At 39.5% G+C, this 72,089-nt stretch overlaps 1 protein-coding gene across 1 annotated transcript; it reads left to right on the top strand.

Moving 5' to 3' along the window:
- Window positions 1–52,336: 52,336 nt before the first annotated feature.
- On the top strand, window positions 52,337–54,792 carry LOC148040451 (karrikin insensitive 2 receptor CA-like). The gene is made up of 3 exons (XM_087699500.1): window positions 52,337–52,783; window positions 53,045–53,482; window positions 53,620–54,792. Exons 2-3 carry the CDS (start codon window positions 53,118–53,120, stop codon window positions 54,056–54,058), a joined length of 804 nt encoding a protein of 267 aa, XP_087555626.1. The 5' UTR covers window positions 52,337–52,783; window positions 53,045–53,117; the 3' UTR covers window positions 54,059–54,792.
- Window positions 54,793–72,089: the final 17,297 nt, after the last annotated feature.

The following is a 72,089-nucleotide window of genomic DNA, read 5'->3' as shown; positions in this document are numbered from 1 at the left end:
GTTACACCTATTTACAACTGGCATAGTTATAGCGCCAGTCGACTAGTGTAGTTGGTTATGCATTGTTTGACTTCGTAGGCCACTTTCCTTTTATGTTGTATCTTATCTATACTTTGTGTACACTGAAAAGTGTGTGGAAGAAGAAGAAGAAATCAGCAAGAAAACGTTTTGGCCTCCATCTATCTTCTTGTCTCTTGAGTGAGCTTCTCCTTGTGCATTCTGTGTGTGTTCAGCGCAGCATCTTGAGCAACCCCCTCCACCACGCGATTCTTGACATGCCAAAGTCTTATGGATTTGCAATATCAGAAGAAGTATCTTTTGCTATATTAATATCTTCATCGTCTACCTCTTCTTCTTCCATATTCTCATGTTCATTGCCTAATATGCAACTCATATGTTGAAGACTCTCTATGTTTAAAGAGCTTAATACATTTGGCAACCCCAGTGGAATCATTAGAGCTATCCCATCCATCTCATTTAATGCACAGGTAGCATTGTCGAAAATAAATCTTACCACATATGGACCAAATCACCTCTTTGCCATCTTCCGATTGGCACTATGGTGATTTTCCAAACTTCTTTCATAAACCAACACCCAGTCCCCTTCCTGTATTGCTCGTGGTCCAAGTCTATGATGCTTGTCACACCTCTTCTTGTTCTTGATTATTGCAATTTTCAGCTTTTCCATGGTTGTCTCAATGTATTTATGCCTTCTTTCTAACTGTCGAATGCATAGGACCAGCAACTCTTCTCTATTCAAACCTTCTGTCCATGGAAACTGGAGCCTTAAGAGAGACACCAAGGAAAAAGGGATTCTACTGCAAGAAAATCTATCTTGTAACATCAACAAGCGTCTATTTCATTCTTTTGATGACCAAAACAAAGAAAACAACAATTCTTCACCCAGTATCATAGTAGATATCTCCCACGGATTTGATAGAATCAACCATAATCTTTAACATCTTCATAAAATCCATCAATAGAACAAGAAACATAAAAGAATACACCACTTTTGAATGGAAATAAATCACATAGTATTCATCTTCAATGTCTTCATAGTTTTCTCTCTCAATCTCTCATATACAGATACATTGTTTTGATAGAATTGACTCTCTCTCTCTCTCTCTCTCTCTCTCTCTCTCTCTCTCTCTCTCTCTCTCTCTCTCTCTCTCTCTCTCTCTCTCTCTCTCTCTCTCTCTCTCTCTCTCTCTCTCTCTCTCTCTCTCTCTCTCTCTCTCTCTCTCTCTCTAAAATAATGCATCATATCCTCACTACAATACTCTTTAATGACTCTCAATAATCCCTCTTAGGTCATGGATACACCTCTCAAGAGATATGGGAGGTATGAAAGGGTACCAAAGCCACTATAGTGTCTCTTCATAGCTCACTACTGTCACTGTCACTTCAGTCTTCTCTCCAGTCTTCAGCAACTGCTTCTTCCATTTTTTAAAGCTCTTTTGAACTTAGATTCATCCTTTCCAAAAGTTAGAAAACTTTTCCAAGGTCACACATACATTCTACAGAACACTTACAGAAGATCTACAGAACAGAACAGAACAGAACAGAACAGGAACAGGAACAGGAATAGGAATAGAGCAGAGACAAAATAGAGACAGAGGCTCTACAGAAGGTTTACAAAGGGTTACAGAAGGTCATTAGAGAATAACAAATCCTCATAACTCATACTAAAACAATTCCAAACTATAAAAAACTATTCAATAAGCTTTCATAAGATTTCAACCTTCATCAATCATCAATCCATGCTTTATACAGAAGAAAATCAGAACAAAATAGAAGCTATACAGAAGGTATCAATCAAAATCTTAACAGAACCTACTAATAGAACCTACTAGAACATCACAGAGCCTCATATTTCTACTAAAAATCATCATGAACTTCCAAAAAATAATCAATATCATCCAAAACACTCTCAAACACTTCCATTAACAACCATACATCACTCAAAATCCATCAAAAATCAACCATTTAGACCTCAAAAACAACAAAAATCAGTCAAAAAATCAATCTTTTTCCACTCTCAACATATCCCCACACTTAGAAAGGAAGCGTCCTCGCGACCTAAAAAAAAGAAGAATACAAGTTTAGTAAAGAGCTCAATTTGATCTTCTTTAGTATCTTCAACAATCACTCAAAACCACGACCCTAACTTATCACCTATATATCTAGAAAATGCTATAATGAAAGTAAAACATCCATTTGGATATTATCTCCATTTTTAAACAAATTTGTTAACAATCACAAAGTCCTAAAGGATATAAGAGTTTTCTTTGAATCATCATCATCTTCTACTAGCTTATAGTCCAACATCTTCTTCATCAATCCATCTTCAACTTCAGCTCCATCCAACAAAGATAAACAATATATACATACCACATATATAACTCACACAGACACAACACCAGGTAATCTGAATGGCACATGCCCCCAAAAATGGAGAGCATAAAAAAAGATTTCCATTAAAGAAAAAGAGCTGATACATCCAAAAAGAACTCCACTGCTAAGCAGGATGCAAACACTTCTTCTTAAGCTGCATGCTAGACTTGAGACGCTCCTGTAGATAAGAGTTTTACTCTTATCTACAAAATGCAAAGGCACATTCTGGAGGAACTGTATACAACACATCCTTTCCAGCAAAATAAGAAACCTGGTAGGGAAAGCTTGCGCGAAGTAATACAGAATATCCATCTGAGCAGCAGTCACGTCCACATTTAGATTGATGATCAAACTGGGGATACACTTGTGAGTGTTCAAATTAGACTACTGATGTATAAAAGCAAGATACCAGCAAAAATGAGCTGCAAGACGTACAGAGGTATCCTCAAAATGAGCATGCACCTGAGCAAAATGAAGGTAAGAGAATAAGACAAAAGATTAGTGGGATCTAATGGATAAAAAGAACAACGATAAGCAAGATCTTGGAAAAAAGAATCAGTGAATAATGGATGATTAGCAATATGACGCAACAGTTGAGTTTGCAAAGGCTGGATATCAGATTTGTGGAATACGCCCCTGAGGCGGTGAGGCTCCAAAGCAACATCCTCCAAAGGTAGATGCCAAGCATGTCCCTTACACCAAGACATCTGCTCATCATAATGCTTCAAACTATCTGCTAGTAGGAGCTCAACTGAGTGCACATACATCACTGCTTGTAAAATCACATCTCTCACATAAACATTCAAATCCTCCTCATCAGGAATATGGAAATGTCATGTAAGATATATGAAGGACAACAACTGTTGATGGGACCTAAAACGGGCCGGCACTGGCTATAGCACTAGCCGGCGGACCTCATGCTCATGACACACAAACACCCTCATGGCCTTGCAGACCAGAAGCGTCAATCTAAGGCTGAAGGAAAACCTGCCCTAAAGCTTAATTCATGCGTTTATAGTTTATAGTCCAACATTCCCCTTAAACTTCTCAGAGGGAGATCCCTTATACATAGGCATAACACCACGATTACACACACATAGGAGGCACTCCACCGACTAATAGTCGGAGCCCCACTGCAGCTCTCCTACATCTCAGGGATTGGCCCTTTGATGCGCTGCTAGACATATAACACATACGAACACACACTCCTCTCTTTTATATTTCTCATATTTTCAAGAGGTATACTATGCTTCCTCACTTCACAGTCCCTTAGGAAACCGACCCTCTACCCTACGGCAAGGGATAACCTCACACTCTCAATAGTGGGTTAAAGTCCTAAGAAAACAATTGCTATGCAGTCCAGGAGATTTTTCCTTCGATACCATGAACCATTCATAGTGCATAATGTGAATGGTTTAGTGCACAAACAATAGAAAATCAGCATTGTGTATCGTGCGAAACCAATCTTTTCATGATTTCCATGCTAACATTTATGTATTGGAACGAGGAGAGACACCGAACCTTACGCTCATGCTGCCTTTTCCTTTATTTTAAAATAACATCCTATAGCCATGATGCAACACATAAATCAGATTTAAGTTTGTACTTTAACGCTCAAACTCCCCTCTCACCCTACCGTTTAATGTTTTGCAATCATTGATAGGTGTAAGAGTCATTTTATGTGTATTTCTTTGTAGAGAAGGCAATAAATACGGACAAAAACATAGAAATGAGGGTAAACCGAGGCTAACCTCATGCTCTACCTTCATTATACATTGCACAGACACTTATGTGATTTTTTGGAATTTTCTTTTTATCATTTCCTAAATTTCTCCCATTTAAAACCCATTTTTTATCATTTTTGGTATTTTTCTTCTATTATTTTCAATAATAATGACTAGAAATTGAAATTGATTATGGGTTGTGGCCCCTAGGTTCTTTGACAGCAAAATTTCAGGTTTTATTGATGTTATATCTCATGTTTCCCCTTTATTTTGCAAAAAACCTCCATTTTGCCTCTTAAAAGCGTGTTTTACAGGTTTTATACCATTAATTTCAGTCATAACACTTATGATTTTCTGATTTTCTGAGCATAAACTGATCAAACTTATAGCAAACAACAACATAATGCATAATCAGCCCATGGGAACAAATATTCATGAAGCAAATTGCATAAAACATCAATTCCTTTTGTAAAAATAAAATTACCGTTCTTTACAGGTTGCGGGTTTTTATTTGCCATGTCTCGGGACTGATTTCCAGCAGCCATTAATGTCCATGACAGTCTGGAATCAGCAATCTACCCTCCTCTTGCATCACGGAGCAATCCCATCTCGGTTGGACAAGTCAATCCTTCTTCTTCCCACATGAATCTGCCTCTAGAAGAGAGAGAGGGAGGATAGAGAAAGACTGAAATCAGAGATTTTCATAGAAACCACCATTTGATGAGCGAGAGGTGACGATAAGACCAGCATCCAGAGGGGAAGCAAGGGCCAATGTCAATTGGGGTGGTTGTTCACAGCCAGGGAGAGGCATCTCCAAGATCTAGGCGCATTTTTTGGCGCCATACTATTCATGCCATCCTCCTCTCTCTCCTCACATTTTTTTCCTTCATCCCAACATTTCATGTGGCATGAAAAATTGGCCCCAAGGGTCACTTACCCATTTGACCACTCTAATGTCCACCTCTTCAAATCTTGACCGGTTTCTTGGCTCCTTCCCCGTTCGGACTCCAAATTGAGCTCTAAAAAATCCTGGGCATCCGGCTTGACATCCCGCATTGGCTGGTAACTCTTGACAACCCATACGTTAGTCTGAAAAATTATCAAAAATCAACCAGTGTCGCTCGGACACCTTTAAAGCACTTTGACGCTTAAAATCGTCCTAGGTCGAGCCGCCGTCTTCGACGTTGAATATTTTTCCATTGATATTCATAATTTTTAGCTATTTTTAAGCATTTCTCGGTATCAAAACTTCGCTCTCATTGGCGACCACGGGATAGGGTGACTCAGCCCGTCGAATCCCACAATAGATCTGCACAAAACAACCAAAGGAAGTATCAAGTTGATACAAAATAGATACATACTAAACACAGCACAATGCTCACCCTACCCCCTGACAAAACCAAGGCATGACATCCACAAGGAGTAGGCCTAGCATAATCTGATAAAAGGTCCGAAGCTAGTCACTAACAAACCGCTCCAACATGGACAAACTAAAAAGAACTATCAAAGAGGTTGCCCTAAGTGGTGGTTTGAACTACCTACCTAACTAAGGACAACACAACTAGGAGCTCCTATTAGGCGAGGACTCCTATAGCCTGATTCAAGAAGTATTTTCTTGTAGCACATTTCTTCTTTTAGGATTTTTATTTTATTGACATACTCGGGCATGTAAAAAGGAGGGAGCTGAGCGTAGTGACCCAAGGAGAACAGGGCATCGGCCTCAGGTCCTATCTCGGTACCCAAGAACCTACCAAGCCCTCGCAAGGCGACACTTAATCATTTTCTGACGCTCTTTTATTTTCGCTCCAACATTCCTTAATTTTTTTTTCCAGCAAGACGCCACCCCTAGGAAGACAAGGCATCGGCCCCGAGTCTGACTCGTCCCCAAGAACCTACCAAGCCCTCACTAGGCGATGATCAACTGCTTATAAATTTCCCTTCTTTTCTTCTTCTGTTTTTATAGGGGTTAGAACCCCTTTTTACACACCTTTGTATATACTAATTATCTTTAAGATATTCAGGGTTTCTTTCCTCATATCATCTTTATTTTTCTTTTGGCAGGCTTCTCTAACTGCCTCACAACTAACAAGAACTCCTAGAACAGCCGCCTAGTAGGCTAGCAGAACAGGGTCACTAGGACTCCCTTGTAAAACAGGTCTGTTGATGCTTGGCAATGTCTTTACAGGAGGCAATGACTACTCAGATCTCCCTCAGACATACTCAACCTAAACCTGGGACTTCATGCCTTGGACTCTGGTCCCCAATAAGAAACGAAAGAACCCTTAACAAGTACACAAACACATATAGCACAAAACCATAGTACTCATAAAGGAGAGATATCACCTAGATAGGGCCATGAGAAGCTTCCGCGCAACAAAGGCTCCTTCCAAGCTCTTCTTCCGAACCTGTCTAGCACAGAACTCAAACAAGCAACCATTAACTACACCTGCACTAAATAGACAACTGGCTCTCTTGGCCTAATGAAATAAAGCACTTCACTACCAAACTTGATCGGCCCTCTTGGCCTAACGAAATAAAACATTCAAAACCTTGCAACATTGGCCCTCTTGGCCTAATGAAATAAAACAAAGTAGCACCTACACATCCTTCCCTGGAATAGCACAGATATACAATAATAAGCTCCTTCCCAAGGAGGAAAAACAGGCTCGTAGCCCTAAACTAAATGCATAAGGCTATGACCATCCCTCCTGCATAGATAGCAAGAGGCGTACGCATAACATGTTGTCTAATTAGCCTATGGGTCCAAGATAATAACGGTAGATTGGTCTCTGCTACTCTTTGCATCACCCATATCAACTATCGTTTGCCATATATTGCATGCTCTAATAACATTCCCCACAAGCAACCAGGTCTTGTTTCATGATTGATTACAATATCCAAACTAGGACCATAGTTAAAGAAAAGTTTTTTCTCATAAGCAAGATTTGCCAAAGAATCCGCAAACTGATTCCAGTAACATGAAATCAGCTGAAAAGACACTCTCAAACTCCTCAAGTAGGGTCATAGCAATTCGATGATACATACAGAGAATGGGGTTCCGCACTGTGTATGTCCCATCTAGCTGATTCAGGATCAGCTGGGAATCCCCTTTTACTAACAACCGACGAATACCACCTTGTTTGGCAGTACGCAGTCCCATAATCAAGGCTTTATACTCCGCCATATTGTTAGTGAATCCTACCCCGAGATAAGTAGCTAACTTCATCATCACTCTACGTCGGGGATCTCGGATTACTACTCCAACGCTTCCTTTTTTATTAGGGCCCCTGGACGCTCTGTCAAAATATAATGTATACGTCCATAATGGGTTTACACAGCCGGCCATCACGAACTCCTCTATTCGTAATTATGGTAATCAAAGTTTAGCATGTTGAGAGGATGAACCGACGGCTCCATCCCACCTTTTTCATTGAACTCCATAGGGATACTTGTCAACAGTTGTAAGCAGTGATGGCAGAAGACTTTGATCTCCCACACAAAGGTTACGTCTTCTTGCTCAATCCCTTTGTGTCCTTTGCTCCACCAGATGAGTTTCCCCTGATGGTATCTCTGCTCCAGATATGGGTGCTCCAAATAAGGGATTAACCAACCCATCAACCAGCTTGTAAACTCTTTTGCAAGTCTCAAATCGTCCCTAGCATGGACCTGCAATGCATTTCCTTTGTATTCGCATACTTAGAAATAATAAGGTTTAATCTTATTAAGATTAACCTTATTTTTAAACTCTACTCCTTGTAGATCAGCTAATAGGGCCGTAGACCTATTTTTCCCTAACCTGACAATCTTGTAGGGACCATCCCATTTAGGTTCCAGCTTCCTTGGGAACAGATCCCTACGCGCATCATAATAGAGGACTAATTGCCCTTTTTTAAAGGTATATTTCTTTTCTCTAAGGTCATGCAACTGCTTCATCCTAGGTTTAGCTACCTCCTGGTGTAGTAAGCTCTGCAACTTTAGCTCATCCAGGTGGGCTATAGTCGTGAAATGTTCAAAAAGGGAATCCTCATCTCCCAAAGAGTGGTTAATTGCAAACCGTATGGTTGGCAACTCAATTTCAAGGGGTAACACACACTCTTCCCCATAAACCAATTTGAATGGAGTATGGCCGGTAGCTCGCTTGAACATTGTATTGTACGCCCATACTGCCACATACAACTTCCTGTCCTAGTCTCATTTCTTCTCAGAGACTATCTTAGACAAGATCCCCACAAGGTGCTTATTAGTACTTTCCACCTGCCCATTTGCTTGCGGATTATAAGGAGTCGTTTTATTGTGCTTGATCTGCCAAGCTTCTGTCAAGCTTTTGATCACTTTATTTAGGAAATGAGTTCCACGGCCCGACACTAATTCCCTTGGTGGACCAAAGCGGCAGATAATCTACTCTAACAGGAAACTTGCAATCTCTTTTGCATTGTCCTACCTCGTCGCCCGTGCTTCTGATCATTTTGTGAAATAATCAGTGGCTACTATAATGTACCTCTTCTGGGTAGTAGACGACAGGGTAATGGGACCCACAAAATCAATGCCCCACTTCTCAAATGGAAGGATAGCCATGATAGGCATAAGTGGACGTTTTCTATTCTCTCTACTGTCATGCCTTTGATAGATATCACATCTCTTAACAGACTCAAAAGAATCTTGGAAGATGGACGGCCACCAATATCCGGCTCTTAAAGCTTTCTGTGCCATCAACCGTCCCACGAAGTACCCTCCACATGCAGAGTCATGACACTCCTCCAAGATGAAAGGAACCTCGTCAGGCATCACACATCGGCGGTAGATATCATCAACACCTTGCCGATATAGTGTCCCTGCGATCAAGGAAAACTTCAATGCTTGTTGTTTGATTTTCCTCTTTTCAGACTTTGACAAACCAGCTCCTATCTCTCCTGTTGATAGATAGTGTGTAATAGCAGCATACCAAGATGGAATAGAAGCTGTATCAATTTTAAACATTGCTTCAATATCACTTATTTCAGCCAAAGTCTCTTTCAGCTCCCCGAAATCCACAAGGCATTCCACAATACCCTGCAACCTCGGTGGCTTACTCTTAATCTCATAATCGAACTTCAGCAAAGTGATTAACCACTTTGCCAAAGGATCAGGCGGCTGCAGCTTGTTCATAAGCAATCTAAGCCCCTCTGCCTTTGTATAGAACACTACCTTTTCATAGAGGATGTAGTGCCTGAATTTCTTAGTCCCAAAGACCATCGCCAGACACAACTTCTCCATGTAGGTATAATTAATCTCTGAAATGCCCAATTTTCGACTAGCAAAAGCTATCGAGTGATACCACTTTTCCTCCCAGATTTGGGCTAAACAGCAGCTAATACTATACATGGTGGCTGCTGAAAATATAAAGAACACCTCGCCCCTTTTAGGTGCTTTTAAAATGGGTGCTTTTACTAGCTCATGTTTCACATCCTCAAAAGCTACCTTACAAGGATCCCTCCACTCAAATGAACAGCTAAAAGATAATAAATTCGTTAATGGCAACATTCTTTCTGCCAAGGCATTTATAAACCTCCGATAGTACCCTATCGACGCGACAGAAAGCTATGAACCTCTTTCGGAGTGCGTGGTGGGCTCATAGCAACTATGACCTTGATCTTCTCAGGGTCAGTTGCTATTCCTCCTGAACTGACCATATGGCCTAGCAATAGCCCATAAGGTACTCTAAAGACACACTCCCGTGGGTTAAGAGCGATAGAAAATTGTCTGCGGCGCTCAAAGCATTTTCTTAAAATAATCAACATCCTTTCCCTTACAGTGACTACCCCCAGGTCATCAATAAATGCTTTCAACTCATCTGGGGAGATGTCACCAAAGGTCTTGTCTGCTGTTCATTGCCACAATCCATGTGCATTGCATAAATCAAAGGCCATCACATGGTACGCAAAAGTACCAAAGACAGTAATAAAAGTTATTTTCAACTTGTCCTCCTCTGCAATTGCCATCTAGTTATATCCTGCAAAGCAGTCCATAAACGAATATATCTCCCTACCCGCTAATTGATCCAAAATCTGGTCAATAAACGGCAACAGGTAGTAATCCTTAACTATCTACTTATTCAGCTCTCTAAAGTCTACACATAATCAGATCTGGTTATTTTTCTTCTTCCTGATAACAACTGGTGAACACCATTCTGTGTGTTGTACAGGGAAGATTAAACCAGCTTTCCTTAGCTTCTGTAACTTCTCAAACAGTCCATCCCTTAATTCAAAAGGCATACGCCTTACTTTCTGACACACAGGGCGACTACTTTCTTTTACAAGAATAGTATGAACAGCTAGGTTGGGAGGAATGCCTCTCAGCTCATCATAACTCCAAGCAAAGATATCGCGGAATTCTTGAATCAAGGACACAGTCCTCCCTTTCTGCTGAACTAAGCATGGAACCTAATTTAATTGGCCGCGAATCATTCAGCGTGCCAAGGTCTAACTCAATCACATCCGCATCTCTTATCCTATCTTGCGGTTCTATCGGCTCATTTAGAGTTATCTGATAAATATCCTCTATAGTGGACCCCTCTTTAGATTCATCACTGGATGATGTCTCAGTACCAGATGGATCGTCTGTTGTCTCTAATTCAGTAGAAGATAAAGGATCTCTCTCACTTTGAGGAGACTCAGGATAAGCATCGACTATTACTCGATTAGCACCTCTACCTAGAACCACTCGACCGGCGGGTATATCAACTTGACAGTCTGTTCGTAAGATCTAAGGCCTACCTAGCAAAACTCGATAGCTAGGACGTCCTGCAAATCTTATCACCCTAAAGTCCAAGAAACATTCTACACTCGCAACTGTAACGTGGACCTTAGTAACGTACCCTTTCGGTTGTCTTAGACTATCATCAGCCATTCTCAGAAGGGTGGAGCTGTCTTTCTGGATGCCTAGACCCAACCTCTCCATCAACTCTGAACTCATGATATTGACAGAGGATCCAGTATCTACAATGGCATGTTCCACTAATATTCCATCTACATAAGCTGGAACCCTAGGGGAGTTCTTTTCAGCATGGTCAAACCAATCTTCCCCTACTCGTGCTATGCCCAAGGGTTCTACAATATACTCGATATGTAGGATCTTCTTAAATTCCTTACGTACTCCTGGAGATAATTTGATCAATTGCAAGAGGTTCACATCTGGTTTAACTTCACAAAGAGAACTCACTCAATCAAAGTCATGATAAGTCCCCCTTCTATGCTAGAATTCTGGACTTGTGTCCCCTCATCCCCTTGTTTAGGGTTCCCCTCAACCGGCTTTGCATTATCTTTGTCAACCTCTTTAGCCTTTTGGCCTCTTGTCACGGCTCTTAAGTTAGAGGTTTCAGCATCATTAACTTGTACAGCCTCAATAAGGGTGACTCCGTTGCCTTGTGGCAACTCTTCTATAGTTGTTTTTCCCCTCTGCAATATTTGCCTTGGTGCATCATTCTGCTGCAAGTTATTTCCTTGCGCTCTATGATTCACTGGACCCGGTTGTTTACTTCCTTATTGGAGAGAACTAATCTTACTCCAACAGGTAGCAGCTAGATGGCCCGACTTCCCACAAATGTCACATTTGACATTTGGACAGTTTCTAGGGAAGTGCTATCCACCACACCATTTACAACCGAATCTAGAGGGTCCACCCTCTTCAGGGCGTCGACTCCCTATCAAATTTTGTTGCTTCTTCAAGAAATTAACGTCGATGTCTATTTTTTGATATTGTTCAAAAATCATATCGGTATAATGCTTCATCATGTCCTTAACTTCGCCAAGGACATTAGATGCACTCGACTCGTAGCCTTGATCGTCAACTCGTCATTCCATTGGCCTAACAATTTGATTTGGCATTGGCTGTTGACCCACAGGAACAACATTAGAACTTGAAACTTGGCCTCCAATATTTGGTGGAGCCAACTGACTTGCCATAGGCATAGTCACACTGGGAGGAGCCGGTAGTAAAGGTATATTCGAAACCATACTCCCTCTCCCAATAGGGTTAGTCATAGGCATCCCTTGAATTCCATTCGTCAATGCTGGATTGCCACTAGGTACTAAACCCCTATTAACATTCATTCGAGAGGAGTAGGCCGTTTGTAATCGTGCTTCTACTCCCTCTGCCCGCGTAATAGCGGTGTCTATGTCTACCAAGGCCACACTGCTCAATTGTACTTGGATATTAAAATCCAACCCATGCAAAAAGTATTGCAATTGGGCAGCTAGTGGAATGGGAATGTAAGTTTGCAACTTACGGAATACTTCCTTCAACTTCTTAGCATATGCTTTCACATTCTCATGAGGATCTTGACGTGTTACATTTAAGACCCGCAACCAATATTGGCCACCTCTTTCAGGGGTATATTCCGCTCGGAAAGCTGCATAGAATTGATCAATGGTGGTTATGGTTCCAGACTCTATGCTGTGATACCATACCGCAGCCCTTCCTTTTAACGTCATATTGAAGAACATCATGAGATGTCCCTCGTCTTGGATGCGATAATTGAACATCAATCTTTGAAATTCACAAATGTGAAATTATGCATCCTCTTCTGCTAACCCATTAAAATTGGGCAAGGGAACTCGTAACGCTGGTAGATCCAGCGTCCCTACAGGAATCGCAATAGGCTGTGCCATGGTGACAATCGGATTAGCAATAGGAGCTTGAACGGGTGAATTCACCCCCCACTTGAAGTGGGTAGGCTTGGTGGAGGAGAGGAAGATCTTACACTTCCTCCTGCACCTAATGGACTATGTAGAGCAGTTGGGCTACTAAGACCACTGCTTTGTATACGTACTGGACTACTCCTTTGAGGAGAATAACGGCTTACGATCTCTAACCGCCGCCTAGCCCTCTCAGCACGTTCTGCTTTCTGGATTTCGGCTTGATGGTCCTTGTCAGAGGACATAAACCAACTTCCTTTTGGTCCCTAGAAACCCTAGATCCGAAAACCACCACTTATAAGTGGCTCCCGGTAGACACACCACTGATGGGACCTAAAACGGGCCGGCACTGGCTATAGCACTAGCCGGCGGACCTCATGCTCATGACACACAAACACCCTCACGGCCTCGCGGACCAGGAGCGTCAATCAAAGGCTGAAGGACAACCTGCCCTAAAGCTTAATTCATGCGTTTATAGTTTATAGTCCAACATTCCCCTTAAACTCCTCAGAGGGAGATCCCTTATACGTAGGCATAACGCCACGATTACACACACATAGGAGGCACTCCACCGACTAATAGTTGGAGCCCCACTACAGCTCTCCTACATCTCAGGGATTGGCCCTTTGATGCACTGCTAGACATATAACACATACGAACACACACTCCTCTCTTTTATATTTCTCGTACTTCCAGGAGGTATACCATGCTTTCTCACTTCACAATCCCTTAGGAAACCGACCCTCTACCCTATGGCAAGGGATAACCTCACACTCTCAATCATGGGTCAAAGTCCTAAGAAAACAATTGCTATGGTGTCCAGGAGATTTTTCCTTCGATACCATGAACCATGCATAGTGCATAATGTGAATGGTTTAGTGCACAAACAATAGAAAATCAGCATTATGTATCGTGCGAAACCAATCTTTTCATGATAACGAGGAGAGACACCGAGCCTTACACTCATGCCGCCTTTTCCTTTATTTTAAAATAACGCCTTATAGCCATGATGCAACACATAAATCAAATTTAAGATTGTACTTTAATGCTCAAACTCCCCTCTCACCCTACCATTTAATGTTTTGCAATCCGTTGATAGGTGTAAGAGTCATTTTATGTGTATTTCTTTGTAGAGAAAGCAATAAATACGGACAAAAACATAGAAATGAGGGTAAACCGAGGCTAACCTCGTGCTCTACCTTCATTATACATTGCACAAATACTTATGTGATTTTCTGGAATTTTCTTTTTATCGTTTCCTAATTTTCTCCCATTTAAAACCCATTTTTCACCATTTTTTGTACTTTTCTTCTATTATTTTCAATAAAAATGACTAGAAATTGAAATTGATTATGGGCTGTGGCCCTTAGGTTCTTTGACAGTAAAATTTCAGGTTTTATTGATGTTATATCTCATGTTTCCCCTTTATTTTGCAAAAAACCTCCATTTTGCCTCTTAAAAGCGTGTTTTACGGGTTTTATACCATTAATTTCAGTCATAACACTTATGATTTTCTGATTTTCTGAGCATAAACTGATCAAATTTATAGCAAACAACAACACAATGTATAATCAGCCCATGGGAACAAATATTCATGAAGCAAATTGCATAAAACATCAATTCCTTTTGTAAAAATAAAATTACCATTCTTTGCGGGTTGCGAGTTTTTATTTGCCATGTCTCGGGACTGATTTCCAGTAGCCATTAATGTCCATGATAGTCTGGAATCAACAATCTACCCTCCTCTTGCATCACAGACAATCCCATCTCGGTTGGACAATCAATCCTTCTTCTTCCCACATGAATCTACCTCTAGAAGAGAGAGAGGGAGGAGAGAGAAAGACTGAAATCAGAGATTTTCATAGAGACCACCATTTGACGGCCGAGAGGCGACGATAAGACCAGCATCCAGAGGGAAAGCAAGGGCCAATGTCAATTGGGGTGGTTGTTCACAGCCAGGGAGAGGCATCTCCAAGATCTAGGCGCATTTTTCGGCACCATACTGTTCATGCCATCCTCCTCTCTCTCTTCATGTTTTTTTCCTTCATCCCAACATTTCATGTGGCATGAAAAATTGGCCCCAAGGGTCACTTACCCATTTGACCACTCTAATGTCCACCTCTTCAAATCTTGATCGGTTTCTTGGCTCCTTCCCCGTCCGGACTCCGAATTGAGCTCTGAAAAATCCTGGGCATCCGGCTTGACATCTTGCATTGGCTGGTAACTCTTGACAACCGGTATGTCAATCTGAAAATTTATCAAAAATCAACCAGTGTCACTCGGGCGCCTTTAAAGCACTTTGACGCTTAAAATCGTCCTAGGTCAAGCCGCTGCCTTCGACCTTGAATATTTTTCCCTTGATATTCGTAATTTTTAGCTATTTTTAAGCACTTCTCGGCATCAAAACTCTGCTCTCAACTGTATTTCATGCGAAATCAACTCATCAATAAATCTGTCAAACACAGACTTCAGCAAATCTGTAGACCACAAATTCTGCCACCCATCCTCTGGATGTTCTAAATCCACATTGCTCAAAGAGATATACAAGGCAAAACGCTGTTGATTATACTTGATCTAGAAAGATGGTGGGGGGGACACCAACTCAGCATAACTAGTAAATTCATCCTGCACATAATTCATACATTGTTGAAGGCGTTTGACCTTGCAGAAAAAACATTACACAACTTCGCCTTCTGTTGTAACTGGTCAAGCTCCTCATCGGAAGATACTATAGAAGGAACCACAGAAGGTGGAGGAACAGAAAGAGTAACAATCTTTTGATTAAGCTCTGCAATCATCGTCTTTTGTGACTCAACAGTTTCCTGAGAAGACTGTAGCTGACCCTCACAAGTACCCAGCCTATTGGCTAAGTCGATCAAGGGCATAATTCTTCTCTTTAGTCAAAGACGCATTCTCTGCTTCCAGGGTAACTACTTGAGCTTCTAACTTCTGAATGGTGGCCTTCTAGGAATCCATCAGGGTAGTAGCTTTAGCCATTTGTTTGTGAATATTTGTGAGGGTGGCTTTCTCAGATGCTAGATCCTCCAAAGCCTTACTCAATTGACTAGTCAAGGAATCCACTTTGTCCTGCAAGGAAGTATACACCCTTGTGTAAATGGACTGAAGACAGGTCATTAGTGAAGTCTCCAATGTAGCCTGGACACCAGAAACTAACTGAGGAAGCAAAGGTCCAGTTAACATTGTTTGTAAGGAAGCAGGGATCTATTTATCCAACTGCCCATCCCTTTGTGCTGCAAATAGATTAGGACATGACAAGAATGAAGGGAGAGAACTGATAGAGGGAGGAATGGAGTCCTGTACAGGAGAACCAGAAACTGAAATAGAAACAATATTAAGGGGCCCTTTAGTATGTAATATTTTATTGCGAGAGAATCTGGTAGGGGGCTCATCCTCCGAATTAGAATTGGGCCGTAATGGAGGAGGAGTTGGAACAGAAGGTGGAGGCTGCTTCAGAAGAGGAGCAGGATCAGGAACTGGCACACCACTAGGAGGAGGTGCAAGGGAGATAATCTTCTAAAGAAAAACACCGTAGGAGACATTACTGCCCTGACCTTTTCAAACTCTCTTAAAATGATGATTCATCTTCACGAGCATGAATGCTACCCAATTGAACTTGGCTCCCTCTAGGATCCTAACAGAAGCTGTGAACAGCTCGTTGGAGAGACATTTGGAAGCAGGCTTCCCTGACATGCACCTGTCTTATAGAAACTGGCAAAATTGTTTCCATACTAGGGAGGAGATGTGAGCTACAGAAACCCCACAACTGGTGATAACTTTGCTGGAGACCAAAGGGGTAGAGGTTTGTTTCTGTAGGAGAGAATTATCTCCTCAGCTGTCAATAATTGATTTCCACTAGGGACGAAAGACGCTGAAAGAGGCAAACACAACGCATCACTGATATTGGATGTGGATAAGCAAAAGCGTTAGTTATAAACCAAGCCATATTGGTTCTTGTAGGATGCCAAGAAGGAGTAGCAAATCGTGTTGTCCACTGGCGGAAACTTCAAAGCCACAAAAGGACAAAGACCAACACAGCGAATGCAATCTGCCTCCAGGAGAAGAGCATAGTCATGCACCAGCAACGGCATATGCTGGATGACAATAGGAGGAATAGAGGTAGATGCCATTCAAACTACACAGAATACCCACACACACAACCAAGGAAAAAGATGAAAAATTTCATGCAAAACCTAGACAAATCAACACTGAGAAGAACATTAAAACAAAGGATAGACAATCAGACCAAACTGGACCAGACTTTTCCAAACAATCCACATCCTACGAATTTTTTTTTGACATGATCTACGCATTCATGCGATCGAAAGCTTCATGCTATGCAACAAGAAGGCGCCCAAGACCCCGTGGAATCAAGTAATAAAAAATAAAAACGCAAACACAACGTACCCCTGACAATGACCAGACTCGAGCAGAATCCAAGATTTGGCCCAACAGAATAAAGAGAGATGAACAAAACCCACATCTCAGACTTAACAAATCCCAATCCCCATAAACGCATTGCGTAAACCTATGGTGCAGTGAACGTGGATGGGTGAACACTATCAAATTCATTTTAACCATGTACAAATTAGATTGAAGTTTGTTATTAATTAATGATTAATGCATAGTGAGTCGATTCCGCAATCACAACCCCTACTTAGACTGACTTGACTGACTTGGGGTCTCTAAAAATGCAATTCATTGTTACAACTTACGTGATCTGTGGGGCAAAGCGCATGCATGCGTGACAGCGGGGGTTCATTTTAATTACAAATAAATTGTGTCTGTAGCGCGTGTGCACGTGGACTATGGATTTATTTTAGAAAATTATGTGGGTTATTGTGCCATGTGCTCATGCAACGGCAAGGTTTCTTTTACAATTAACAGTCGAGTTCCTTTTAAAATTAAAAATTAATGGAGTGCACTCTGTTTATTTGGTGGGTGCAACAGTTGGTTGATTTTATTACAATTACATGTGTGTTACGGTGCAACGTGAGAGAGGGAAAAAGAGAAGAAACCTGACAATGGGTCCGCAAAGTCTGATACCACATCCTAAAAAAAACGAAAGGCGCAATCCACAAATATTTCACACAACGGACAAACGGCCGACTAAAACTAGTCGTCCTATTGTACAGAAAAATGAAAAAACAACTAATACATTGACCAAAAAGAATTAAAAAAATGATACGTATGACCAAAATAAAATAAACTGATGGATATGTTGGGATTTTGTTTTGATTGGGTTTTATTGTTATGGTTTTGGTGTTTGTTTGGTTGTGAGTTTTTTTTTCTTTTTTAATTTTTATTTAAAGGATAAAAATGTGGATAATAAAATGAAGGGCAATATGGTGGTTCATGTTGATGTGTATCGAAACAACAAACCAAGTGAGAAAACATGTCGCAGTTGAAATATCAATGTGCGAAAAGTTTGTGGTTTTGTTTTGTTTTGTTTTGTTTTTTTTGTGTTTTGGTTTTTTTAAAAACATAATGTAAAAATGAGATTTCAGAAAACCAAACATGATCATCTAGTATCAATAAGGTAATCAAATTTAATTCACATTTTCCAGCTCATTGTTGAGATCGAAAATGAGTTTTACATGAATTTGGACAAAAAAATTAGGGTTTTGTCTTCAAATAATACTTTGACCAATTAGGAAAGCATTTTCAATTGAGAAATGATTGAAAAAAGGGACAATGAAGTTTGTAGAATTTTTTAAAATTGTTCTAAAATTATGTCAGTATTTTTATCAAATTTTAATGAGTTTTGGCCAGTTTTTTTATGTTTTTGAAAATAATTTTCAATTTTTGAATTTTTTGCAAATTTTTGCTGAGATTTCCAATTGGAAAAATATTTCAATTGTTTGCATAAATATTGGAGATTTTTCAAAAAAAAGTGTAAAATTTTTGGATTTTAATTGAATTTTAATGAATATTTGAAGTTGTTAATGTGTTTTTAGAGATTTCGGGATTTGAAGTACCCATGGTTGCATATGAACGCTTGCTAATGACTATGATTGCATTCGAATGGCTACAAGACCCTACCGCACGAACAAGTCGGATACGCGTCCTCGCACGTAAATGCATGCGAACAACCACCGACACCAAAATGCGGAGGTAGGGGGTGGGACAGGGGGCTTAGGTGGGGGGTGAGGTAAATTAAGAGAAGGGGAGGGGGTCAAATTAGGGGGAGGGCGGTCCCGGTCAGGCAGGGAGGAAAATGGGGGGTGCGGAAGGAGGAGGAGGAAGGTGGTGGTGGAGGAGGAGGAGTTGGGGATGGGAGAGGAGGAGGAGAAGAGGAGGGGTGGGAGTGGGAGTGGAGGAGGAGGAGAGGAGGGGTGGGAGAGAAGGAGGAGAAAGGTGGGCGGCGGGCACAGGCGACGCACGGGCGGGCGCACAGGCTGCGCAGGTTGTAGCAAGGAGGGGAAGGGAAGGAAGAAAAGGGGAGGAAGGAGGAGGAGGGGAAGGAAGAGAGAAGGAGAAGGGAGGAGGGGGAGAGGGAGGAAGGAGGAGGAAGGAGAAGAAAAGGGGGGAAGGAGGAGGAGAATGGGGAGAGAGAAAGACAGGGAGAGAGAGAAAGAAGAAGAGAGGGAAGAAGGTGGGGAAGGGAAACCGTCAGGGAGGTTTTGTTTTTTTTCCTCTTTTTTGTGCTTTTTTTTAATAACTTTTTGTTTTTGTTTGTTTTTCTTATTTTTTGTTTGTCTGTGTGGGTTGTTGTGTTGGAGTGGTGTTTTTTTTTTGGTGGGTTTGTGTGTGTGTGTGTGTTTTTTTTTTGTAATAAAAGGTTTATGTGTGGTAATGGTTTTAGTTTGGTTGTTTGTTTTTTTTGTTGTTGTTTTATTTTAAAATGTTATTTTTTGTTTTTTTGTTTTAACGTGTTTGTTAAAATAAATAAAAATGATGAATGGGGAGCCGATCTCGTCCCACGCACATGCACGGGGCGGGGATAAAAAATTTGCGGGGATGGGAAGCAACAGGGGCCATGACTTCGAGACGAAAGGGCGCGAAGAGAATGGGGCATGTCGAGGCTGGTAAATTCAAAAACGCGCACGTTCACGCACAAGGCAAGGCGCACGGGGACATGGCAAAACAAAGAAAAATTAATAGTTCGCAAACTGTTCGTCGAAATGCAATGCCGTAAAAAGGAAAACTAGGCCGAAAGGTAAGGGGGAGACTACGAAAAAGTACAATGGGGTGGCCAAGATCAAATCAGGGCATTCCCCTGGAAAAAACACAAAAAAGGACTCCAAAAATACATACAGAGATTAATATTGGAAAATGAGCACGCCAGAATGTGGGACGGAAAGAAGGAAAATTATACCAAATAACGTGCCCGACAAAGCTATCACATCAAAAAACCGTTTCGATTGAGAGAGGACGCATTCACATGGAAAAAACCCAAAAAACAAACCTGAAAATGGTCTCAAAGATGAATATAGAAAGAACTGAGTAGCAAAATAAAGGGTAGTAAAAAGGAAAAATGTCTGTGGGAAGGGGACACACAGGGCTATCATGTCAAAACTCACTTTTGATGAATTTAGAAGGGGTTCACATGCAAAAAATACAAAAAACAGAACTAAAAATATATTGAAAAATGAATAATGAAAAATCCTGCAGCCGAAATAGGGTGGAGAAAAAAGAAAAAATGTGAAAAAAGACTGGCGGACACAACAATCAAATGAAATTGGAATTCCGATGAAAATAGGGCATGTTCACATGGAAAAATGTTAAAAATATGCACGAAAATGACTCGAAAACGCGTAAAAATTAATATCAGATGAATCATGCATCGAAAGGATAGGGAGAAAAAAGAAAAAATATCAAGAGGAAGATGGAGGACAGGGCTACCACGTCAGATTATTGTTCGGAAGCAATAAAGATGCGTTCACATGAAAAACCATCCAATTTACGAGAAATGCTTCAAAAATTAAAAACTCAAGAACTGATGGTTGGAACAAGGGTTGGTAAAAAGGAAACCATTCAAAGGGACAAACAAGGCTGTAAGGTTGAATATGGGTTTCGATGAATGTAAGATGCGTTCACATGGAAAAATGTCACAAAAAGGGATAAAGGAAAAAAGAGAAGGAACGGCCCCAAGGGTGGGGTAAACATGGATGGGTGGGTGGGGAAGGGATCCCATCACGGTAAAATTAGGTCATCGCATACATGTAGGATTAAAGTGAGGCATATGCAGGGGGTATGCATCATAGACGCGCAGGGACTCGTCCCCACACTGAAAACCTTAACGGATAGGGTTAGATACAGTAACACAGCCTAGGACTCGTCAACCAACTGGACTCTGGCATCCCCACACTTAAAACATAACATACACTTGCAATCATAAGGATAGGGTTAGAAAAACTTGGCCCATTTCACGTATGGTTGAAGGAACCGTCACTACTACAGAAGGGTTGGCTGTAGGAGGTACCACAGCTCACTGCAGTGTTCAACCAGCATGGCAGGGACCATGCAGCACCACCCAGGGAGATAGCTGGTTGAGAAAACCCGTCGGGTAGGTATCGTTGACGAAGGAGAGTCACACAACTCAGGGCACTCAAATGGGAAGAGAAAATAGTCACTCGCCCCATAACTTACACCATGTGAGTGAATATTGATAAAAACTCAGATCTCACACTTGGTTTAGGAATCAACAAGGGAATGGTGCAGAGGGAGTATGCTAGGGTGCATAGTTGATGGTGCATCAGTACGTCCAACCTGTCTTTCATAGGTGCAAGCAGCAGCAAAGCTAGGGAGCCTTGCATTGCAGTGTATAAAATAGAGTGGCATGTCCTGTGACAATGGCAAAGACCCATCCCATAGGTGCATAGGAAAACGAAAACCTACCTGACTCCAATTGTCGTAATGTGTCTCAATCCTCACCTCTCAATAATTGATTGAAGAAACACCAGTCACACTCAGCCCAAGGGTGTTTCCACCTTTTCTTGGAACGAGGCCTACTATGACAGGGAATTTCTTTCTTTTCTCCCATAAAGGTTTGTTTGTTTTGTTTTTTGTTATTATTTTTTTTCTCCTTTTTTTTCACTAATAAAGAGACTGGTAGAAATACCATGTGTTAGGACCAACCTCGCCATCGTTTGCTGAATCAGACGAGAAGATAATAAGGTAGGGTTGAGAGGTATCTATGAGGGGCTAGCAGAACGAGACCGCCTCATGAGGAAGATCATAAGGGCTATCAGAAGCACAAGAAGAAGGACAATGCGATGCCCAAAAGGGAGAGGGTAGGTCAACTATGATTGTCAAGATCTCCAAGGAGGGAAGTACTTCTTTGCACGATAGCCATTGATCAGAAAAGGATCATCAAAGGCATCAACGGTGTGCACCTGAACAAAGCCATTAGGGTTGATAGCAAGCACCTTGTATGGGCCCATCCACCATTATTGAAGCTTACCAGGAAACTTGCCAAATCTCGAATCATAGGCCAGGACAAGATCACCTTCTTTGAACTCCTTGTGCTTGGTGAAACTGTCATGATAGGCCTTGCGTTGCACTTGAGTGGTTTCCATACACTGTAGGGCCATTCGCCGAATCTCATCCAAACATTCCAAGTGTAGGAGTCGGCGTTGAAGTGACTCATCATCTCCCAAGCGTTCTTTAACTACCACTCGCAAAGAAGGCAATTCCAGTTCAACAGGGAAGACGGCTTCAGTACCATACACCAGCTGGAAAGGGGTATGTCGTCTAGCTACCTTATGGGAGGTTTTGTACACCCAGAGAGCCTCTGTAAGTCGATCGTCCTAGTCGCGATGATGTGCGGCAATCATTCTTGTCAGGATCAAGTAGAGGATGTGATTAGTGACTTCAACTTGGCCGTTGGCTCTGGGTAGTAAGGAGTGGATTTGCGATGGCAGATCTTATACAGCTCCTCCATGATTTTGTTCAGGAAATGAGTACCTCTGTCACTTGCCAACTCGAGGGGACTGCCAAAATGGGTGAGAATATTTTCATACATGAATAGAGCTACGCTGTTACCATCGTCCCACTTTAGAGCTTAGCTTCACACCACTTTGTGATATAATCCGTACATACTAAGATGTATCTATTCTGCTTCAGAGTCTGGTGGGTGGATCAATGGGACCCACAAAATCAATCCCCCACATGTCAAACGGATTTAGGGGAGGAATAGGTTGCAGTGGCATGGCACTTGTTTTGGTGGGTTTCCCCATTCACTGACAAACATCACATCTCTTACAATAGTCATATGCATCCTTGTGGAGGGTCGGCCAGCAGTATCCTGCCAACAAAGCCTTCCTAGCTGTCGCTTCTCCTGGGAAGTGTCCACCACATGGTTCGTCATGGCATACTTTCAATACTATGCTGATTTCATCTCTTGCAACACATCTTCTCAGCACTTCATCTTTGCCTCTCTTGTATAGTGCACTGCCTAGCAAAGTGTATGGGGTTGATTTTAACAAAAGCTTCTTCTTCTCATGGCTTGAGATGCTAGGAGGATACTGTTGAGTTACCAGGAGGTTGGCTATGTTTGCATACCAAGGAGTAGCTGTTTCAACTAGAAACAAGGAAGCATCAGGAAGGTCTGGATCATCCTGTTCCTCTTCTATAGTTTGAGGGATCCACGACAGATGATTGGCTAGGACATGGGAATGGCCAGGCTTAGTGACCACTTCAAAATCAAACTCTTGGAATAGGAGAAACCATTGCATCACTCGTCCTTTAACATATGTTTGTTCATCAAAAAGGACAGGGCATTATGATCCACGTAGAACTTGAAATGCGTTGACAATAGATAGTGTCGAAACTTCTCCAGTGCAAACACCATTTCTAAGCACTCAAGCTCTGTCATTGTGTAGTTCTGCTCACGGTCAGTTACTTTTTGACTTGCATAATAAATTGGTTGATCTAATTTAGAGGGGGCCTTTTTACATAGGACATCACCTAGCCCTTCAATTGATGCTTTTGTGTGCACATGAAACTCCTTTGTCCAATCAAGAGGCTGCAAGAGAGATGCTTGGATAAGGTACTATTTTAGGGTATTAAAGGCTTCTTCACAATAATCAGTCCAAAGGAAGTCCACATCTTTCCTTAGGCGCTTGTGTAGAGGGGCTGCCTTGGTTGCAAAATGTGCAATAAAACTTTTGTAGTAGCCCACATGGCCAAGAAATCCTCTCAATTGCTTGAGGTTTGTTGGTGCTGTCAAGGCAGCAATCTTCTCAATCTTTGTCGGGTCTGTTGCAATCCCTTGTATAGAAACAATATGACCTAGAAGAACTCCTGATGAGAAACCAAAGACACATTTGTCGAGGTTGAGAGAGATCCCATACTCTCGGCATCTGTCAAAACATTACTCTAGGTGTCCCCAGTGCTCACGGATTAAGCTATAAACAAAGAAATCATCAAGATACACCTCAATGAAATCATACAGATGATTCTGGAAGATAGCCATCATTACTCGTTGGAAGGTGGCAGGAGCATTACAGAGCCCAAATGGCGTCACTCTATAGGCATAGGCCCCCCATTCTGTGGTGAAGGTTGTTTTGGATTGGTCCTCTTCTACGATTTGGACTTGGTTATATCCGCTGAATCCATCCAAGAGGGAATATAGCTCATGGCCTGCCACTGTGTCCAACAGTTGGTTTGCAAAAGGGATAGGGAAATTATCATTCTTCATCTTCAAGTTCAGCTTTCAAAAGTCCACACATATTCGAAGTTTCCCATTCTTCTTAGGTACTACCACAATGGGCGAAACCCATTTATTGTTAGCCACAAGTTAAATGAACTCGGCTTCAAGAAGTTTCAATAATTTAGCCTTCTCCAGAGCAGAATAATTAGGATTCATACGCCTTTGTCTTTGCCTTATAGGTTTGGCATCAGGCTCTAGGTCAATATGATGTTGGCATACTGTGGGATCAATCCCCTTTAGATCTTTATATGACCAAGCAAAAACATGTAAGTTCTCCTTTAATAAGTCTCGTAGGACCACTAGTTCTTCTTTAGGAAGATTGAGACCCACTTGCAGGTGACGTTCAGTACCCTCAGTATCCAGGAATGTCACTTGTCTTTCACCTTCCACTTCACGGATAAATGTCCCACGGATTGCTTCTGGATAGAGGTCTAACTCTTTCAAGGGAGTAGTGTCATCATCTGATATTCCACTAGAACCAGTGTCCTTCTAAACAGATGACTCATTTGTCTGTTGAGATTGTTGGAAGGGTATCAGAGCTTTGTTTGCTTCTATGTGAGTGGTGAATTTTTCTGGACTTAGGGATTCATCTTTAGAGGATGCATCCAGGAATGTGACATAACACGGACCTTCTAGAAGCCGTGGCTCTGATGGCTTTAGCTTCTGTTGACAAGGGGCATCATCATCATATTTTCTCCCAAATGAATGGTCAAGGTGATAGGAGCCACTAGTGCTTAATTTTTATGCCTTTGATCCATCGCTTATGCAGATTCTGCATACTTTGTGGTCCATTGGTCAACCCAAATGGAACCATGGTCATTCCCTCCAACACCTCGAGATCTTCGACCTCTAAGGTCTCTGTAGGGCCATCAACAAGATCGTCCGCTATCAGAGGAATTTCTTCATCTGCATTTTCATATCCTGCTTCATTTTCTTCCTCATCATTTTCATCCTCTTCCTCTGGAGGCTCTGTCTCTACTTCTGTAGAGGCACTGTAGGAGAAGAACAAATCCTCCACCTTTGTGTCTGTTTTTGCTTCTACTTCTGTCTCTGGCTCTGTCTCTACTTCTGTCTCTGCAACTGCCATGTAACAGGGAGAATAGTACATCCATGCTTCTATCTCACTGTCAGAGGTGATTTCAAAAGTTAATTCTAGTTGAGGCATGAGGTATTCTCCCATGGACAACGACTTTGCTTCCTTTGGTACTTGGCTTACAGTGCCCACTGTTAGGGACTGTGCCTCTATTTTCTTGGGAAATATCTGTTTAACAACCTCTTCAGCTCCTGATGTACCATCTATTACTTTGTTGGAGGAGTCAGTTATGACTTTGATGGATGTGGATACATTGCCTTTTCGCGATCCATACAATTTCAACATCACTTTGTTGGGTCCTCTACCTAGGGTTAGGGTTCCTTTGAACCAGTACATCCTAGCTCTCGCTTCAAAAAGTCAAGGTCTTCCCAACAGCACAGGGTATGAGGTCCCGTAAGAATTTGTTTTGACCACCAAATATGTTAGCCAATAGTCTCTTCCTGCAAGGGTTGTTTTTACGTATGGGAGGATGCCCAACGGTTTAATTCTGCTTTGGTCTGCCAATCTGATAAGCCACTGCATAGGTTGAATTCCTTGCAACCCTAAGTCTTTCATTATCACATCCGTCATTATGTTTACTGATGAGCCCCCATCAATCAATGCATCTAAAATAAAGCATCCTTCGATCCATACACTAATCTCTGAGGTTCCAAGATCTAGGAAGGCGTTAGCCACATCAACTTCCTTTACACTCTATGGAGCCTTATTGGTCTTAGTTGCTATTGAAGGAGCAATCCTTAATCCACATCTTCGAGTCAAGATGCTTTTGAATTTCTTTTGGCAATTGGGAGACAACATCAGCAAACTGTCGGAATGTTAGGTTTGGTTTAAAAGTGTCTAGATCTTTTACCAAGTCATATTCTTTGATAGGATCCATGGGCTTCTCTAGCCTGCTCAGGAATGGGGCTACACCCATTTTCACCTTTCCATTTTCTTCTAGTAATGGCAATATCGGCACTTCCTCTGTTTTCGGAGGTGCTTCTGTAGGCTTTGGTCCAATATCCTATGTTGTCATTTTGGATTCTCGCAAGCTGAATCTCACATTTTCATCTTTTTGTCTTCGTGCATGCATCTCTTTCAGAGAGCAAATATCCTCTGTATAGTTCTTCCTCAAACAATAGGAACAAAAGGCTCTAGGAATGGTTGGTTTTTGGGTACATTTAGTGGCTAAATGTCCCGCCTGATGACACTTTCTGCACCATGTATTAGAACACATCACATCTCTCCCAGTTCCCGCAGGAGTAGATATATTAGCGGTATTCACCTTCAACATCTGTAGCTGCTCTGTAATCACATCCATAAGCTCTTTCTTGATACTTGCAATGAGTTGGATAAGTAGTCCTTCAGATTTTCACCTCGTGAAGTGCTTGTAGTAGGGTTTTGTGAAGCTTCTGTAATTACTGCATACACTGGTTGGGTTGATCTAGAGGGTCCTCTATTCTGGTTCTGATTCAGAGCTCCTATTGGGATTGTTGATTCCAGTTGGTAGGGTTCCACTGTTGTTGAGTTGCCATTGGAGGAACTGTTTGAGGCCACTGTTGTTGTGGTTGAACCATCATTTGAGGCACTGTCGTCTTTGGAGACCATAGTGGATTAGGTGCATTATATTGTGGCACTGTTTGCATTTGGGAATAGGGGTAGGGAGCTGTCCCTGGTACTACATTTGGTGGGTATACCATTCTTGGCATGGGAGGAGGTAAAACTCCTCTTCCTAGAGTCATTGACAACCTTGCTTCAACTTCATCATACAATCTTGCACCTTCCACTGCAACTTGCAGATTGACTGGTCTTCTCAAATCCACGAACTTGCGAACTTCTGGTTGTAGGCCTCTAAGAAACACTCCTTTCTGGATACCTTCGTCCAAATGATGGTTAGTCCATCTCTTTAGGATGGATTCCATTCACAAGACATAAGCTTCTACTCTTTCTCCAGAGGACTAACTTAGGTTCATGAAATCCTCTCACATCCGCTCTTTAAAACCTTCGCGCTTGAATTTAGTGAGGAAGGCCAATCGTCCCATGTGCCAAATGTTCCTGCTACTTGTCTCTCATACCCACTGAAATGCCATGCCTTTGAAAGTGGTGGGGAATATCACTAACCAATGCTCAAGGGTTCTGGCATTGTTAGCCACATATGCTACCATAAATTCCGCTACATGAAGATCAGGGTCTTCATTGTACTCTCCCTTAAAAATTGGCAATGGGGCTACATTTACTGGCCTGTCATCAATATTTCTAGGACAAATCTGACTAGGAAGGGGACCTTGAGTTGCCATGGGTACTTCTGTAAAGAGCGCTTTTATGGTATCAAAGGAGGCTTCTGCTGCGAGCTCATTCCTAGCCTTGATTCTTGCCTTCTCTCTTCTCACGTACCTCTAGACTCGTTCTAACACTTGCCTCTTGATTGCGTCATTCATTAGGGGGTTGGCTCTAACCAGTTGTTCAGTACTCAACAGAATAGAATCAGAGAGGGACTTCAATCTCTGGGGGATTCTCTAAGCAATATCTCTTGTACTTCCTTCTTTTCAACATCTCTGAATTCAGCTTTCAAACCACTACAGAGTGGGAGATATTCCGTTCTGAAAGTATCAAAACTCATTCTTCTTAGGATCATTGTTGTGCCATCATTATAATAATGCCAGCTTTTGAGGGTTTCAATAGTGTATGTTGTGAAAAATACTCTGTCTACCAACTTTCAATGGGTTGCTAATCGGACAAACAGAAGATTGTCAATGTACCAAGCATCCCACGTATCTTGCTGTTGAGCATCCATGAACAAATTCCAACTCTTTTCATTCTTGTTTTTGTGAACCTTCATAGACTATGACTCCTGAAGCTTCTTCATGATCTCCCACTTAATGATGTTTGGAAACTTCTCAATGAATACCAAATCTTCCATGGATAGTCATTCTCTCTGCTTCTGCACTTCTGTTTGTATCCGCCATTGTAATATCTTCCATGCATAGAGCTTGCATCATGATGGTAATATGTTTCCGCCATTGTGGGATGAACTTCTTGTGGAAAGTGTCTTTGATAATGAGAATCTCCAACTCTTCAGTGGAAGAAGGAACTTTGCAAACATCCATTGAATTCTTTTCTTCTTGGCAATGCCGTTTCTTTCATTTTCAGCCTCTTCTGATGCTTGTTGATGGCAAGTATTCCCTGGCTACGCACCAAAAACATGGATCCCCAAGAGAGACACCAAGGAAAAAGGGATTCTACTGAAAGAAAATCTATTTTGTAACATCAACAAGCTTTTATTTTATTGTTTTGATGACCAAAACAAAGAAAATAGCAATTCTTCACACAACATCATAGTAGATATCTCCCACGGATTTAATAGAATTAACCATAATCTTCAACATCTTCATAAAATCCATCAATAGAATAATAAACATAAAATAATACACCACTTTTGAATGGAAATAAATCACATAGTATTCATCCTCAATGTCTTCATAGTTTTCTCTCTCAATCTCTCATATACAGATACACTATTTTGATAGAATTGACTATCTCTTACTCTGTCTCTCTTTGTCTCTGTCTCTCTCTCTCTCTCAATAATACATCATCTCCTCACTACAATACTCAATAATGACTCTCAATAATCCCTTTTAGGTCGTGGATGCACCTCCCAAGAGGTATGGGAGGTATGAAAGGGCACCAAAGCCACTATAGTGTCTCTTCATAGCTCACTACTATCATTGTCACTTCAGTTTTCTCTTCAGTGTTCAGTAGCTGCTTCTTCTATTTTTTTAGCTCTTTTGAACTTAGGTTCATCCTTTCCAAAAGTTAGAAAACTTTTCCAAAGTCACACATACATTCTACAGAACACTTACAGAAGATCTATAGAATAGAACAGAACAGGAACAGAGTAGAGACAAAATAGAGACAGAGGCTCTACAGAAGGTTTACAGAGGGATACAGAAGGTCATCAAAGAACAACAGATCCTCATAACTCATACTAGAACCATTCCAAACTATCAAAAACTATTCAATAATCTTTCAAAATATTTCAACATTCATCAATCATCAATCCATGCTTTATACAAAAGAAAATCAAAACAAAATAGAAGCTATACTGAAGGTAACAGAACCAATCAGAACCTCATTAGAACCTACCGGAACATCACATAGCCTCATATTTCTACTAAAAATCATCATGAACTTCCAAAACATAATCAATTTTATCCAAAACACTCTCAAACACTTCCATTAACAACCATACATCACTCAAAATCCATCAAAAATCAACCATTCAGACCTCAAAAACAACAAAATTTAGTCAAATTTTCAATATTTTTCCACTCTCAACAGCAACACACTCCAAGTAGCAATAGTCTCCTTAATAGGCATGATTGGCCATTGTCCCTACATTAATTCAATAGGCATATACCCTGTAATTGCACTATGAGTGGTCCTATGGACCCACAAAGTAAAGGATAACATTCTTGGCCACTCTTTCATATTGTCCTTGCATGACTTTGCTAATGCCTTAATGATAGGCTGATGACCCCTTTCACTTTTGCCATTTGCTTCAAGATTATAAACTGAAGTTAAAGCCAGCTTTATACCCAATTGTGAAAAGAAGTCATGAGCCTCATCCACATCCAACCATACCTACAAAAGACTTCTTCCAATAATAACCTGCAAAATTCTTGAGTAGTCTTTTTACTAAGAGCTCGACCTTCCACTTGATTTGTCAAGTCTTCTCATGTAAGCACAAGTTATCTCATATTCCATAAACCTGTAGGCATAGTAACCAAATCAACTACCCATTTGTAATGCATAGACAATGGATAAGTCAATTGCAACCCATCCCTATCCTTTACCATGGAATACATCTAACAGACACTGCATGATTCCACATAATGCTCCACATCTTTATACATGTTTTTCCACCTATACTTCTCTTTGATCTTGGCAAATGCGCCCCAAACTCCTCTATGTCTAGCCCATAAGCTTTCATGAAACTCCTACATCACATATTGTTGAGAATCCCTATCTCCCAATACACTTACTAGAGCTCCTCTCTTTTTCTTTGTATGCTTCCATAAATATCAGTCTTTCAAGAAAAATCCATAAGATTTTCTTTTAATCCTTTTGAATTTAGCTTTAGACCACTCAGCCTTCTTTGTCATGAGGTTGAGATATTGACCTATTTTCAGCCAATCATCCTCATATAACTCTTCCAAAAATTATATTCTCACTGAAGCATAACATTGTTGATGCTTTTTCTCTGTTGCCCATCTCTTCTTCATGGCTAAAAGCTCTTTTCTTGTTGCTGAAATTCATGTTTCAACAATTGTACCTGCTGTATTTGCTATTATGACAACTGTACCTGCATTAATGATAGATGTACTCACATTTATGTTAGTTGTACTTGCTATTTTTAAATTTGTACATGAAGTAACAACAACTAATACTCATTCCCTACTATCATAAAGTCATTTACATCACCTATCATCCTCTTCATCTTCCATCAGCTCCTCTTCATCTTCAAACCTTGCACATGAAAGCATGTTAGCCATGGGGTTTTCTCTATCTACAATATGCTGAAAATCAAGGTTAAGGGACTTTATATATGCAATCCACTGTAACATGGCACTATCAGGAGTTGAGAAATTCACTATCATGCCCAATAGAGGTAGACAATCAGTCTCTACCACTACATGAGCTCCCATAAAATATTCCCTATCACACTTAAGGGTTGTCACTACACCCCAAAGCTCTCTTTTGACTTGAGAATACCGCCATTGTCGTTTATTGACCTTTGCTCCAAACCAAATGGCATACCTATTCCCATCAGCATCAGATTGACCCACTTCCCAACCAATGCCAATTGAACTTGTATCCAACGGTGAGAATGATAGGCTACCCATTCTCATAATTTGCTCTCTTTAGTGTTGGAGATGAAATCAATAAGCTCTTTAACTTCTGAACAGCCTTCGTATGTTGTTTACCCCACCAAAACTTTTGCCCTTTTCTCAAGAGCTAATATAAACTCTCAACCACATGAGCAAAATAAAGAATCCATATCAAGTAAAAGACACATGCACCCAAAAATCTTCTCACCTCGGATACATTCAAACATGTCTCCCACATCCTTCTTATGGCATCAATCTTCACTGGCAAAGGTTGTTTTTCATATGGTCCACACATGTGTCCAACAACGAATACTTCCTCTACTCTAAAAACTAACTTTTCTCATGATAGAGTCAAATGCACTCTCTCAAGACGGCTCAAAATCCTGTCACAATCAACAATATGATCAACCACAAATCTTCTGCATCCTTGCTCATTCTTCTCATGGATATCGCACCCTTTTATTGGCACATCATCAAGAAAGGATAAGGTCAAGTGAGGGATATACTCCCTCAAAACTTTATGCATAGCATTCATCATATGTGCCACTAAATTGATTGATCCATGTGGAATCGTGCACATCCTAACCAATCCAAGTGGTGTCTTCATGGTAGTGATATCTCGACTTTCTAATGAAAGCTGGAACTGATCATATCCTAAATATAACTCTCCCATAGAGTAAATTGTCTTGCCTGCAATGCTTCTACAAATTCATCCACTATCAGCCCTGATCCAACATTCCTTATGGTGACCTTATTAACTGGTTGTTAATCCTGTATAAACCTCAAAGAACCATTCTTCTTTGGAGCAATAAACCACAGATTCGAATAGGAGCTGAAGAGGGCTCCAAAATCCGCACCTAATCTTCTCCTTCAAAAACTCCAGTAGCTTAGGCAAATATGCCTGAGGTATTGGAATAGGCTTTAAATTCCATGGCACATGAGGTACTATAAAGATCACCATAGGTGCAACTATGGTTGGATCAACACGTCCAATTTCATCTAGCTGAAATGCAAAGGCTTTCCCATGCTTTGCCAACATTTGCAAGAAATAAGCTCTTTCTGTAGGCAAAATAAAGCTTGAATCACCAATTTTCAGCTTTTCTAAAGTTTCAACGACTGTAAATTTATGTCCTACTCCATGTGGATCCCACAAACTAGGCTGATGAGACTTTTTCAGCCAATCCATGGCTTTTAGGTGGTAAAGGCAAAGCCACAGGCTTAACCTTCTTTGCAATTGTTTTGTACTTTGTATCCACCCTTTCTTCAGCCCTCATTTGCAACCCTTTTTTTTTCCCCATAACATTCGTGCTCAGCAAACTCTTGAATGACTATATCTCTATAGTACCCACACAAATAACCTCTGTTTTAGCCCTATTTTCAACATTAATCGTTGCAAAAATTTCAGCCATAATATCCACATAAACCAGCCCTGAAATGCCTTCATTTGTAGCCATCAAATCGTATGACTTCAGCCCTTTTTCCGCACAACCAACATATTTCTTTTCAACCCTACATATGGCTGAAATATTCTTAAAGGTACCAAGACTACATGCTATCCATTTCTATAATCGAGACACAATCACAATTTTCCCCTTTCTTGGAGGCATAATTATCTCCCGAGAGGCATTGCCATAGCTTCCACTTACAACATTGCTATCTAAAAACCCTTAAATTCTCGTGCATTTGGTGGCATAGGATTATCCTCCAACCTATCCCGATTGCGGAGATGATTCAAACACAGTGAGAAATTGTACTGCCTTTGTATTGTCTTTACTTCGTCCCAGAACCATCATCTAAGGCTTTTGTTTCCAATCTTGATTCTGAAATATAGGGCTATCCCAAAATCACTGGATAGCTACATGAATCTTGCAAAAAAAATGATATTCATCCCTAACATCTCCAATAGTTACAGGTACATTCAAACAAGCCGCATAAAGAGCCCTTGATGAATTGTTGGCTGCCCGCATGTGCCATCCCCGATCTACATCAATCGGCCATCCTCCATTCTCATACAAACTACGCGCCATAACATTAATTTCGGAACCATGATCCAAGAGAGCTATGCAAGACATCTCTCTTTCTCCCACTTTAACAATTGTCTCTGTTGCAGCATGAGCCCAATGCGTTCGTGAATAATGATTGCTTGGAATAAAATGAGTATCTTCTTCTTCATGTACTTCTTGATAGACATTCCCATTATACATATCTTTCTCTCTATGCTTACTACTGCCCATAAGACCAATTTTAGACCCACAAGCTTACTGTCTACACTCCAATTTAGTCCATTTTCAACATCATCCTGCTCCAAATCAGCATTACTTGCATCATCATACTCTCTCTGAAGTTGTTTCTCTATGCCTTTGTCAACCTGCATTAATGCTTACAAAACTTCACCATCAAGCTGTCTTTTTTGTTTCAGCATATCAATGATTGCATCATGAAATTCAAGCTTCGCAATTCCAAGATCTTTGCCAAGTGTGAATTCCACTCTACTACCAAGTATGCGTTCTTCCAAGACTTTTTAAAGGTTTGTGGCAGTCTCAAGATTTGATTGTAACCTGTAACTAGGCTACTTGCCCCTTTTCTTCCCTTCTTGTTTCTTCTCTTGATATGCATCCTCCATAACATGCTTAGGTATGGCTTTTTTAGCCTCTCTGCTTCATTTTACTTCGTGTTATGCGTTTACATGGGCGTGAAGAGGAAGGACCAGTAGTGTCCTCATCTCTTCTTCTCTTTTCTTCCACAAGAGCTTCTTGATTATGAACCTCAGCCAAATAAGCATAGGCTAAAAATGAATCCATTAGTGCATATCAATGATTGCATCATGAAATTCAAGCTTCGCAATTCCAAGATCTTTGCCAAGTGTGAATTCCACTCTACTACCAAGTATGCGTTCTTCCAAGACTTTTTAAAGGTTTGTGGCAATCTCAAGATTTGATTGTAACCTGTAACTAGGCTACTTGCCCCTTTTCTTCCCTTCTTGTTTCTTCTCTTGATATGCATCCTCCATAACATGCTCAGGTATGGCTTTTTTAGCCTCTCTGCTTCATTTTACTTCGTGTTATGCGTTTACATGGGCGTGAAGAGGAAGGACCAGTAGTGTCCTCATCTCTTCTTCTCTTTTCTTCCACAAGAGCTTCTTGATTATGAACCTCAGCCAAATAAGCATAGGCTAAAAATGAATTCATTAGTGCACTTCATTCTATTCTTCCTCATATACTCTGACTTGCATTAGCTAATTCGCACTTTGTCATTTTTCCCTTTTCCATGTGCAATCTAATGCTTGCTTCCAAATGCTAGATTTTGCTTCAGTCATGCCTCCTTTACAAGCTTCATTAGTCCTTTCAATTCTCAACCCATCTATGGTTGCATCTATGGCAACAAATGCTATCCTTACAGCTATCTCTTCCCACCTATTCTACATGCCACCATTCCTAAAATTTGGCTTTGTTGGAAGACCGGTTTCTATTGCATATATTTTTCCATCTTTCCAAAAGACTAACCTTTTCGCTTTCGCTTCATGGTAGGTTGTACGGTCTCACTTTTCGTGTTGTAAACTGTCACACCAAATGCATCTCCTCTTGTATCCTTCTTTGGATGGTCTTTGGGTTGTTGCTCGAGCCCTCTCTTCTACCTTAACATCCAAATTTTTGACCTTTGCATTGATTTCTGTCAAATTTAGCCTCAAATCACGCATGCCTTTGATAAATTCATCCAAAATATCACCTTTAAGAACTGGACCAACTAGTATAGCCGGTTCTTCCACCATAGCCACAGGCCCCTTGACTACAATTTCAACCTCCTTCTGAGTACTAGCAGGTGTAGTACTTGTACCCTATCTTAATATCGTCTGCTCTCTCTTTACCAACATACGCACTGCCCGCCTCAATTACATTACCCCAATCTAATTTTAGCCCCATTTCAAAAGAGGCGTCTTCTAAACGTCCAGTAGTCAACTTCTATTGCAAAATAGGATCTACAACCTTAAAAAACAAATCAATTTTTTGACTCTCCAATGATTGCTGCTCATCGACATCCAACTGTGCATACCGACTTTCAAATTCACAGAGTAAAGTTGTAGCAGCCAACCCTTTATAGGGATTTTCAATCCAATCTGTAAATGTCCTTTTAGTTACCAAACATGCATCTTCCAAGAAAAACTCTTCTCTCAAAGCTTTCTTAAAAGCTATCCAATTAGCATGTCTTCTATGTAGCTCATTAATCCGATCATGAAATGCATGCATGGCCAAATGGGAGAAATATCGACTCCATGCATACTGTGGTACCCCATGAAACAACATCTTTTCTTCATACATTCGGATGAAGGCCTAGACATTTTGACCCTTAAACTGCTTCAATTCCTATCCCACTACCTGTAATGCATTCATAGCTAAGGAATCAATTCTTTCTACTGTCGAGTTTGTATCTGATATTGTAACAACAACTGTTGCTATTATTGTTGATGCAACAAAGCAATCATCCATGTTGTAAAGCATCACCACTACTTGAGCCTACAAAATCCCCCATCTTTACACACCTACTGCCGACTTTCACGTTAGGTTCACCACATTGTTGGAGCGTTTGGGGTCGAAAGTCTACCATGCGGGTAAGAGACAGTAGGGTGAAGGGAGATTCAAGGGGAGGAGCAGACAAAAGAGAAGGGAATTAAAGAAATAGGAGATGTAGAAGAGAATTGATAGAGGTGAATTTTGTCATATTATTTCAGCATCCTATCATACATGGAAGACATCAGCTCATAATCGTAGCTCATAACCGAATACATCTAAACAAGGGAGGATTGAAACCCAAGATACACTGAGACAATAGCCCATATCATACACAAATACATGACATAATCCATGAACATAATCCATGATCCATGCTGCTATCATCCATTGATTATTATAGGTATTCACCTCAAAAGTACATGTAGCTTCAATCTAATAGAGGTAGAAGCCTTTGCAATTAGGACATCTATCAAAAACTTCTGACAAATCCTAGTCAAAGCTAATGTAATATTTTAGCCATGTCAATAATAGGGTATTCTAGCCCTCAATCAAGGCTTCAAATTGCATACAAATTTAATCATAAGCTCCTTTAATGATTGCGCGAGGTTGCCCTGTTGTTTGGGGACCATATCCAATATATACATGCATTAAGATCACTTGCAAGCTCTTCCAAATTGCCCCATTTATGACAGTTTTAAACAGTCCAAAACAGCCCATAGACCAAGAAAAATTACTCCTTTCGCTGCCCAAATGGTTCACTAGAGCCCGGGGGCAAGATTCAAGATTTTGGGCATCAAGAAATCCGTGTGAATGGAGATGAAACAAGAAGAAACCTTGCTGGCCATGGATACCCTGTTCTTTCCTATTCATGACAACACCATAGCTCCCCTTTCTTCTTCCAAAATGCATACAATAGACACTCCTTACCTTTCTCCTCCTATTAGAGCCCGTTTTTTAGTGGAACTCCAGTTGCATGCCCTGGGTAGCTCCACCTCTGGTCCATAGCTCTACCTTTGGCAGTTCACGCCCATGATTTGCAGTGTAAATCATGCTGATCTCCCTGCTCACTTCCACACAACTCTCAAGATTCACATACTCACTCTTCAGTTACCTAAGTCACTAACAGGTCTTATTCCATGTCCCATGCTCAAACCTAGTTGACTTGCTGAACTTTGTGACTTCCAAACAAAAATGAACTTAAAGAGTCCATGCATTTCATCATGTGACCTATCTTGAAGCTCCTATAGACCAAGCATGCATACTTACATGATCCATAACATCTCCATTTTTCACACTATAAGCATAAAATCCCATGACAACGTGACGACAAAGGGTCAAGAGTTGGTAGTATTCATTGAAATTTGTTGTGCTTGGGCATTACTTGGCTAGGATATATCCTCATGTTTTCTTAGTATTCCATAATACTTTCTCAAAGGAAGCAACATGGCCTATATCGTATATTAAAGTGCGTACAAGGCTACTTGGCTTCTCTAGGTTATAGTATAATGCCTACAAGGTGATGGTTTTGGAGAAGACAACAACAATTAGGATATTTGGTTACAATCCCTGGCTACTCTGCTTCTAGAGTAAGATACTTCTTGGTCCTCTCATCTTATGCTTCAGTAGCAAATTGAACAGATATAAAATCCATAGTTAGCTACAAGAGAAGAAAATTTTTGCATTAGAGAGGAAAGATTCCTAAGGAGGAAGAGGATGTGAAAGCTCTTGAAAGCTACCTTTGTACTTTTCTATCTTTAAAAATACTATAAATTCTTAGGTTTCATTATCATTCTTTGAAGTTGTCATAAAAATACCAATTGAATATTCCTCAAGAGCATTAATTTTTGTAACTTCTCCTCCATGTCATCTGCTTTGAAAAAAACTTATGCATGCTTAATAGTAAGATTTTTCCATGCCTTGGCTACTATAAGTTGCTAGGGGCCCTTACTCCTCCACAAAGTAAGATCCATGGATATGAAGGATGTCCTACAATACAAGATCGTAACAATCATTTTACACCATTGGAAAATTATAAAAGAAAACTCACATTAAATATTCTCTACCTTACCAAATAAAACCTGATATCCTTTTTTTTCCATGCCTCCTTTATTGCTTGAACAAGATTTGTAATTGAATATTTGAACTCTTCTGTATATGTGTATATTGTCTTTTTTTGCTTGAGGAGCTTTAGAAAGGCATTAAGGTGTCTCCAAACCTCCATCCTTAGAAATGCAAGCCATGGTGTACTTGCAATATTTATCATGATCCCACACAGCTCTCTCCAATACTTTCAAGTAATGCTTACGTGTTTTTCTGTATGGTTTTTGAGGAAGTGACTGGCTTTTAAGCCTCCCATAGAGACATCGATCAAGACATCTCTTGTTTTTCTTGAAAGTATTGGATCTTTTCTTAAGTGAACTTGACGGCCTTGAAAACCCATATTCGAGAGTAATGCCTTGCATTTGTCAATACACTTATACGATAAAGAAAATGGCTTAATCAAGTATGCATTCCATATGTCTTCTATGTTTTTAAATTTACCGAAATCTATAGAGTCTCTAGTTGAGGCTCTTCTTACTGGGTGCATATTGCTCCAATCTTTAGACCCAACAATTTCCACGTAATAAACACAATGATATTTTACACTTTTCCATTACATATTCCAAGCATACATTTGATAGTTTTTAAGTTGCTACTTGTATGCCATTCCACGTTAAAATTACCAATCCCATCAACTACCAACATTTCTCCTTCACTTTGAGACTTAATGATTTTTGGAATACCTATATGAGTGAACAACTATTTCAATTTTTTATCATTCCCAATTGGTACTTGAGCCACACCAACCCACCAAATCTCCATCTTGGATTGGAACTTATGCACTAGTGCTTAACTCTCACCATTGTTGTAGTCCAATACCCTTTTCATGATGCAAATGCTAACTCTTTTCATCTTCTATTCGAATATGTGCTTCATTTTATATCGTGCACTTATACACTGTGATATTCTTTTATCATGAGTTTATACATGTGGACCATTGCAATATGCACTCTTCTTAGATCAACCCATGTATTGTTAAATGCATTGTATTCAAAAAAAGATTTTTATTTTTTCTTTTCATAGGGCATAGACCCTTTGATATGAATGTACTCCCCAAAAACATGTGGAATCTTACGATTCATAGTAGTTTTTGCAATCAATACAGCAAGGGCTTGAGGCAACCCAAATGCACTTATTCTATTAAGATTCTTAAACCATAATCTAGAGATAGCACCATAACCTTTCTGGATAATACCCACAATATCACATGTTTTTACAATTTCATATGGCTTTACCGTGCATTTTAAGTCCTCTATCAATTCTTTGAGAGTTGGGCCTCTCAAATCCACATTTTTAGGTGACTTAAGAATCCTCAAAATATCTTTATTATTCATGGTTTCCTTTAAATGATTGATTCTCTTCTCACTTTCTTAGATATTAATACACGATATGCTAGAGATATATTTATTATCCCCTTTTCTTAACTCTCACACACAAGGTGGTTATATTTTTTAGTGGTCTCTTCCTCTCTATGACTTCTATTGGAGTTTCTTTCAAGCATATTAGCTTGTCTTATAATGACTTATAATCATTTTCCAAAATATCAATCTTATTTATTAGCTTGGAAATACTTGTTTGTTTAGTTAATAATACTTCTTTCATTTTCGTGCATTTGAGCCATGTATGTATAAGATGTAGAGCGTAACTATAGCATCTCATTGTAACCTTCTCCAACATATCTTATGTAGTCATGAACATTGAGAAGGGTCCTTAGGATAAATATTTCCATCCTCCCGACAAATCTATATGCATGTTTCCCTATATTCATAATCTATTAGCCTCCATCTCATCTATAAGTACTTGATGATGTATACTTCTCCAAGATGTATAGATCGGATCTAATTGAATGGTAAATTTGTACTTGTATGTGCTTGCACTTGTGTTACTTGAAGAGATATTGCTAAACATTTTAACAAATCAACCACAAAGGAATCTCATAGTGATAGAAAGCAAGTGCAAAGAAAATAATGGCAAAAGATAATGGTGTGTGAAAAGAAGACGCGAGAGCAAACAAACTTGATTTTGGTACAAATATCTTGAAAATACAAAATCTCTCAAGTTCCAATACAAAAATGGCTAAAAATGTGACCTTGACATAGATTAAAAGATGATGGCAATTAATATCCAACCCCTTCAATGAACTAAATATTCTCTCATTAATCGCATATGAGAAACCAAAATTGGAGGCTTCATGCTTTCAAATCCTCAACTAATTAGCAACTTAATCATTTTATTACAAGTGCTTGTTTTGAAATTTTTTTGGCCCTAATGGGCTAACAAAAGGATAGAGAGTAGATACATCGTAAAGTATTTGTGAGTCTCATGGAATGTATGATGGACTATTCGCACTAATTTGAAATCGTCGATACTACATAGAAGAATCTGGTAAGGTTATTTGAGGCATAAAAAAAGGCTTAAAAACTACAAGTCACATCAAACCTGGATCAAGTTAAAAGAGGGAATATATCCGTTAATGACTATGCATTAATGATCAAGAGTATTGTGGAAGCTCTTAGATCTATCAATGTAGCAATTGATTATGATGATATCATATGATTATATTTAGATAGAGTTAAGGATGAATACAAGAGTGTCATGTCATTTATGAATACCAAGGATGATATAATTGACTTTGCATATTTGATTTCTATGTTGATACTTGAGGAAAAGAATCTTGGCTCAAATTCGTCTTCTTCTCAAACTAAGAGCAAGTCTAAATAGGTGTTTTACTCTAATAGCAAAGGTAGAGGTCATGATCAAAGTTATAGTGCACAAGGAAATAGGGGAGAAAAAACCCAAAGAAAGGGGAGCCAAAGAGAGCAAGTTGCATATTTTAACTAACTACATAATTTTGCTGATAGTAGAGAATTCTAGCATTGTTGTAAGGAAGGCCATGATATCAATAACTACTTCAAAAAGAAGGCTGAAAGTAGAAATGAAAAAAAGCGGCAAGGTGATTATGCTTCCACTAGTAAAAACAATAAGGACAAAAGTGAGTAGGTCTTTATCATGCAACATTTTATGAATGCTATGGCTACTAATGATTCATCTAAAAATGATGTATGATATGTAAACTCAAGTGTCTCTAGCCACATGACTTCCCATGGAGAGTGTTTTAGATAGATGTGTAGTGCAAAGACTCCAGGTTATGTGGAGATAGGGGATGATACATTCCACCTCATCACTCGTGAGTACATGCTAAAAAAAAGTGGTTGGCTAATGTGCTACATGTACTAAATATTACTGCAAACTTGGCTTCTATTGGTCAAATGGTCAAACAAGGATTATAGATTTGGTTCACATTTGATGGTTGCTATGTAGAGGACCCTAACAATTAGTGCAAGTTGATTGTAAAAGGTAAGTGCACTGGAAAATTGTTTACTCTTGATGTAGGTCTACCTAAAATGAATGGTGCTATGTTTTCACAAGGTTCAAGTATTGTGGCTAAATTCTCTTCTTTTTCTTTCTTCTTCTTCCACATAAAATGACTTAGTCCATAACATGATAAAAAACTAATATGAAAGTACTAAAACATATATATATGTGATTACTAAGTGAGAACTTGTTAAGGATAGATGAGGTGGCACAATGAATACACCATAACCTAGAGTGGACTACATGGGTATAGTCCAACTATAGAATCATTGGTATATTCTCCATGTCGGTCACCTAGTACACCAATGAGTAAAATCTTGCCACATCACCCAAGTGTGTAGTGGACTCCCAACTCATGTGGAACTCAACATCTTAATAAAACTTAGATGGCTTGAATTGTTTAAGGAGAAATTTATTCTCTTGGATGTCAATAGGGTTAAGAGTAAGTATAATGCCCTATATTTACAATGCACATAGTTAATTTTTGCATAGTTTACCCAAGGTTTGTTTTACGATTTTATACATTCATGACATAACTCAAGAAAATATTGATTTTTTACAAATGCAAGGAAAAAGTAATATTGTACAAATGAAAGAAAAAATAGAGACATCATAGTTGGAATAACCAAAAAGGCAATACATCAAAATAGATATTTTTTTGATTGCATGGCTTATTCATGGAATTCACATACATCAATGGTTTTGTAAACTAGAGGCTCAATGAAAATATCTAAGGTTTTCTACTTAGAAAGAAGGTTGGAAAAATCATCTCTAAAATAATGATGTGAGCGGCCTAAAATGGTGATATGCTCAATAAAAAATACTTGGGTGTCTCAAATATAATACCTTATGTACACTTGCAAACGGTTCTACTTAAATTTTATAGCTACAAATTTCCTTTCCATTTTGTGATACCATGTGTGATGTGCCTATCTAATGAACTCTTGACAACACAATTTTGGTAGCCCAGGGCCTAGGCAATGCCATCCAAAACTCCCTTGAAATACTCAAACTTTGTTGTCCGATGTCACTTGAGCTACCTTGCAAAGGCAGCTTCACTCTATTCCCATGAGGGTTGACCTATAACAATGCTCCTAAATAACTTTGAGATTGCCTAACAAATTTTCTAGCATCTATTATGGGTAGTTTCTTGTGCAAGTGAGCTCAAATCGAAGCATATCCATGGTGCACTTGGTCTAAAGAGGGTGAGAAATAAGGGGGAGCTAAGTATGGACCCCTCTACCCATAATATAAAGTCTCACTCAAGCCCCTTAAAATGACACGAGATCATATTTATGAAAATTTCTATGATAGTTACTACATTCTGCCCTTCCTAATTTTGCCTAATCGATAATCCTTTTTGAGAAAAAACTCTTGACTTACCAAGACTACTCTACCATAAGATAGATCCATCGGGCATCTGCCCTCTCACTTCTCTTTTGTGATTGATTGATTTGGGTACTTATCTAACTAAATACCACATTTATATTAACACATAAAAACATGCTCCTTAAATAACCCATTTACAAAAGTTTTATTTACATAACTTAGTCACACAAATGAAATAAATAGAAGAAAATACTTTTAAAAATAAATATATTTTCCAAGATAAATAATATTATATTATTACATCAAATCGTAAGCCTATAGGACTCTACCCGAAGGCGTGAGACCACCAATCCACCCTCACTTAAGCATCAAGGCTTACAAGGATAACCATCTTGGGCTTGCAGGGGGTTAGACTAATCCTAGATGCCCAATGAATTTATGGCCTAGTCCCCCTTCATACCCTTAATGCCTCCTAGCTAACTTCTAATCCCTATAGAGGGAGATCTAACATTCCGTTAAGGTGGTTTTGCCATGGTAAAGGATTCTCAACTAGCTTGATGATGATACAACAAGAATATGGAGAACAGAGTCAACAATATGAAGAATAGAGACAACATATATAGAATAAATATTATTATTTGTAGATGAACAAGATAATGATGAATATAGAAAGAGGAAGAGGATGATACATTTACAACCATAAAATTGCAACCATATGCAAATAGCAACAATAGAAAAAATCTATCTAGTTTAGACAACAAGCAATATAAGCATATCAAAGTCTTCTACTTTGTGTGAGCCTTGTTCTTCTTCTTGTGCAAAGTAGAAGTCCAAATAGTCTAGTGCAACTGCAAGAGGTTGGTGAAAGCATCCCTTCACCATGTTCATATAGAATTAACAAATGAAGGCACTCTAGTTTAGATGGCAAGAATATGGAGAAACAAAGATAGTATACACAGAGAAGAAAACTTACTATGTGTAGATGAAGAAGAAGATGGTCGACAAAGAAAGAGAAAAAGGAAGAGGAAGAGGATGATATGTTTACAGTGATTAACTTGCAAAAATGAAAGAAGAACCCGGGGGGTCCACTAGGGTTTATTGTAAGGTACCACATGAGTGTAAGGGAGGGGGGTTATTTAAGGGAAGGAAGGTACATTTTATAAGGTAAGGTCCCATAAATAGGGGGTAGATAAGAGGTATTTTCATATATTTCTTGCACGCAAGTGACGTCTTCTTTATTACTACTAGTGAATCCCCCATGGGGAAGAACAACAAAGGAAAATAATTGTCTGATTTAGATAGCAAAGTCAATAGAGATATACCAAGGTCTTCTCCTTCATGTGAACCTTGTTCTTCTTCTTGTGAAGAGTAGAACTCCAAACCACCACACCAATTGAACAAAACTCAGAACTACACGAACTATAAAAGATAAAACCAAATGAAGAACAACACCTAACAAACAATGATAATCTAGCTAACCTTTGATTCACAAGTGGAAAGAAGGCAAGATAACATTGACTAGACAACTCAACCTTCCTATTTATGGCTCAAGCAATGTAGAAAGTTGTAGAAAGCAATGCATCTTAATTGGGCCTAGCTCATCAATGTTCATTTGTATGTAGAAAGCTGTAGAAGTAATGGCACAACAAATTCTAAAAGAAAAACTATACATGAAAATTTAGCGAGATATCTTTTCCTAATTAGAGTTGGGACCCATGCCAAGGATTACAATGTGATAGACTTCATTATGGTTGCACCTAGCATAGTAGCTCAATGACAATGCAATGGCTAGGCTCATCATTTTAAAGACCGACAATCAATTGCAATTGGACAGCCAAAGATTCGGAGGAAATATGCTCATTGTTGATTGGTTATCCCAACTTACCCCCACTAACCTTGCGATAGCATCTTGCTTTTTCATTGGGTGTAGCAAGGAGAGTAGGGGGTTTGGATAACCTCACATACCTCATTGTGTTGGGTGTGACCTAGCATTGGGGTGAGGGATGTAAGGGTAAGGGATTGTAGGTATGCCATGAGGATGTCAAGAAATGCACCTATATAGGGAGCAATAGTTACTCAAGCTTTACTTGGGTTTGGCTTCTACATGTGATCCCCTAGGCTTACTAGTGAACCCTCACATGTGATTCCCTAGGGATGTAAGGGTAAGGGATTGTAGGTATACCATGAGGATGTCTACAAATGCACCTATATAGGGAGTAGTCGTTACTAAAGCTCTACTTGGGTTCTGATTCTACATGTGATTCCCTAGGCTTACTAGTGAACCCTCACATGTGGAACATCATGAGGGTGTAGTCCTAAGATGTGCCTTAATGTTGTATTTTTCAATATCACGAATACAAAAATTCCTTATTGATATATCTTATGTGCCTTTCTATTGTGCTATTTATGTGCCTCATGATAGGTTATGAGTTGAAGTCCTATGAAGGTTATGACTTGAAGTCTCGTGAAGGTCTGTAATAGGGCTTTATAGGTATACCATGAGGATACCTACAAGCACACCTATATAGAGAGTAGTAGTCACTCAAGCTTTGCTTGGGTTGTGCTTCTATATGTGATTCCCTAGGTTCAATGGTGAACTATCACATAAGCAGCATCACGAGAGTGCAGTCTTGAGATGTGCCTCAATGTTGTATCTTTTGATATCATGAATACAAATATTATTTACTTATATATCTTGTGTACCTTTCTGCTGCAAAATTTCCATGTCTCATTCTTAGAAGTATAGCATGAGAACCCTATGTAAGCAAGGGTGCATAAGGAAAGATGAGGTATGAATGGACTAGAGTACAAGGGAAATGCTAACCCTAGCTCATCTAGAGGCTATATAAATAGCGCTATCGATCACTCTCAGTAGAGATGAGAGGGTACCCTAGTTGTACTTTGAGCAACTAAGTAAGCAATATCTTATTCTTGTACTTTGTGAACCTTCTTCTCCCTCTTGTGCAAACTTTTCCATGCTACAACTTTAATATTCCAACATGCCATCAAAGCCATCTTTGATCCATCGAGCTTCCCTAACTTCATCTCAACCTAACTGCACATGAGAGTTCTATTTTTCATCTCATCCTCTCAATCTCCATAGTGAGTTCTAGACTTGCAGACCTTGGAGGAGTTGGTGTAGCTAAAGGAGGGCATTTCAGCTCATGGTCTCATCTAGAGATTTCTTCTCTACCTCAAGGTGCAGCATCCCATCACCTCAAACCTCCACATTGGCCATGTAGGAATCTAGAATTGTGAGATTTGTAGATCTGGGAAAATATAGAATAGGATGATACTTTGTGATTACTCATAGCTAGATAAGGTGCAATACTAGCAGCTATCATGGGGTTAATATAGTCTCCCAAGAGAGCTATCCCTACCTAAGAGGGCTTCACAAAATTCCTTCCCTGCTAGCCAAAGTGGTCAAAACCCTAATTGTCATTCTTGATGGCATCCATAGCCAGAAAGGTTCAAGGTTTCTCATTTCAACTTTAATAATCATGGAAGTCAATAACAATGCTTTTAATCACCGATTAACCTTATCTAGAGTTCATTGTAGATTTGGAAGCTCCATCTTAAGGCTAAACTATGAGACGAGTGTCATTGCTTGTTGATATTAATTGGAAATATGAATTAAGTCTGAGATATGAATGCCATTTAGCATTTTAGCACGGTGATTAGGTGCTTATCTCATTAAATGACTATATAAGGCTATGTGTAAAGTTTTAAGCACATAGAGCATATCGTTACTTCTCTCCAGATGTTATATTGCTGATTTTTTAATCAAATTTTAAATCACTTTCATCCTATTACTTATTTGATTTCAACATTATTTCATTTTCTTCCACTCTTATTGCCCGCTTTGTAAAGGATTAGACATTGCCATTGCCCTACGCAATCAGTAAGACCTTCCTATCATGATGGCATGTGTTGATGTAAAACATCAAACCTGCAAGTTTGATGGGATAGATTTCCATCCATGGCAAGTATTGATGAAATATAAAATGATGGAGAGGGATTAGTAGACCTTCATCAAAGGGAACAAGGCCATTGACCCATCCATCCCTATAGATGTATAAGATGATGAAAGAGCCCAAACTATAATAATGTTGCACCCGGATGAATCCTTAATCCACCACATTGATCAACTTGCAACTGCAAAGGAGAAGTGGGATGAGCTCGAGAAATGGTATGGGGCAAGACGAAAGAACTCCAAAATTTTCCTTAAAATAGAGTTCTTCAACTTGGAATATAAGCAAGGAGAAGACTTGGGAAAGTTTATTTCCCACATGAAGGGGCTAATGGCCCAACTAGCTTCAAGCCAAGCTCTAATGTGCTGAAGAAGATACCATTGCAATACATTTCAAGGATGTAAGGAAAGTTTTCCCTACTCTTGTAACAACTTTAACAAATGTCCCAAATACTACACTTGAAAGTGTCATTTAGTCTTGTATGGATGGGGAGAAAATAAATTAAAAGGAAGACAGCACTGGTTCAGCATCTACCTCAACAACCTGGTTCAGCATCTACCTCAACAACTTGTGTGATCAACAATTAGTTCGTACCATTTCCCACTAAATATTTCTTTTGGGAAAGATTGGAAGCAACTTCTAGAAAAAATATCCTAATATGATGAATTGCAACAAATGTAAGTAAATAGGACATATCACCAATAAATATCCTAACTCCATAGAAGCACCAAAAGAATTGAAGGCCAATTATGTCTCCAAAGCACTTGATGACTACCTTTTTAAGTATCCTTTATATCATCTTTCCATGAAGGTCCTTGTAGCCTACTTTATAATAAAAGCATCCCATTGATTGATTAAGGGGGGGAACATTTACATGCTATGTAATCCAATACCACCTTGGCATTGAGGGAGGTGTTATAAGTATAGCATGAGAACCCTATGTGAGCAAGGGTGCATGAGGGAAGGTAAGGTGTGAATGGATGAGAGGACATGGGAAATCCTAACCCTAGCTCATCTAGAGGCTATATAAATAGCCCTAAGGGTCATTCTCATTAGAGATGAGAGAGTACCCCCAGTTGTACTTTGAGAAACTTACTAAGGAAGATCTTGTTCTTGTACCTTATAAGCTCTCTTCTCCCTCTTGTGCAGACCTTTCCATGCTACAACTCTAATATTCCAATACTCATGTGATAGGGTATGATTTGAAGTTCCGTGAAGGTTTGTAACACTTGGTATTAGAGCAACTTTAGCATGCAGCATACTAGCTCGAGAGGGGAGTAGGCTCACGAAAGCATAGAAGATCCTACCATGATATGACATGCAACATGATGCGATGACCCCAACATGACACAATATGATGTTACATGACACAACATGACACCCCATGTCATGACGCCCCTTAGGCATGATACCTATTGAAAACTGAAAGAGAACCTAATGTGCCAATAAAGTTGAGAGGGAGCCACGACATAATAGGGATGCACTGCATTTCATCCAAATGATGAAATGGAGAGACTTGAAGCTATGGAAGGTCAAATTCTTTGAGGAGGAGGACAAGCTATATCAATATCTCAAGACCACATATAAGAAGGAGCTACAACTCAAACTGATCAAGCAAACATGAAAAACAATCAAAGTGTTGGAGAATACACAAGTTTCGCCCACCGTTAACTAGTATGTGGGCCTCGAGATCCCATCTCGAGTCACGTTGATCCCTTGTGTAGGATCCGGAGACAAGGGATTTATAGCCAGAGCCTCCCTTGGCACCCAAGCATCCTCCTGCTCCAAGTAGCACCCACGGAGAGACCTCTCGCAGCAGGTTCGGTCCACGTACCCGGAGCGGCTAAACAACCCCCTTGGATAGGGTCAAGAAGACAGTCAGAGGTAACTGATATTGCCTCTCCCTCTAGGCTCTCAACCTGAAGCATTAGATGTCTTTCCTGAATTAGTTCATTGAGCAAAGGAGTACAAACAATGCACTAAGTGTACAATCACGAACATTCTAGTGGTCGTTTGTACGGCCAACTGCTAAGATGTGATTCCTTCTTCCCAAATGCTTCCAGCATTCGATCCTAGATCAATCGCATCTTGGCAAGATCCCAAGGGTTCCGTAAGCTGAGTTGCTTGTTTACCCTCTTTCCTTGGGTTAGGGTTTATACCCGGTTGACCCAAATTGTCAATACCTTAGGTTTCCTTATATTAAGGTCAATAAATCCTGGGCAACCTCGTCGCCCTAACTTGGTTGATCAACTTCTTTCTTGGCAAATTCGTAACTCCCCTAGCTTGCCAGACAAGTCCAAGGAAGAGTGATGTAGCAGGATGACAACTCAATTCGTAGAAAATTTAACTTGCAATTAGAACTTGCCAAACTTGGTCTAAGGTGTAGGGGTTCTATTTAGTGATTTAGACACAAGCGCATATGTCGTTGCAGCTTGTTGCACGAGATAGGTATCAATACCTAACTTGTGGGGATTACATCTTTCTTCGTATTCTATTTCTTTATCAAGAATACCTTTGATCAAGATAAGGGCTTGGGAGTCCTCTTGACCCAATCCAAAGCCCTAATTCCCTACTAGGCCTATAAATGTTTTGGCCCTAGGGTTCCTAAATTCCTTGCAGGAGTCTAGCATATGGTCAACTGATCCTTAGGGTGAGAACCCTAAATTGTTTCTGCACCGGTGTTTAGATAGTCTTAACATTTCGAGAATATGGGTAAGACCTTTGAGATCAGAAATATTAGATCAGCATCCCAAGTGCGATACTAGGCAGAATTTTTAATGTAACTTAACCCTACCTAGCACGTTGAGGTGATCGTCATATGCAATCTAATTGTACCTTTATGATTTTCATGTAGGCTATTTATTGTACATGAATTACTTAATTGATCTAACCAACCCATGACTAAAGATGAACTTCCCCTTAAAGATGCAAATACTTTCCCTATAAGATGTAGATAAGTGCAAGATGTACGAGATGTATCATTCCATGTGAATATGCAGATTCAAGACCATAGACCTCTTTCCTTTATGCGACTATAGGATCTTACAGAGATCTTTCTTTTCCTTGCCCTATACTATAATGATTGAAAATCATAGCTAACTTTTATAAACCCTATGTTGATACATAGAATTCAAAGTTTTAACATTTTAATGAAGATTCATCCTTTCCCAAATACAAACTTCGATTTAAAAAAACTCCATGCATGAACAAATGCTATGAGTCCATCATTGATTTAATTCTTCCTTTATCACTTAGCCCAACCTAGAATGTAATCATCACTACATGTGATTTGCAAAGTACATAAATCCTTCCCATGCATTGCAACTATTCAAACATCATTTAATGGCCGTCTATGATTATCTTATACACGAGTCACAACAAGGAATTTACTACGTAAGTGCATTATGTGTTTTTGCCCTATCCTTTGCGTGATGCAACAAGGATGCCTTTGAACAAATCCATCTTTTAACTTAGGCAATATACGTCCAAAAATGAAGCAAGTTAAGCCTTGGAGAACTCTCTAATTCATTCTTAAGGTGAAAATCGTTGGACTATGGAACCCCATTGGAAAAATTCAATGCTAGGAAACATTGAGATATTGGGATTCATGCCACAAGTAGTGCAAGTTGTTGTCATCCTGATCCCAAGAACCTTAATGATACCTCTACTTTCGCAATTCCAAATTTAGATTAAGTGTGACGACTTAGTCCATACCCCCAAAGCGCTTCAACTCCACATGAAGCTAAGAAGAGCTAAGGAGGTGAACCAACAAATTTATCTAAGTTCAAGGCAAGTATAAAGGATTTAGCAAAAAGTCCAAAGAAGACAACCCAAGTACTTGACTTGGTGATGAGGGCAAAGTGTCTTGGCAAGCGAGCTGAGGGACCCAAGTCCCCAAAGTCTAAGGCAATAATGTGAAAAAAGGGAGGAAGTGCATAAGGAGTAACACAATGGATTGCCTCCCTTAAGGCATGGCACAATATGGCGACAACCGAGTCACCACGCCTTGACCCCAAACGGTACGACAACTTGGGATTGCATCTGCAACTCTTGGCATGAAAAGCCATAATAGCCAAGCCAAATAAATTTCAGACTATGAAGCCTCCACTCCTCAAATGTAATTGAGTCAAGGGTGGAATAGAATGAAAAAGAATAAAATAAATGAGTCCAAATGGGTAGACCCTGGTCAAATTAATAGAAAAAGCTATGTTGAGACCCCCAAGTCGTAGTGCGGCATATAGTGACCAGGTTGATAGAAAAGATTGTGTTAAGATCCCGCTAATGAGTCAAGTCCTAGACTGATAGATATTGACCAACTTGATAGAATGAGTTGTGTTAAGACCACAAAATGAGTCAAGAAAACCACTATTAGATTATTGAGGATAGTAATCCATTGAGTGGGGATGAGTGTAAGGGTAAGGGCTTTGTAGGTATACCATGAGGATGCCTACAGACGCACCTATATAGGGAGTAGTATATAGAGAGTAGTAGTCACTCAAGCTTTGCTTAGGTTATGCTTCTACATGTGATTCCCTAGGTTCAGTTGTGGTAAACCCTCACATGTGTGGTGTCACGAGGTCTTGACGTGTGCCTCAATGTTGTATTGTTCGATATCATGAATACACAGATTCCTTATTAATATATCTTGTGTGCCTCTCCCCCATGCCATTTTTGTCACACAATAGGTTATGACTTGAAGTTCCATGAAGGTTCGTGACGTTGTCGGAGCGTTTGGGGTCAAAAGTCTACTGCGGGGTAAGAGACAACAGGGTGAAGGGAGATTCAAGGAGAGGAGTAGAAGAAAGAGAAGGGATTGAAAGAAATAGAAGATGTAGAAGAATACTCACAAAGGTGAAGCCTATCAATTTATTTCTGCATTATGAGAAGATAAATCTCTTGTAGACAAAAATATGCATAAAACAATACCTTCCTCTATGCTACTCAAACCACCAATTTGATGCTTCCATTGGCTCCAAAAGGGGGCAAAAATAGCAGCAGAAGCACAATTGGCTAGAATACTCCCAGATCACTCCTTCTCCTCCTAGTTTTCGGAGTGCTGTTAACTGTTTGAAAATTGCAATCGCACGTCGCGCGATTTCGCCAATCCTTCTTTTTACATACAATCCTCCCAAAATGGCTAAAAGCTACCTGCTTTCTTTTACATGCCATCCTATTCTAGAAGTTGTTTACAGTTTTTGGATTTTTACAAGATATAATATTTAAAATATCAAAAATTGACTAAACTTGTCCAAAAATCTAATATTTTTTAACCATCCACATTACGGACACTGATATTAATGACTAATTATATGGCATTGGTTCTCTAGATCAATAAGAAAGCCAAATGACAATGCACTCTAGAGTTTTTCACACTGTGCGTGCGTAGCAACACAACAACATGGGGGAAGAGGGATTTGTGTGTAGGGATTCACAACCCTCACTAATGCTGGGTGTAGTGGGTGCAACTAATTAGATCTTAGTAGAGCTTTTGCTAAGCAACCAATCTGATTTCTTTAATTTCTTAAATTATTATGTTAAGGAAAATTCCACAAACCCCTCCATAATGAAACGCCATAGGCTCCCGAAAAAGAGGTCTCGTCTACTCTAAAGCCTAAAAGCTTATACGATATAGCCTAGTTAGAAAAGCTAGGCAAATCAAAGGATACGTGCTCCCCTTACAACTGATAGGCCGATCTCTCTTTGACAGATTCCCTATTTCTCTCACCTACACTCGACAGACACATCGCGGCTCCATTCGAAAGGTTGAGGCCATAATTCTCGCTCTGAGAGACTCTCTCGCTCCCTCTGTCTAGGTGTGCTTGTGTGTGCGGAACAAGAAATCATCGTCATTCGCCTGCTCTTAGCTGTTGTCATGCTCATAATGCCTGACATTGATTGGGCGCTCTCGGATTTTATCGTGTAATTCACAATGTTTTGCGGTCGATTGACGGAGTATTCATCGTCAAAATTTTTTGGGGTTTGCCTCCATTGATTTTGGGGGACTCGAGCCTCTGGATTAGAAATAATGCAGACCTTTCAACCCCGAGTTTGAGCAGTGGCTATGGCCGATGCACTGGTAACGTGATCCGCCAAAGAGCCTCTCTCTCTCTCTCTGTGTATTGCATGTGCTACTAAAAATTGAAGATGTTCTGTAGTTTCTGCTATCATGTAAATTTAGCTGTCAAAAGGACGTTTTCACTTGTTTGCCTACCTAATCCCTATCACTGTCAGTGCTTCGCTTGTACCATGATCGACCACGAACAGCGACTGGGGAGCTGTCTGTGGAAGTTTAATATTGGTGTACCAAGTCCATCTGACATACTTTCTTGTTTTCCAGCTGAGCTGGAGGTGCAGCCTGTAGTCTCTGTGCCGCCAGGTGGGTCGCCGGGGTCTTCACAGAGGAAGCTGCCATGTCCCTCTTGGAAGTGCACAACGTGAGAATTATTGGGTCTGGGGAGGAGGTTGTGGTGTTGGGTCATGGTTTCGGTACGGATCAGTCAGTGTGGAAGCAGGTCATTCCTCACCTGGTTGATGACTACCGTTTGCTCCTCTTTGACAACCTGGGAGCAGGCACCACCAATCCTGACCACTTCAGTTTTGAGCGCTATGCGACTCTCCATGGCTATGCATATGATTTGCTCGCCATATTGGAGGAGCTTCAAGTCCCCTCATGTATCTACATCGGCCATTCGGTCATGGGAATGGTTGGCTGCTTAGCTGCTATCGAACGCCCGGATTTATTCTTGAAGCTAATATTGCTTTCTGCTTCACCCAGGCATGTTATCATCATCTTTATTTGCCCTAATTTTGTGATAATTCAGGTTCTTGTTTTGCATATGACATTATCCATTGGATATCTCTTCAAACTCGGACATGGGAATACTGATACTTTCCCTGGTACTCCTCTTGCAGGTACCTCAATGATGTAAATTACTTCGGTGGATTTGAGCAGGAGGATCTTGATCAATTGTTTGAAGCAATGCAATCCAATTTCAAGGCTTGGGTCTCAGGTTTTGCCCCTCTTGCAGTGGGGGATGACATGGACTCATTTGCAGTACAGGAATTCAGCAGGACTTTGTTTTGTGTAAGGCCTGACATTGCCTTTGGGGTCGCAAAAACCATCTTTGAGAGCGATCTTAGAGGGATTTTGCCATATATATCAGTGCCATGTCATATCCTTCAGAGCAGTAAGGATTTGGCGGTGCCAGTGGTTGTGTCTGATTACTTGCATCAAAACCTTGGATCCAAGAGCATAGTTGAGGTACTTACAACAGAGGGACACCTGCCCCAGCTCAGCTCTCCAGATGTTGTGATTCCAGCATTAAGGCGGCATTTGTTGCTTAATATTTGATCAAGCTGTGCCAGTGTGAGTTTGTATTGGGTATTTGATTCAATGAAAAGTTCTGCTCACATTAGGGGTGACAAATCTGCCCGAGTTTGGATGTTTCTGCTTGTCTGGTTTGGGTTTAGTCTCTTGCAATAGCTGGTAAAGCACTGGAGGTGTAAGTTATAAAACCATTGAACTGGGCTGCTTGTGCTTATATTGATGTTTGCAATCTTTGAGGTTGCTTCACAGATACTGTAGCAGCATTCTTCCCTAGTTTACGGATTGTTGCTCAAAAGACTTGTTAGTATAGAAGCACATTCAGCTGAGAGTCAAGTCTCTAATGCTCACCTACTTTCAGGACCATTGTGGCAATGTCTGCTCACTGTAAGGCTTTGTTCCGGATCTGTCGGCTGTAGGTTTGCCTAGAAATATTTACTGTAGCAGCATGTAGAGCTTTATATAGGCATTCAATGTCTAGATTCCAATGAAAACTCAGAACTCACTGAGATTTGGGAAACGCCAGGTGCAATGCGCGTTGCCAGTTGTTCAGCAGCTAGATTGTGCTATTTACCACTGGCATACTTTTCTTTCTGCAGTTGAGGGTTGCATATCCTTCATTACTGGTTATGATAACCTGCACCAAATGCCCATTTTCTGGGTGCATGCATGGGGAATCAGAGCCATATTTTTGTGCTTCTAAAGTCTTATCATCCGGCGTACTGTATCTATGTTAAATACTATCTGCGTTTCCCTGTGTCCTACATGCTGGTCAAGTCAGTTGATTTGCACAATGATACCAGTGGAAATTCTGAATAGAAGAGTTCCAGTTCAGAAGGTGTATGCTACTGGTAAAATCAATAATTTCAACAGGTTTTGGATGTTTCTGTGGTTTTTCAAAGATTCTGGCATTGGAATGCCCTCCATGCCATTCACCTAAGGTGCCAATGAATAAAATCTTTCCACTAGATTTTTCTGCAACACCCTATTTTCTCTTTCAATTTTGAGCTAGCTCCTTTGATTGTTTTCTTACCCACTTTATTGGGGCCACTATGAATTTTCATTTTGTCTTTCTATTTTGTTCCACTAGGTCCCTCTTTCTCCTTGATTTTTTGAATGAATAAATAATCCATGTAAATGCACAACTATTGGAGCCCGAGCATATCTTATGATGTTTTGTGACTTCGATAGGCAGATTCTAAGGTACACCCTAGGAGGGAATTTTCAAAAGGAGATATTTCCTCTCATTATAGGATAAATGTGTGCATTGCATTATGATTATGAGGTTAACACCCTAGGAGAGAATTCACAAAAGAAGATATTCCCTCGCATGATGGGATAAATCCATGCATTGAACGATAGTTCTTTGATAATTAGACTAAAATTTGCATTGATAATGATAGCATAAATATCGAACAAGGAAAGAAACATTAGCTAAAGTTCTATGAGAGAAGGATGTTTAGAATTCCTTCTTTATTTTACATAAAATAGGAGATTAGGTTGCACTTATTCCAGATCTCGTTAAATAGGATGTTAGGTTAAACTTAGTTTGGATTTCCTCAAAGAAAGTTGGATCCAAAAAGGCACTAGGTTTATAGCGTTAACTTTGAAAGGATGTTGGATTGTCTTGAAGATAAGAATAATGAGTTAAGTACTACCTAAATTTTCCTATCTAAAGAAGAAGGATGGCTAGTTTAGATCATGCTAAATAACTTTGGAAATTGCTTATAAAGTCCATTTCATTAAGGCTTGGTCATAGAAGACTTAATTGAGGAAAGTAAGTACATTCTAACCAAGAGGATATCATTTCCATACTAATAAGGTGTAGACCTTATGACGAAACTTAAGATAAAGGACAAATGAGGTAGACTAATCCAATAATAATTTAGGAGATTGTATATGAGTGAAGGATTCCTTTCAAAGTTCCTTGTGGAAAGAAACTCTTCCTTGCCTTATCAAGTCATGAAGCTAAACTTCCAAGTCCATAAAGGGAGAATATAGTTCAAGGGAACCATAAAGGTCCTTGAGTCCAAGTAGTTGTCTTAAAAGAATTAAAGATCCCCAAGGAGGTGAAATCAAACCCAATCTAAGATGTAATTTTTTTTTGAACAATTGAATTCTCTTCAAGGGGTTAGGTTAATGCCTTTCCTAAGTTAATGAAAACTTAACAAGTTAAGTGGAACCTCAAGCTGGAAGAATGACACCTAGAATGGATTCTAATGCATAGTTTGTGTTTCAAAGATTGCTCGGTGCATTAGGAAAGATTGCTTGTTTTATTATGTATTTCAATTAAAGTGTGTACCAACACACATTAAGCTTTGAATGTGTCACATGGCCTCTTTTGAAATGCATGCAAGGCATTTATGGTCCAAAATCAAGGGCTTGTTTTTGCCAATCATTTGTTGCATTGACTTCTTATAGCTAATCATAATGAGCAAAAAACTTCTTCAAGCTTATGTATACTTACTATTTACATTTGAAATCCAATATCATTGTATGCATGTGAACCATCATTTGAAAATTGTGCTATAGTGTGGGATGTAGATTCAAACTCATTCCATGAGGGCCCCTCTTGCAAGAAAAACCCAAAATTTAGTATCGAAGGAATCATACATACTTTTAAATGCAAATACAATAGCTTCAATTATAATGCAAATATTTACATCTTAACATGGAAAGAGCTAGGATAAACCACATCCCCTATAGCTTTTTGGCAAGTAGCTCTTGTAGGAGATCTTATAAACATGTGCATACTTGCATAATGCCTTAAAGAGAGCATGAATCTCAAAGGCACACAATCCAAATAGAGTATCAATGGATAAGATAAGATTATTCTATATAGCAACCGTGTTCCTATTTGACCATAGGTGCTTGTAGATGACAACCCTAGCAATATTCCATAGCTTAAGATTCTCTTCATCTAGATTAGCTTTGTGCCTAAAAAATTAGCTCTCATCTTGATCATTGCATTGAGACTAGAGAGCTTAAACAAGCCTTTGATTTTTACCCATAAAGGTCTAGCATCTTTGCATTGCCAAAGCAAATTGACTCCTTTTAGCGACATATAGGGCAATGGTTGGACACTTTCCTAAACTTGGCAAACTTGTCTCTAGGTTAGAGGCACCTTAAAGTAATTTTCCACGACTACAAGTTAAGTTGTTGGTTGGGAGTAGCACTCCAAGTTTTCGGTAACTTGAGACTCAATTTGTGGGTTTAGGTAAGAGGGAACACATCTTTTCACTTCCTCTTAAGTCTAAGGAATAGAATCTTAGATCATTTATCAAATCTCAACCTCTTCTTCATCTTACAAGTTGGTTTGCCTTTGTGGTTGATCAAGCATTTCCAGAAATCATTCAGACCCACACAAAGTGATAGTGGGGGCCACTCATCTCTTATCTTGTGAAGTGTCTCTTTCATCCAATCCATCCCCTTTTAATTGAAATCATTCAGACCCACACAAAGTGATAGTGGGGGCCACTCATCTCTTATCTTGTGAAGTGTCTCTTTCATCCAATCCATCCCCTTTTAATTGAATTTGGTCTCTATCTCCCCTAGCTATAATGATTGCTTCTCTTCATCATCTTAAATATCTACTCACCTTGCCAACCCCTTGTCATATATGGCCTTAGAGATTAGGTTTCTTGAGCCATTAGGACAAATTAGTATTTGAAGGCACCTGGGTATACCCTTATAACTTAAAGTAGGGGTGGTGTCCCCTTTGTGGCTAGGCTCAAATCTCCATTCTAGACCTACAATTATAGACCTATGATTATAGTTCTCCATTACTCATAGATGCCTCTCAAGGGGAAGGGTTGGCCTATAGCTTACAACAACTTTTCTTCCCAAGATAGGTCAATCCACACGCTTGGATGGGGGATGGCCAAACTAAATGGTGTTTGCTAATGATTGCCCATGGTTGACAAGAATCTAGATACTAGCCAAGTTTAAAGATCAACCTTTTACCTTTTAAGCTAGTGGCTCTAGTCCTAGTCCCCCATCTCTTCTAGTCATTGAACTTAGTGGATCTAGTCCTAGTCCTCCATCTCTTCTAGCCATAGTGATCATGTCTTATGAAATAGTAGCCACTTTGCTCTACCTCCAAAGCTCCAAAAGAAGGCCTTCAATAATTTCTCAACCTTAGCCCATCGGGGCATGATAATAGTAACAAATGTAATCATTCTTGACAAGATTTTGTCATTGATTGCTAATTTCCCCAAAAACAAAAAGAAAGATGGCTGAGTTTCCCAATTTTTCCTTCAAGTTTTTTGAGAATCCATTGAAGCTTCTATTGCTATGATACCCCCAAACCTATTGGGCAATGAAGGCACTAGAAAATCATCCCCATCTTTAGTAGTATCCAAGTTAAAAAACTCAAGCCAAAGGATCCTCATGGCCAATGTAAAGGATTCTAGTTTCAACATTACTTACTAGTGAAAGTGAGACAAAAGGATACTAGTCATAAATGTCCAAGGACTTCTCTACATTATTATTTTTAGCCACTAACATATTGGATTTATCATTGGCAAGTAATTATGCACAAATCTAACTCTTGTTCAAAATAGGGAGCCCATTAATAACATCTCTTTGGAAATTACAATCAATCATCTTCAAAAACAAGTTAGCAGTGAGACCACAAATGACAAGGGGGCCAATATACAACTCTAACTTATTGATCTTTTTAAGTTGGAAGGAAGTGGACATTATCCCATTCATACCAACGATTGTAGTGGCATTAGTAAACAAGACATTAACCATCCTATAAAATTGGAATCCAAGTCCCAACTTTTTTAAGACTACAATTATGAAATCCCATCCAATTCTATCATAAGATCTATGTAAGTCCACGTATAGAAGTATAAACTAACTATACTTTCAAGGGCATATCCATTGAGATATTAGGTTAAGAATAATGTCATGAATCTTTCTCCCATGAAGGTGGCCATATTTTCTTGGGTACAGTATGTTAGAGGAAATATAAATGTGATCCTTTGAGCTAAGGCTAATAATCTTGTAGTAGAGATTTAGAATTGTGAGGGGGGTACCACTTGATGGGTTTTCTCATAGATATTGATTTGGGAAGAAGTGTGATTCCACCAAAGTTGAAAAAACTAGGAAGTTCCCCCTTCTCATGCATGCATTGCTAAATTTGTGGATATCCTTGTTGCATACTTCCCACAAAGCAACGTAAACCTTGATAATGATCCCATTCCAGCCAAGGGATATCACCATTTTTATTCCTTTGACTACAAATCCAACTCCGCTATGAAAAATGCTTTGGTAATAAGTAGAGCAATCCACAGAAATAGCCTTCTCAATTGGGGCCAAGGAATCCTACAAAGCACTCTAGTATTCCCAACTTGACTCAGATGGCTCCTACAATTGATGATGGATGGCAAATAAATACCTTAGTGATAGAGAAGTCCTCATTTTAAGGCTTCCCCTCTTCATCCTCTATCATGGTAATAAGCTTACTTCTTTACTTTTTTGATGGTGCTTTTAAGAAAAATGGTGTAAAGTGCATCCCCATCAAGTTTTACTTCCTTTGAATTGCAATTTAATAGCTTCAATTTTGCTCCACCCTTGAGTTGCATGTAATCTTCAACATCCTACAATAGGCAAAAAAGAACATCACCATTAGGATAAGCAAAGAAATTTAAAATTGTGTAGTGCCATCCACAAGATTTTTCTTGAGTAAAGCTCTATCTCTGCCATGTTTTGTGAAATAAGTTAATTTTGAGATGTTATTCTTTAACCTCTTAATTGGATCAATAGTTTTAGCTAGAAGGTTCTGTATGCCTTGTCAACAATTTTTTGTGAACACTATTCAAGGGTCACCTAAGTGCCAATTGACCACCAAGCCTCCCCTCCCAAATTAGTAGAATAACTAAGGTCCACCACTTTGCAATCAAATTCTTGGCTACTATTGTCTAGGCCAACTTGAATCTTTCAGTGAGACTTTCCATTTCATAGACTACTGAAGCATAGACAAACTTACTTTCCCATGCATATTAAGGTAAGAAAGGTTCATTTTTCCTTACATATCCTTTGTCTATGAGTCACTTTGTACCTGTGTTATCATGTAGCATATCTACCAATTTTGAGAAATATGTCTCCTAGTGTACTTTAAGCATGTGCAAAGGCCACATTTAAATATTAAAGCAAGAAAACTCCCCAATATTTATTTATTTTCTCAAGACTTGGGCATTGATATGAAAAATTTCCTTATTATTAAATAAAATCCCCAATTAATCATTTTTGGCAATTTTGCAAGCCATTCTTAGATCACAACTTTAAGACCAATTCGGTAATGCTATCAACCCTAGAGATATGGTTGAAGAATTCCTCTTTTGATGTGAATCATTGATTTCCAAAATTTTGATAAAATGTAATTATTTTACAAATTTCCTAATAACATTGTAGGAAGTTTCCATGATTATAGTAGACTCTCACCCTTGAACATGGAAAATAAACTTTGTGGTGCATCCATTGTGTTGCATCCTTTGACTTTGCTTTCCAAACTAAAATAAATGTCAAATGTGTATTTCTTTGTGTTTAAAACATGTTGTTATTACTAATCATAAATTCTAATGTATTTAGATACAATTAAATTTTAAGAAAAAATGATAGGGTGTTATTCATGTACAATTCGCACTAATAGAAGGAAGTTGCTTCTTCCCTTAAGAGATAGTTTGAGAAGCTAATTGGTCTCATTTTTGAGTTTGAAGCATTCTAAAGCAGACATCAAGTGCTCCTATCATTTAGGGATACTGTTATCAAAGGAAGATTAAGACATCTATTGGTCCATGCCCTCTTCACTTTCTTAATCCATATTCTCCCACCATGTATGAAGCATCAAAGAGATTTTACTAAAGAAACAATGAAATTGAAACCTCAATTAATGATGGCACCCAATAATATATACCACTTATATTTGAAGAAACGTGCACGTAGAATTCTACATAACCATGTCACTCAAGTGAGCCTTGATCAACACACAATTAAGGGCACATAAACATTTACCTATGAAGAGAATGTGACCAAAACATCAATAATCATGTCATACGAAGCATGCACATATTTATGTTTGGCAAGGAAGAAGCATAACCACAAATGTGTAGAGTAATGTATGTTTAGCTGAAAAAACAGGCCTTATTTACCAAATATGATGTTGAAACATTGTGTACCTCATGAAACATTGACAGTTTCGATTCCAATATGTTGGAAGTTCATGTCATGGATTTTTGATGCAACCTAACCTCTAACATTATAAACATTGGCATCACCTTTTTCAAGTTGTCGAATCACAATACAATATGGAGGCACTTTAGCATCTTGATTCTAAAGTGTTGAAAACAATGTCATGTCACTTACTCTACTCTACATCACAATTTCCAAGTCCACATCCTATAGCAATACCAATGATTCCCAACTATCTCACATGTGGGGGGATGGTGTATGAGTGCATGCACACATGGATGCATGTGAATGAGTGTGTCTCTTTACATGCACATGTGTGTGGAGTGTGTGATTAACTTATACAAAAAAATGTGTGTAGATATATGTGTATATGTATAAGTATGCATATTGTAGATATGTATGCATGATTGTCTACTTACGAATTTATGTATCCATGTATGCTACGCATTTTAGTGTCTAAGTACTTATACATGTTATGCAAATATGTGTGTATGTATGGATGTGTCATGCAAGTATGTATGTATGGATGTGTACAAAAACTTGCATATACATATTTTACACACACACATGGACATATGGCTATGAAATCTTAGGCTCATGTCAAACTTCCTTTTTGTAGACAATTGGTTGGAGCCACATTATTGTGTCATTCTAAAACTTGTATGCTAAGCTAACTTACAAGTTACAATCTATAACTTTTTGTGATCTTTACATTACTATGCAAGAAAGCGATAAAAATTGCTATCCATTAGATCCAAAATTGCATTACTAGGAGACAAAATGGTACTACAAAAAATGCTCTAAAGCTAGCAACTCATTTGACATATCCACTCATTCACTTTTTAGATCTTTAGCCTCACATGTAAAATGTGTCCTTATAATAACATGGCCCATATTTGGAATCAACCTATTGAGAAAAGAAAGGAGAAACAATGGTTGCAATAGTGGCAATTATTGTAAAGACCCTTTTAGTACTATGTGAGCAAAAGCTACACAGACCTCTATCTCCTTACTTGTCAAGAATCCCAATGTGGGGTTGATCATGGTGTGTACAAAATGATTGATACACTATCACGGAGGATTGTAATAGACAAGGAACTCCATGACTACAAAGAGAAGGCAAACAATATGCACACTCAACAAATGTTCTCTTCTTATTATTCATTGCATACAATGGCTATACTTTTATAGAAGAGATAAGGCCTCATTTATGTAGCCTCACACTTTCCATGTGTGTCCCCATGTGACACCATACAACCCACACTTTACATGTGTGCCCTATGTGGCACACTTTACTCCACATCTCTCATCCATATTCATGCACCATACAATCTTAAGCACATAAGAGTGCTTTCACATAATACACACCCGCAAATACCGAAGCTTACATTCTCAACACCCCCTCTTAAGCGAGGTGTTTACTTTACCTTATCACCCATCCAATGTAGCATTGCATGACCGCAATTTCTACTTCTTAACACTCCCCCTCAATGCTATATTGGAGTGTTTATACGACTAGACACTTCTAGTCCACCATATGCATGTTTTATGTGCGTGTACAATGTTCGTTTGAGCACCACTTGCTCGGGTGAACCTACCCCATCCTTTTTGAACAATCCTAGATGTTCGGGAAAGGTATGACAAACCTCAAGGTGCAACAGTCATGTGCACACACCATGCACTCGCAAAATTCTTTTTGAGATCTTAATCTCGGGCAGAGAACCTCGCACAAGCCAATTCTTGTGCAACCTTGTCTCAAATAGACTCTTTTGAGACATACATGCATGTAGATACATTCATTCTGAGCCTCTAGGTGGGCTCGGGTAGAGTACCCTCATACCATGGGTGAGTACAATTGCATGCTTCTAAGCATTATGCTTAGAAATGAATTCATTGTGGCTCTTGTTTATGATGTGGGAACGACTACTCACAAAAATATTCATTTTCATGAAAAACTAACGATAAGAGTTTATCCTTGTGAGACAGGTGGCACCTTATCGTCTCTCATCTTCTTCTACATTGTTCTCTTTCATTTCTCCTTCCGCTACTGTGCTGCTTGGGTTTTGCGGGTGTTCTTCATAGATGAAGATGGCATTGGGGAGGTTGGAGTTGAGGTAGGTAATGAGGAGCTCGAGGGCATCCACTAGCGCCCCAACGCTAAAATGGGATGTACCCCAGCTACAACGGGATGCACTTCACAGCTGCGATGGGATGTACCCCAACAGTTGCATCTTCTGGTATTTTAATGCCTATGACTGTAGCTTTGGCATAAGGCATTTTGGCAAAACTGCCTGAGCTCACATCCATAGATGTGATATTCTGATATTTCTGAAGTTGACGTGTTACAGCAGTTGCTTTCGCTCCTTCTGCTTACGGCTACTTTCAGCGACCCCAAAGAGCTGCTTCCTTTGATCTTCAAGCAATTTCTTTTGTTCAGCAACTTCTTCTTCACGACGTTGAAGAGCTAGTTGCTGCCTTTGAGCTTTTGTCAAGAACACTGGCTTCGCCTGTTGGAGAGCTTCCTCCTTTTGCTTCTTTAAAATCTCCTCCAATGACAGAGGCTGCGAGTTTCCGACATCTCTCCTTCCCGTTTCTGGAGTCCCCATAAAAAGGCTATGCTTTGATCTCGATCTCTCTCTATCTCTCTCTGTGTATTTTGCCGCATTCTTTTCCTTGTAAAGCAGGATTAGCACGTTGCTTGTCGACCAAAGATCTACGCGATGGCAGACCGGAGGGAGCCTTCTGGTTTGCCGTCGGTGGAGTTGTTTCGATTAGAGGAGATGAATTTCTTTTTCGCCATGGTTGTAGATCTCCATTCTCTGTTTTGACATACACTTTCAAGGTCGCCTTTCACATGCTTCTCTTCTTGAGAAGCCTTCAATGTACCAATGTGTAAAAGCCTTCCTTGCTTCCACTCCACATACTCATCCTTGAGTGTACATATGAGACATGCCTCAACCAGCATGTTCCAACTTGGATTGCAACCAACCCAACACCACTTGCCATACCAATGATAGCAAGTATATGCATCTTTACATGCTTCTTGCTTAATAGCAAGAGCCAATAGGACAACAATGTCCACAAACAACAACCTTTTTCTTATTTGAGCATTCTTCCATGCTCAAAAATAGTAACCAAAAAAAAAACCAAATACCTTTGCCTTCTATTAGCAGCTTCTTTGTTGACAATGGCTCCACGACTTGTACTGAAAAGCTCCATTTCCAGCTTCCATTATACAAAGATCCTTCATTTGATGGCCTCTTCATAATTCTCAAAAGATTTTAGCTCCCTTGAAATCGTGAACCAGCATAATAATGAGTGTGCAAGATTTTTAAGGAAGGAATGGCTAAAACATACTAAGGCTAAATTCGGGAAAACCACATACAATGATATCTACACATATAAGTACACCATGATCAATAGCCCTAAACCTTGGCTCTGATACCATGTCAAGAATCCCAATGTGGGGTTGATCATGGTGTGTACAAAATGATTGATACACTATCACGGAGGATTGTAATAGACAAGGAACTCCATGACTACAAAGAGAAGGCAAACAATATGCACACTCAACAAATGTTCTCTTCTTATTATTCATTGCATACAATGGCTATACTTTTATAGAAGAGATAAGGCCTCATTTATGTAGCCTCACACTTTCCATGTGTGTCCCCATGTGACACCATACAACCCACACTTTACATGTGTGCCCTATGTGGCACACTTTACTCCACATCTCTCATCCATATTCATGCACCATACAATCTTAAGCACATAAGAGTGCTTTCACATAATACACACCCGCAAATACCGAAGCTTACATTCTCAACACCCCCTCTTAAGCGAGGTGTTTACTTTACCTTATCACCCATCCAATGTAGCATTGCATGACCGCAATTTCTACTTCTTAACATTACTCTCTCTACTTTGACACATGTAATGAGTTCACATAGAGCACGCAATCAATCTCCTTGTTTGGAAATTATATTTTTGTGTCTCACTTCATGCAAGCTCTTTGATATTACAAGCAACAAAAATTATAATTGATAAACCAATTGTAGATGGTCTTAACAAAGCTTTGTTAGCTAGCAATCTACATCTTTAAATATCTTAAACCACCAAGCTATCCTAATCACATAATTTGAATATTATATTACCAAGAGTGATCTTTTGGCTATAATTATTGTTCAACAACTCAAGTAGTTGTTATCTAGATTATCAATATTATTAAGCCAATTATATATTGTTATTTCATCAAGAATACTTAGAAACATGAAGGGAACAATTTGGACTTGAATTGGCATGATAGGAATATTGCTTGCATACATGAGATCTCATCCATCTCTAATGTTTATTGGCTTTGGGTCCATCTTACTAGAGCATTCCTTTGTCTTGCTTCTCATTTGGTCTTTGTTAGACTTGTTCTCCCTCGAATCAAGGCTCTCAAGGATAGAAGGATAAGATTTAAGATTTTAACTTTAAGTTTCAGCTTATGAGGAGTAAGTGTTCATTGCCAGATGAGAGAAATTATGAAGGATTTTAGTTAGAAGGACAAGCTCAAAGGAAGCATAGGGTTGGGTTGAGTAGAGAGAAGTTTTGGCTTACGAGAGTAGGCTTAGTAGCAAGATGAGATAGAATATACAAGATCTTTATGGACAAGGTAGGTATACGGGTTGATTTGATCTTGAAATAGGTGGATGGAGCAAGATGTGGCAAGGGAACATGCAAAGAGGAAGATGTGGTGAAGGTCTTCAAATGAGGAACATGACCCTCAATCTCTCACTCCCTCTCCTCTCTATACTTTTTCACTCTCTCCTTCTATATCTCTCTCTATACCTCTCTCTCCCTCTCTCTCTATCTTTATTTACTCTCTCCCTCAGTTTGCCTAAAAGCACAATTTGGTGTGGTACAAAATGCAATGTCCTTAACACCACATGCCTTTGATGAATTTTGTGTGTAGAATAAACTATATTGTAAAGAAAAGAAATATTTAAATAAAAAATGGGAAAATGGGGGTTTTCTAGGAGGACCCTTCCTTTATTCCCTTCATGGCCTTTTTATTGTGGGGGGTAGCGAACAGCCCACCGGGGGGTGTGGGGGTAGGGGGAGGAGGGTCCCAAGCCTTCTCTCTCTCTCTCTCTCTCTCACACAGTGTATGTGGCAATGGAGGATCTTGGTTTACAATGATTCTCTAGCCTATGGATGTTAGTCCAATCATCAACACGATGTTGCAAACCTATTCAACCCCTACTTGCATGCTGACATCGCTCACTCAAGAGCTTTGGACAACCCCTCCATAGCCTTCTCCCTGTCTCTGTCTCTGTTTGTAATGAAGCAAATTATCAATATGAGAGAAAAAGCCTATTCCAAGTATAAAACTTTGTAAATACTTGGGCCAAGAGAAAGATGACTTAGGGTTTAGTATGAAAGGCAAGAAGTGCTAATGTAGCATGATTCTTTGGCATTATCAAAAATTTCATCCTTCTTGTCTTTCACATTCTTGTGCTTGGATGATAGCCCATGGCTACATTGTGCTATGGTAATGTAAGTTGTTCAATGGCATGGCCATGATGGAATCTCAGTTTAGTTTGTTTCTTGTCATTTGTAGCTTAGAATATTTTTGATTTCCTGTTCATTTCCATTGATAGATTAGACTTCTTTTGCATTGGTATCAGAGCATTAGTTAAGATCCTGTCAGAAGTCATTTTCCTGCATTAGATTTAGTTGCAATGACTAGGGAGTGAAAACTGCAGATAAATTTAGTCACATGAGTTATTTCTTCCATAACCGTGGTCTGACATGGAGATCTGTCACAAAATGTAACTAAGATGGAGGTTCTTGGCATGATCTAGTGGATAATGGCAGGCTCCAACCAATTTGGTATCTCGTGACCAAGTTTTGGACCAAAAATTGGGGTAACCTAGATAAAATGAGGGTTATAGGACTTAGTGTGGTTCAAACTTCAGTTACTTTTCAAGAACAGGGGTTTCTTCCCTTTCCTTTCAAGCTAGCCTCAATAATCCATGGCCAAAGGCTGATCTAATCTCTTGCCTGTGATCTTTATCTTGTCAATGGACTTCATAGCCTTGTTCTCCATCTCATGAGCTTCAAGTAGAATGGTGATCTAGCCTTACTAGCCTTCTTCTTGCTCTCTTCAACACATGGACAACATCAGCGTGAATTGTGCCAACATCATACTCCTACATATCTCGTCCAAAAAATGAGCTATGGAGCTCAAGTCACTTATGAATAAGGCTCTAAAGCACTTGCCAAGTGCACTCCTTCAAGATTTGGCAAGATTTCTCTCTATTGTGGACTCTCCTCTCTCCCATGAAACCCTATTATTGACAGCTTTGGACAACAACAGAGAATTTCTAATTTCTTGAAGCAAATGAAGGAAGTATTGGTGGCAAATCACTTCTGGAGCTTGCTTATGCATGTGGCTTCAATCCATTGACAACATTGAAGCATATCTTGGTTTGTTTTGATCTATGGAAGCTTTGGACAACTTGTATATTCAATGTTAGTGAAATTATTAGTTCTCTTGCCAATAATTGGAGCTTATCCTACATTGAAGCATGCTGAAATTGGGGATTTCTATGGATCTTTATAGCTGAGGATAGTCCATCTTCGTTTGAGGAATCTACATCAACTACATTCATCGTTCACAAGCATATGAGGTATTTTGATAAATGAGGGATTAAAATGATTTAGAATTCCAATTATTCTCTTAAAAGCACTTCATGAACAATCCATTTAGCAACCCTAGTGATTAATTACTGATTGATCACTTACATTCATTGAAAATAATCACTTCCAATGTTTCAAATTCTCACCCATTCTTCTCTAACGTGACATTGAATTGTTTTCCTTTTGTCTTATTACCTTGAATTAAAAAAAATGTTGCCCAATGGTAAGTGAAATATAATTGTAAAGTAGTGAGTCACTACTGCAGGTATTCCTTACCTAATCCCACTTCATTTTCAGTTCAACTTCTTCCAAGCTCATGCATATCATGAAATGACAATCAAATCCTTTCCAATACATGCATTTCATGCTGTCTTCTTAATCTAGCATTGACTTGCCATGTCTCTACCCACAAGGAAAAGTGGATGCCGGGAGAGTTGGTAGGACAAAAGAGAGGTGACCCTCCCCTATTAACAAGGACCTTGAAGGGGAGCACAAACCAGCTTGAGAGGGAAATTTGCACACCCCTCAAGTTTCGGATTCCACTCAGTGTAGGTACCACTTCAAAGGCACAAGAATTCAGCCTTCAACATGGTGTATTTGGCATGGGGTACATGATGTGAATGCAAATGCATGGCAACACAATACAATGATATTGGAAAATTGGGACAGAGTTATGCTGAGAAAGATGTATGCTACTTGTGGCATTTGAAACTTGGGTCAGCAAAATAAAGAGTTGGAGCAAAGATTTCAAGCAAGATTCCATTGATTGGATCCTTATTTTGGAACCTACAGTGAGATTTTTCAATCCTTTGGGTTACTTGCAGAGGTTATTATCAGTGTGGGCAGATGTATAGAGTTCGTTTGCAGGTCTACATAGTTGGTACATGCATCAAAAGCAATCTCTACGCATTAGATCTCCTAGAGCTCCCTCATAGAACAAAAACGTGGATAAAAAATAACCGCTCCTTCTCTACTGAACCCAAATATGATGGCTTCGTTGTCTCCGAAAGGGGGATAAAACCTAAGGACACATGTTGACAGATCTCCTAGATCACTTCTTCTTCCTCTTCCAGTTCAAACTACAGTTTTCAGCTTGTCAACATCGATTGCAACGTGCACGATTTTGTCAATCTGTCTTTTTTATGAAAATCCCATAACTGGCTGAAAAAGCAACTTGGTTTTTGCATGCCATCCTAATCTAGAAGTTTTTTTAAAATTTTTGGATTTTTTACAATAAATAATATAAAAAATAGGCTAAAATTATCCAAAAATTTAGTATTTTTAGATAATCCATGCCACTCACACTAGTACTAATGACTCAGATCACATCGACTCTTTTGATCAATAAGAAAGTTGGATGATGATGCATTCTAGAGTTTTTCACACCGTGTCCGCATAGTGGCACGACATCCACCCCCTCTGAATTTGCACATCCTCCGATATGTGTCAAAATCCTAGTTGTCACTGGATTCTGAGTCCTCCTCATCCTCTACAACCATATCCTTTACTTCTTCATCTTCCATATCTTCGTGGCTAGCCCCTATATCATGGCCACTATTTTATTCTAATTCTGGCAACTCATAGGTAGTAGATTCCCCCTTCTTGAATGATTTGATTCTTTTCCCTGCTAAGTAGAAGTTTTATGGCTGTCCCATCGAGCTCATTCAATGCATAAGTAGCATTATCAAATACCTGTCTTACCACATAGGGTCCAAACCATATTTTGGAAACTTTATGCATGGCACTATGCTGGTTGTCTAAACTACTATCATAAACCAATATTCAATCCCCATCTTGCATGGTTCTTGGTCTAACTCTATGTCTTTTGTCAAATTGTTTCTTGTTCTGTATCCTTGCTGCCCTTAACTTTGCAAATTTTGCCTCTATGTCTTCTGATTTTCTTTCCAATTGTCTAATGCGTGTAAGGCCAATAACTCCTCTCGATTCAACTCCTCCTCCCAAGATAGCACACTCCATGTGACTGTCATCTCTTCTATTGGCATTATAGGTTTTTGACCATACATAAATTCTGCATGCATATATCCTGTAATGACACTGAGTTGTTCTCTCAGTCCACAAAGCATAAGGGAGCAATCATGGCCACTCTTTTACCTTCTCTCCACATGCTTTTGCCAATGCCTTCATAATAGGTGGATGACCTCTTTCACTTTTTCCATTTCCTTCAGGGTTATAGGCTGAAGTTAAAGCAATCTCTATCCCCAACCGTGCAATGAAATCATGAGCTTCATCTGCATCCAACTCACCCCTATATGTAGTAATTTTTCCCACACATCCATACCTACAAAAGATCTCTTCTAAGAGAAAAGTACATACAACATTTGTTATCTTTGTACGTAAAGATCTCCCTTCCACTTGATTAGTCAAGTCTTCACAGGCAAGCACAAAATATCTCATTTGCCAAAGACCTATAGGCATTGTGACCAAATCCACCACCCACTTAAAATGAAGAGACAATGGATATGTGGGCTGCAATCCATCACGATGTCTCACAGATGAATACATTTAACATGTTGTACATGTTTCTACAAAGTGAGCAACATCCTTATACATGCCCTGCCACCTATATCTTTCTTTGATCTTTGCAAAAGTACCCCAAACACCTCTATGGCTAGCCCACAAGCTTTCATGAAATTCTTGTATAACATTTACTTGTGAAGCTCTGTCACCCAAAACTTGCAATGGCATACCTAGTTTCTTTTTAGCATGTTTCCATAAGTATCCATCTTTTAAGAAAAACCCATAGGCTTTCCTCTTGATCTTCTTAAACTCCTCATCTGACCATTCATCTCTCTTTGTTAATGTACTGAGGTATTGACCAATTCTCAGCCACTCTCCTACATATTTGTCTTCCAGAAATACTTCTACACAAGATGCAAAACATCTAAAGTGTCTTCTGTTTGTTGTCCAAGCTTCTGTTAATGTTGTAGCAACACCTTGCATTGCTAAATTCACTCTTGCAACATCATTTTCAGCCACCGCAAGAAAGTCATCTTCTTCCTCCTCATCCATCATTCCATCTTGATTCTCATGCATGCTGGAGATAACATGTCTGCCACTAGGTTATCTCTTCCTACAATATGCGAAAATTCAGGGTTCAAAGATTTAATGTATGCAATCCACCAGAGCATAGCATTGCCCGGGGTAGCACAACTAGTAATCATACCCAATAGTGGTAAATAATCGGCCTCAATGACTACATGAGCACCCATAAAATATCCCTTATCACATTTAAGGGCTATCACAATTCCCCATGATTCTCTTTTAACATGTGGATACCTTCTTTGTCGTTCAGTCAATACTTTAGTACCAAAGCGTATTGCATATCTTTGCCCTTCCTCATCACCTTGCCCAATTGCCCATGCTTGTATCAACAGTAATAATGATAGGCTTTCCATGTGAATAGTTAGCCTTTCTCAATGTAGGAGTAGATTTTGAGAGTTGCTTGAATTTCTTCATTGCTTTCTGATGCTTCCTTTCCCAATGAAATCTCTAACCTTTCCTCAGAAGTTGATATAGAGCATTGGCTACATGTGCAAAGTGAGGAATCCATATCAAATAGAATGCACATGCTCCCAAGAATCTACACACCTTTGATACATTTGTGCATACATCTTGCATTCTATCAATCCCATCTATTTTTTCTCTAGTGATGGTTTTTGCCCATAGGGCCCACACATATGCCCAACAATCAAAACCTCTTCAACTCCAAAGATAGACTTTTGTCCAGAAAGAGTTAAATGCACCTCCTCTAGACGCATCAAAATCCTCTCGCAATCCACAATATAGTATGTAACAAACTGTCTATATCCATGAGCATCCATCTCTTCATTCTTTTCATTCACTACACACCTTTGATTGGAACATCATCCAAGAAGGGCATGGTCAATTGTGGTATAAAATCCATAAGTACCCTATTCATAGCATTTGTCATGTATGCTACTCAGTTTGTTGCACCCTGTGGGAGAGTACACATTTGTACTAACCCCAAGGGAATCTTCATGGTTGTGATATCCCTGCTTTCAATTGCAAGCTAAAACTGATCATACCCCAAGTAAAGATCACCCAAAGAATAGATTGCTTTGCCTGCAAAAGCCTCTACAAATTCATCAACCACAGGACCTGCACCCACATTTCTTATGGTCACTTTATT

The sequence above is a fragment of the Lygodium microphyllum genome, chromosome 2 (assembly GCF_053477565.2).
Source record: "Lygodium microphyllum isolate KBCC chromosome 2, Lygodium_microphyllum_v1.1.10, whole genome shotgun sequence".
Taxonomy (NCBI): Eukaryota; Viridiplantae; Streptophyta; class Polypodiopsida; order Schizaeales; family Lygodiaceae; genus Lygodium; species Lygodium microphyllum.
Note: the sequence above shows the minus strand (reverse complement) of the source record. Positions and strands in the feature narration are given on the sequence as shown.

Coding starts and splice junctions, on each gene's coding strand:
- LOC148040451 (XM_087699500.1), top strand. CDS start 53,118: ATGTCCCTCTTGGAAGTGCACAACGTGAGAATTATTGGGTCTGGGGAG. Junction 53,483..53,619: donor TTGCTTTCTGCTTCACCCAG/GCATGTTATCAT, acceptor CTCCTCTTGCAG/GTACCTCAATGATGTAAATT.